Source organism: Canis lupus, chromosome 1, assembly GCF_048164855.1.
Source record: "Canis lupus baileyi chromosome 1, mCanLup2.hap1, whole genome shotgun sequence".
NCBI lineage: Eukaryota > Metazoa > Chordata > Mammalia > Carnivora > Canidae > Canis > Canis lupus.
Window position 1 is genome coordinate 79,661,056 of NC_132838.1, and position 72,089 is coordinate 79,733,144.

A 72,089-nucleotide genomic window follows, 5' to 3' on the forward strand; every position below is an offset into this window, starting at 1 on the left:
ACCACAGCATTCTATAAATGCATGAAAGATGAACATGGCATGTCAGAGATGTTTGGGACTCTGGACTCTTCACCCAGGAATGGAAAATGTGAAAAGAGCTAAGGAAAAACAGGTTGTACAAATCACGACTTTAAAAGAAAACATATGAAAGTAAAGTAATTCATTCCTTTATTCTTTGTTCTCTTCTAAATTACATTTATTTTTTACGGAAAAAAAAGGAACCAAGTGAGTTTTTTACCAGCAGCCACCCTCTTCTTACACCACTGTCCCACAGTCATAAAAAGATCATATGACTTGCTGAGTAATTCTAAAGTAATAGAATAATATTTTGAAATGTTACTTGGCATGTCTTTGTGTTTCAAGTTTCCTTGTGTCATTGCCCTCCCTACTCCTAATGGTTGGGCCATAGTGACAGTTGTCCATATGCCCTAAGAGTAGGCAGGAATAAACAACATTTGTTTTGGTTATTGAAAACTTGTTGAGAAGTCAATGTATTGAAAATAAAAACATTTGTGATTTTTACACTCATGATATTTGAGAGTGAATCAAAGGTTTAAGGCCCAGAGCCTGTAGGCTTAACACAGCTCTTATTTAAAAACAGAACAAAACTGAAAAATAGTAGGGAAGATACAGGTTGGTGATATGAGAGCATCATAAAGCAAAGAGAGAGAGAAACATTTCCTAGATTATAGCAATGAGCTTGGAGAGGACACTGAAAATAGGGCTAGAAATTCAGAGACTGGCTTGGGTCTCTATTCTCTGTCTATGCCCATATTTAGTACCTGCCAACACTGTGTGTGAAACCTCAATTAAGGATGGAAATAGGGAACCCCGGGTGGCTCAGCGGTTTAGCACCACCTTCAGCCCAGGGCAGGATCCTGGAGACCTGGATCGAGTCCTGCATGGGGCTCCCTGAATGGAGACTGCTTCTCCTTCTGCCTGTGTCTCAGCCTCTCTCTCTCTCTCTTTCTCTGTGTGTGTGTGTGTCTCTCACAAATAAATTAATAAAATCTTTTTTAAAAAAGGATGGAAATAAGAAAGCAGAAAAGGTATGTCTCAATTTCCAACTGGAACTCTTAGAAGAAATCGTTTCCCAATGTAAAGTGATCACAATAGATTACAAATGATGATTTTTGCTTTGTTATAGTAAAACTTTTTGGAAAGTAATCTGAGATTTTAAAAAAAGTAAATATAAGGATGCTGTAAGTAGTGATAACATCTATACAAAATAATACCAGGTCAGAAGTACTTCTAGAATACTGATGTCAGGAACTTTGTAGTTCCTCTCCCCAGTAAATAAAAATAATGTGAAAAGATAAAAAGTAATTTAAATTCTCTGGAAGTTGTCCTAAGGTCATGCAACAAATGGAGGAACATTAATACAAGAAAATCTAAATCTCAGTAAGAACAAAATGTCAGTAAATTTGAGCCATGACTTGCTCTCGTTGCCTCCCCAGGTAAGAGGGATGGAAGCTCTACTCTAAGCATGTGAAGCTAAGAGGATGGGGTTTTCTTACTACAGTTCCAAGTCTAGGATTATGGTGTCTCCCCAGGAGGGGCAGGCTACCAGTATTTCTCATACCTGCCTCCCCCAGCTCCATGTTGCAGAAACTCTATTCCTGCCAAAAATGGCACAGAAGTTGATATCCTTCCCTCCACCCCCCATTCCCTTGTCATAGGAAAGTTCTTTACCAGACACAGGAGGCTAGGAATACTGGGTCCTAATCATCCTTGCCTCACTTCACCTGTATAGCAAAGGTTCCATGTCAGGAAAAGAAAGCCAAGAAAACCACAGGCTTTCTTTGCTTAGAATTCTGTTCATAGAACATTCGTTCTGTAAGTGAAACAGGTTTTTGTCCTTACCCCAACTCTGGAACATTAGCATTCATGTTCTTCCCAGGGGGAACAAAAAGGCTAGAAGAACAAAAACCTCCATATCTCTCCATAAAAGGGCACACTGCATATGAAACCGAGTATGGAGAAGTTCAAGTTTACAGGCACTGTGGAAATGATGGAGATTCTGGCAGTGAGCAGTTAGTTAGAGAGCTTGTAGCTCTGTGATAGCAATAAGAGAAAAGACAAAACAGTGAGACAGTTAACAGAAAAAAACTGAGGAAACAAGTGGCTAGGAAGACCTCTCCTGGGATTGAGGGAAGCCTTAAGGTTTGGCCTTAAGTTTGTAGATATTCCTACAAACAGGAGTCAGACTGTTCCTGTTCAGGTGGAATTGGGTCAGCCTTCAGAGTCATTTCTTTATCAGGGTGTTGTCAAAAACAATAGAACAATCAGAAATTAGCATAAGCTAACTGCTGGGTCTGATACCAATACAGGCAGACAGAGCCAGCAGCTAAAGGTGGAATTGGTGGAAAGAAACAGTCAAAGTAAAAGCTTCATCAACCCAGGTAGGTGGGAGAAGTCAGAATAACTGTGTATATGCCCACAGCTGTGCTCTCTGAGGAGCAACATCAGAAGTTGCTCATTTTGGGAAAAGTAGTTTTCACTGAACTAGTTCAGGCATGTACCTACAAAAATAAACAAGTAGACTACCAACAAAAATGACAGCCCTGAAGGTTGAGTGATAGTATCAGAGCTTCTATAATATATTAATAAAATATCCAGTTTTGAACCAAAAAATTACAAATTATGAGACAAGCAAATAAAGAAGAAGGCATAACCCGTATTCAGGATTTAAAAGCAGCAACAGAAACTGCCATTAAAAGAGCCCAATGTTGTACTTAGCAGAGAGACTTTAAAGCAGCTATTATAAATATGTTCAAATAACTAAAGGAGACCATGCTTAAAGAATTAGAGGGAGGGGGCACCTGGGTGGCTCTATTGGTTCAGCATCTGACTCTTGATTTCTGCTCAGGGTCATGAGATCGAGCCCCTCATTGGGTTCCATGCTCAGCTTGGAGTCTGCTTGAGATTCTCTTTCTCCCTCTCCTTCTGCCCTTGCCATCACTCACCCACACACACACTCTGTCTAAAAATGATTAAATAAATCTTTAAAAAAATAACTAGAGGACGATATTATGCTAATGTCTCATCTATCAAATAATATTAATGAAAGATAAAAATTATTAAATGAACCAAATGGAAATTTTGGAATTCACAAGTCTAATAACCAAGCTTAAAAATGGGCTAGAGGGGTATAAGGGAGGGGAGAAAAGAACAAATCAGTAAACATGAAAGTAGATTAATAAAGATCATACAATCTGAGAGCAGAATACAGAATGAGGAAAAATGACAACATCCCAGGAGAATTGGAGTGTACTATTCAACACACTAATATACAGTCCATCCTCATTATTCATGGATTATGTGTTTGTGAAATTGACTACTCACTGAAATTCATTGGCAATTCACCAACTTAATACTCATGGAAATTTTCACCATCATTCATAGACATATGCAGAGCGACGAAAAATGTGAGACACACTTATATACATTTTCACACACATTCTTAAACATGTTCTAAAGTAGATCAAGGCAACACGCTGCCTTATTGTTTCGGTGTTCATACTGTAAACAGTGTCCTTTTTGATATATATTAGTGCCAAGTGTTTTGCAGTTTTGTGGCTCTTGTTGGTGATTTTGCTGTTTGAAATGCTATTCCAGTGTAGTGCTAGAGTTCTATTTCACATTTCTTGGCACAGGAAGGCTGTGATGTGCCTAATAGAGAAAATACACGTTAGATAAGCTTCATTCAGGCATGAGTTACAGTGTTGTTTAGCATGAGTTCAATGTTAATGATTTGACAATACATTACATTTGGGAGAGAGAAGAGGAGATCTGTCATTTTGTACATGAGACTGCTCCAGAAATGTACTAAAGTAAAATGTATGGTGCATGATGAAGCTATGGAAAAGACAGAAAAGCAGCTAAATTTGTGGATCTGTGAATTGATAATCAATAAAAAGATCACTCTTGCATTTTTAATATTATGAAAAATATTTGAGGAAGAAATGATTCATAAACATAGCTAATAACCCCTTGTAGGGTTTTGTAGACCACTGGACATGGGATTTGACCTACTCTCAAGATTTAATGTGAAGACTATTGTTAGCTTAGAGGTGGACTATAATTCTGATAATATTTCAAATTAATATTTGTATCACAGTCTTAAATGTTGGTTCACACCTATAGTTCTAGCAAGCAATACAATGAGGTATCTTCCAACAAAAACAGAAGGAAATCTGAAATTTAAATTGAAATGATTAACAGAAACTTTATACACAACCGTAACCATATGGTCAAAAATATACAGATGTAGATATATTGTGTGCTCAGATGATGATAGTGTCTTCTTCAGCTAACACTGATGAATAAAGAAAAGGAAGGACTGAAGTCAAATACTAAAATAATTTTCTGTTCCTCTGTTAAAATGCTGGAACTAGGTATACTTCTCCTGACTATGTTAAATAATACTGAGAATAAGCAAAGTCAATTAGGTACTTGCTTCAGGAAATACTTGCTCCTGGAAGATAAAGCTATGAACAAACAAGAATAGCTTACTTAACAAGACTAACAGCTTACTCATGGTACACTCTTCAAGACCCTCACTTCTCTGTGCATGCCAACACAAAGCAATCATGTTACAAACTCTATCAATGTTGTAGTTTCCCTTCATTGCAGTAGGTCTAACAAACTTAGCTTTTCTGGATTAACAGAATTTTCTCTTTGTCTTTTGGAGAATTGATGGTTGTTATACCGATTTTTATATCCTATTAGACAATGAGTTGTTAAAGATAGGCTCTTAAGGTCTGTTCTCTCTAAATGTACCAGAAAGTACCAAAAATAATGATTGCATTTATCAGGCAGTCAGAGAAACCTGTTGAAGTGAAACATGGCCTTATATTTGTACCAATAGCTATAATGCAAAAATAAAAGCGTTATATGCTCGTGCTTTTGAGACTAAAAATGTTTTGTTGCCTTTTAATTAATGTGGAGATTATCTAACATGGAAAAAATGAAACTTAGAAAATCATATCAGCCAAGAGAAAAAATAAAGTTTGCTGGGTTTTAGAAAGATACATTTTAAAAAGAAAAAGGAGACCATGTAGAAGGACTTTGAATTTAACCATCATGATATAATAAGTAATCTATTCCTAAGAGGGGCATAAAGATTTCTGCAAGTATGGGGATATATTTATTCACTCAATAAATATGTTTTAATAACTACTATAGGCTGAATACGATTTTTGAAATTCATATGTGGTGGTGAATAAAAAGATATATTCCCTAACTACATGGGACTTGTATTCTAGTGGTGAAAAGGCAATCTTTAAAAAGGAAATACACACATAAATATAGAACTATGATTTTTGGTAAGTACTAGGAAGTAAAAAAAACTCAAAAAAGATTCAAAGGGTACTAGGAAATTAAGCTAACTTTGTGGAAGACCAGGCATAATATGAAGTTGAGATGTAGATTTTTTTTTTCTACTTTGACTTGAAGGATTAGGGCTAAATCTCCCAGCAAGTTGGATTCTCCCAAAAATTGAGGAGGAAAATGAAAGCAAAAGCAAATTTTCAGTTGTCTTACATAATGGGAAACAATAGATAATGGTAATAAGATATTTTATCAATCTTGAATCCAGTGATGTTCTAGGTTTGGGAAGAAAGGATTGAGACTATGTAAAACTGTCACCACTAGCATTTCTATTTCCATACAACATTTTCAAAAGCTTTAGGCAAAGTTATTGTGAAAGAAGTTGGAATTAGGACCTATTATGAAACCCTAAAGGAAACCATGTTTACTGGTATAACAATCTAATTTACTGATTTAGTTACACATTATCAGTAAATGCATTTCACATTGCTTATCTAGAATGTCCAGAGCATAATTCGTTCTGTATTAGTAATGAATTTAGATATCTTAATTCCAAAAGAGTGCACAAATAGGACAAATAGCATTTTAGCATAAAACACACACACACAAACACAATTACCCAATCACAACTTAATACTTTTAAAAGAGTTTGAATTTTAGAAAATTAGACCTTTTTATATATGCTTTATATAATGGCAGATGCTTTATAAGATTTTCAGTAAATCCCACAATTCAACCATTCCATTTACAAAAGAGGACACTATAGCTGAGAAACTAAATAAATTACTAAAGGTCCAGGGCTAAATAATTGTGTAAATGGCTTTGAAATCAGGTGTATTTGAATGCAAGAGCCCATGCTTTGTTTTCTTGGCTACTTGTTTTCCCAGAGTGAACCTGATGTTAACATTTCTCAACAATTCCTAGGTTTGACCCAGGGTATTAAAAGTGGGAGAAACTAAGACTTATCCTATCATACCTTTAGGCAAGCAAACAGCCTACTAAGACATACAGAGTTTTCACTGTCACATCAGCAAAAATCAAAATGCTGGAGAACACACTTCTGATTTGCAGATTTAGGGCAAATCATCAATAGAAGTATGAATTCATGAAACTCCTAAGGAGGTAAATTTGGTAGAATCTACTAAAATGACAAATACATATACCTTTGATCCAGCTATTGTAAATTTGAGCTTGACATGCCCTTGGTCTTCTGAGAAAGGAAGCTCTTGGGATGCTCTGGCCAGCTCTTAAAAGCCTGCTCTATACTTTCACCAGCTGCTCAGTCACTGACATGGATGTCTTCTGAATGCACTCATCACCTAGAACCATATTCCTAATAGTCTTGACCTTGATTATTTCCTGGAATCCTTGGCCACCCTGCCAATTCACTTGATGAGACCCCTTTATAGATAGACACTTGCCTGAATGCACTGTGAATCCATCACGACCTTTTCATGATTAGCAGGACCAGTGGGTTACCACTCCCTAGTAGTCAGATTTATAACCCTCTCTCTATTTCTCTTCCCTTTGTCCAGTGCTATATTGGTGAGTCACAGCATACTCTGCAATTCAGCTTGCCCAGTATGATACCTACAAAAATTGGCTGTATTGCACCCCATCATGTACAACACTAAACCACCTAGGTCAAGGAAAGGATTTTTTTTTGAAATATTTTCTAAAAGCTAAGTCCTCTGCTAGTGACTTCTACATATATTATCTGATTCAGTCTTCACTACAGACCTGTAATGTAGATATTACTGTCTTCATTTTCCGTTGAGTAAACCAAGACCTAGAGAAAATACCTTTCTTAAGGTCATATGTTAAAGACTGAGCTGGGATTATCACCGTGATCTTGACTTTCAATCTAGTGCCATTTTTAATTAAACTTCATAGCCTCTAAACCACCTCCCTTTTAATCAGAAAGGGATATTCAATCAAAAGTCTATTTCCATTTCAGCAGCTTTAATGAATATAGAAGAATTAATGTTTTCTCCATATGACAATTTCGTGACTCCTTAGATACTATATAAATTCATTGTCAGATGGCTTTTAATATCTTTTAAATATTCCTTTGTATTTTGTTACATTGGCCTTTTCTGGTTTTGTTTTCCACCACATCAAATCTAGATCTAAGTCAGACATGTCAATTTCTTCATTTATGAAATATCTTAGATTACTTTTTTTTGCAACTCAGTTATATGCTATATCTTTTCTAGGTCTGACACACAGCCAATCTCTGTGTTTTGGCAGCAGGTGACTTATGAAGCCCTACAAATGGAACTTACCATCTGTTTGATAGCTAAGGATTTCAAGCTTTATTTGTCAAAAAGATATTTAATCTGGATTGATAAGTATAGATTTATATAATCATTTTTAACTTTCATGAGTTTAGAGGATATCTCTGAACATGACTTTGCTCTTCATCTTATTTTCTTGAATTTAGATTGCTCCTGGTTTTTAATACAAGTCCAGCTGATGTGATCTGCTCCATATGTACCTGGTTTAAGACACTTTGATTCAAGGGCACCTGGGTGGCTCAGTTGGTTAAGCATCTGACTTCAGTTTAGGTCATGATGTCAAGGTCCTGGGATCCAGTCCCACACTGGGCTCCCTGCTGAGTAGGGAGGCTCCCCCCTACTTTTCCCTCTGTACCCTCTCTGCTTATGTGCACATGTGTGTGCTCTCTTTAATAAAATCTTTTAAAAAAAGAAGACATTTTGATTTGAAGTGTCCTGTTTCTGCTTTAAATGTTCTCATTAATGGTAAAGTTACCTTTCAGATCTTCAGGATTTCTGAATTTTCTTTTGTCTCTTTTGTTCTTTGGTCTTTCATTCAACAGAATGTGAGCAGAGAGCATTCCAATCACAACATTAGGTGATTTAGCATCACACAATGAGATGTTTTTATTTTATTTTTTTATTTTTAGTAAAGATTTTATTTATTTGAGAGAAAAGCAAGAGAGAGAGCATGGGGGAGAAAAAGGTTGAGGGAGAAGGAGATTCCCCACTGAGCAAGAAAGCATGTCATGGGCTCAGTTCCAGGACCCCAGGATCATGACCTGAGCCAAATACAACTGCTTATTTGACTGAGCCACCCAGGTGCCCCAACAATGAGATGTTTTTAATATTTTATTTCCATTTTATTTTTATTATTTTTTAAGGATTTTATTTATTTATTTTAGAGAGAGAGAAGGAGAGAGAGAAAGAGCATGAGTGGGGGGAGAAGGGGCAGAGGGAAAGGGAGATGCAGACTCCTGCAGAGCAGGGAGCCTGACACAGGGCTCAATCCCAGGACCCTGGGATCATGACCTGAGCCAAAGGCAGATGCTTAACTGACTGAGCCATCCAGTTCCCTTTATTCCCATTTTAGATATGAGAATACTAAAGCTTAACCTACTGCCAGTGTTTTTAGGGAATACATGTTGTTGCAAAGTTCCTGGAATTTACTCTAATGTGGTATTTTCCATATTGGATACACATCATGTCACTACATGTCACTATGAGAATCCAGAGGATAAATGCCACAACACTATCTGGATCATCAATTTTACTTTAAGTATGTTGTGGTATAAAAAATAAGATGTTTGAATTTTTCCAAAGAAAATAAGAAACTGAAGAAATTTAAAGTTTGTTATTCAGGGGTACCTAGGTGGCTAGGTTAGTTGAGTGTCTGCCTTTGGCTCAGGTCATAACCTCAGAGTCCTGGGATGGAGCCCTGTGTCAGGCTCCCTGCTCAGCAGGGAGTCTGCTTCTCCCTCTGCCTCACCTCCCCTCATGCTTGCTCTCTCTTACAAAGAAACAAATAAAATCTAAAAAAATAAAATTTGCTATTCATTATGTAAATTGCTCATATTTTTTGCTATAGGGTGTATGTATCAGGTAAGAATTTTATTCAGCAGCATTAAGGGAAAACTGAAATATCAGTGTCTTGTATTAAGTAGAGGTTTTATTTATCAGGTAATGAGAAATCTAAAGGAAAAAAAAAAAGAGAGAAGTCTACAGTGAGTTAGGGAGTCCAGTATTGGCATAGGCTTTATGATAGCACTTTCTGTCATGGGGCTCAGCCATCCCATCATGTGCTAGTAAACTCATGGCCATAAGATGGTTCCTACTCTGCATCATCATTGAATCTATGTTCCAGAATTAAAGAAGCCTGGAAAAGACAAAAGGCTAACAGACAAGCTAGCCAAATTTGTCCCATCTTATATGATTTATTGGAAGCACAAACCAAAAATTTTCTTTCAAATTCATGGGTCAGAATTGTTTCACATGGGAAAAAATTAGTTACAGGGAAGGTTAGAAAAAGTAGGTTTTTTAGCTGGGCAATTACTACACCCAGTAAAAATTGGTATTGTGTGAGTAAGGAAGAAAATGAGAAATAGATATTGGGTTGGAAACAGTTGTCTACCCAAATAAAAATTTGAATGTAAGCAATGGCTAGGAAAACCCCATCATGCCTTGGACACATGTCCATTGGTCATCACAGAGGGCCTACTCTCAGAACTGGGGCTCTTAGAAATGAAGTGAGTTTTAGCTTAAAGTTTTGAGAAGGATTGCTTTATGGGTATATGCCATCTGGATGGCTCTTCCCCTTGCAGAATCCATTGACTGCCACTTGGACTTGCAAGCAAATGATTGATTTCATCCCCTATACATCAAGCAGAGGCTATGCTTGTCTGAAATCACTACAGATCTTCAGCTAAAGATTCTCCCTTTTCTGCTGACTCCATGAGTGTTCTCTGTCTGCTCCTTGTTGGAGCATTTATGGTAAAAGTTGTTTTCTTAATTTCTGAGAATTTGAATGAAAGAATTCAACTGTTGAGTGGCTTTACCTGGACCATGAAAATATCAAATGCAATTTAGTTAAAAAAAAAAAAACTCTACTATGGACAAATGGCATCAGCAGAAGCCAAAGTCAATTTGTTGACTCAGTTTTGATACTCTGAGGTACAAGCAGCAGTGTCTTAGAAACTACTGTGGTTTACCTCAGAAAATTAAAATCTCTGAAGCAAGACTGATAGGAGTGTCCTGTCCCCAGGTGCTTTTTAATATTCTTATTTAATCACACTGTGGTCATGGGTGAACCCTGGCCCTGCTGATGATAGAAAGGATTGCATCCTGTTTTCAAAAATCCATTGTCAATTTCAGAAAAGAAGGAATGCTTCTCAGCATACAAATCCCAAGATTTGGATACTCAACAGCAAACTCTGTAATGTGCTCACACCTGGCTATTCTAGGGGAAAACAAATGTCACTTTTTGTAGGGGAGGTGGGATTTAGTTACATTTCCCAGATGAAGCCCTCACTATGATCTAGTATTTTCAATTTACCCAAATCCCACCAGAAAACATAGAATTTGAAGGGTACAGGAAATATGTGGAGTCAAAGTAGCTAGATAAAAACAATTATGAAGATGAAAACTCCATAATTAACGGTGTAATACTTCATGTCTCACAGAAATGCAGATAATTAAAATGGACCAACCACTAACAACTCAAAGGAACAAACAAGGCAAAGATGGCCTCACAGTGCCCCCTAGCAAACATCACAAAATTCCTCTCTGTAACGTTGCTTCTTTGTTACTATCAATCTGGCTTAAGCTATTTGGAAGCCAGAGTCCAGCCATTTCTTGATTCTTCCTAATCACCATTGGAAGAGTTTGGAAATTATTAAGATATATGCTGATGGTCATTTAACACTAGACAAGCAAAGCAGAATAATATTCTTTGATTGAAATCTGCAACTCTATACTGACTGATGTCTTTTTAACTTCATCTGTCCTTTCCTTTTTTTCCTTCTATTCTTTATTTTTAAAAAATTTTACTTAGCCTGTGATCTTGGACCTGAAACACAATAAAGTAAAAGCAAAGCTAATATGAATTCAAAGCTATTTTCCGCTCTTCCAGAAATTCACATGTGTTAACTTAGATCATCATTCAATTCTGCTAAGCCACTCTTTCTATATAGGACTAGATTTTACAGTCTATTCATCTTATACCTTTTAATTAAATGGTCTATACCTGGTGCCCAGTTCCTAGTCCACTGTCTTACATAATGTATCTGTTTGCATTTTCCTTTTGATTAAGAATAAGAAACAATCATAGGGAATGGAGTGGAAATATGCAAAGATTGCAACAAGGCAAAGCAATTTATTTTTCAACCTGGATGTGCCCTGAGCTTTTCATTCAGGTCAGCTGAGCTTCTAAATGCTGTGAGTGATTACTAATTCCACTTGGTTTTCTCAGCAAAGCTGAAGGTGATGAGAGGAAGAGATTTTGTGACAACCACAAGATGTATAGAAGCATAAAACAATAGTGTTCAATTTTGAGACAGTCAACAGAAATGCTAAAAATTAGCTAACTCTTCTGAGTATTATGGAAAATTGTAGAGTGGAAATAATAAGTAGATGACATTTGATAAAATATTTAATTAAACTAAATACATACAAGCATCTTAATTCTGAATGTGTTCTGTAGAATCATATTCCACCAAAATGAAGTAGAGAAACATTTTTAAACGACTCTTTCTTCTGATTATATCTAATTGGTGACTTGAACAGGCTATGCACATCATCAAACATTATTCTCAAACCAAGTCACATTTCATATTGCTATTTCATTTATCATACCCAGTTTTGCAGATGGGATGATGCTCAGGATACAAATTTTCCCTGCTTACTCGCAGTATTGACTTATTAACATTTTGCTTTCTTGATTAATTTAAATGGCTTTGGAGAGGTTTACCCTTTGGCACTCAGGGACCAACATAATTGCATTATAGGCTACTCTTGCCAATGCTGATGTTCAAAAAGAAAATACAAATGTGATGATGCTTTTCTGGACAATGACAACTCCGGAAGAATGGAGGAACATCCCAGATTAGATATTGAAGCTCAGTGTGTTTTGGTTCTAGAAAGTTTCTGAGTGGAGATCTAGCACCTTGTCCCATCACATTTTAGTCCAGAAAATATTCACACAAATGAACTAATATTACCATTTCCATTTCCACTACTCTGATTTTGAAAGAATTCAAAATCACTAGAAAATGCTGAAAAGAGATGCATGAGTAGAAAAAGTATTTAAAAAATCTTCAAAATAAGAATTGCATTATACTATTGCATATATGTTTGTGAGCACATTAACTCCAGGTATAGAAAATTGCCCCTATGATCGTCATGGTGTTTTCTTTCTTATATTTGTCACAACCTGGTATGCTTAATTAATCATATGTTTATTCCTCCTACTAGACTGTGACTCTTCCAGGACAGGATCTGAGATGTAGGCAAATTGTATTGCAAGTAGTATACTTGCACAATGTAATTGGTACACGATTACTGATTGAATTGGATGGAATTGAATTAACTTAATACTGGTAAATGTCACAATCCAATCAGTCAGCAAGGACTGGAGGCTTCTACCAGGGAAACAAACACACTGGCCAGCCCTGGCACTAGGTATTCTGTAAAAAGAAGGTTGGTTATATGATTTTGATTAAAGTGAATATTGGATTTTTTTCTAAGCATATTAATGAATAGTTAAATGATTCCCCATTTCCCCTCAATCCCAAAGGGAAGGGGGTACCTAATATGTAGTCATCGTCAACATTCCTTCTAGTATCCTGTCTTTCACAGCATAAAATAAGCTATCCGTAATGAGACCATTTATAAAAGTACTTTGTTTTAAAAGCACATCTGTCTTGCAAATCAATGTTACAGGTGCTGTATTTTAGAGGGCCATTGACCTCTAAATAGTTTCAGAACACTTGACACCCAGCAACCCTTTTCTCAGTGCCATAGCATGTGGTGCACTAAAAGAAAAAAATCGTAATTGCAAGGTTAGAGCATAATCAAACAAACAGGAATGCTAACACAATCAAAATAACTAAATAAAGGCACTTAAAAGAATTAAGAAGAAATCTTGTGAGGCAGATGAAGTGGTCTGTGTCATGATTAAGAGGTGGGTTCAAAGCTGGACCCTGAATCATGAGAGAGGATTTAAATTAGGCTCTTTGTGTACTGAGGTGGGGGGCCTCACCCCTGTGGCTGCTGCGCTGAGCAATGTGCTGGAGGGAAATAGTCTGGAGGAGACTAAGCAAACCATGTACCACTTAGGCTGAGAACAAAGAGAAAGAAACAAGAAATGATGCAGGAATGCTGTTGGTGTAACTGGTAAGACCTCAAAAGACAGGAGCCACTGTACTGATTTAATGACACAAAGAGTTTCCTCTGATAACGCATTGCCCAAAAATAAAGAATACCATGGACTGAGACACAGTTCATCCATAAGCCCCAGGGATCAGAAGCATCAATAGTAATCCTTGGAGAACAGGAAAGCTGTGTGATTCTTATTACTTTGTCTGCCACCTCCTCATTCCTCCACTATGTACAACACACATGCACACACACACACACACATACACACACTTTATCTCAGGGCTAGTTTGATATCATGAATTAAAATACATCCATGTTTGGATTTGAATCACCTTAGTTAGGATTATGCACCAGTCTAATATCCTCAGCAAATTCTTCAAAACTTGAATAATATGCAAACCTCTGGGCAGATGTCATGTATCCAAATCCTATGAATTCTTCACCCAATTCCTTGTGATAGAATACAATTCTCCCTTTTTTAAAAAAATATTATTTTAAAGAAACCATGGTGGGGAGCATGATCATTTTCTTAAGCCCATGCAGCATAATTTGTCTCAAAATCATGAATGGTATTGATAGCATAAAAAGGAACTACATTTATATTAGTAGACAAAAACATTATAATTGAGAGTAGTTTATGTTTATTTTTTAAATTATTTTTTATTTTATTTTAAAGTAATGAATGAGGGATCCCCCGGTGGCTCAGCAGTTTGGAGCCTGCCTTTGGCCCAGGGTGTGATCCTGGAGTCCCAGGATCAAATCCCACATCAGGCTCCCTGCATGGAGCCTGCTTCTCCCTCTGCCTGTGTCTCTGCCTCTCTCTCGGTTTGTCTCTCATGAATAAATAAATAAAATCTTTTAAAAAAAATAATGAATGACATGATTTCAAGTCACATATTTTCCAATAGTTTTTAATATAAATAGCCTCCTCCACTTTTTCTATTACCCAACCAGGTCCCCTAAAGGTTCTAATTCTTTTGGCTGTTTCTTCTAATTATCTCAATTTTTTATTTTTTATCTTTAAAGATTTATTTATTTGGGAGAATGAGAGAGAGAGAGCATGAGTGGGGATAGGGGGAGAAGGGTGGAAGGAAAGGGAGAAGCAGACTCCCTGCTGAGCAGGGAGCTCCTGGTGGGGCTCCACCCCAGGACCCTGAGATCATGACCTGAGCCAAAGGCAGATGCTTAACCGATTGAGCCACTCAGGCACCCCCCTAGATACTCTAAAATAATTGATTTTCATTATCATTTCTTCAATCATCAATTTCAGATATTATCAGTTTATTTTTGTTATGGTCTGCCCTGCCCTCAGTCAAACACACACAAGCATATGGACACACATACACACACATACAGACACTCTCCATCTCTCTCTCTCTCTCTCTCTCTCTCTCTCTTTCTCTCTCTCTCCCCCTCTTACTTCCTTCTCCCAATGTAGTTTAACACTTTTTTTTTTTTTTTTAACAGGAAGGGTTTACATTACTTAATATGTGTTGGTAGTTTATACCATGATTGCACTTCTTTTTCTTACATTTTGCCCATGGAATTAACCATTGCCTTTCCCCTCCATAACTCCCAGTTTCATTCGGAGTCGTCACTACATTTTCCAAATATTCCAACAGATCTTTCAAATGCCTGTTGGTAGATTTTTCAGTTGACTAAACAGAATCCCTTTTTTAAAAATTTGGCCTTGTTTTCTGGAAGACCTTCACTCTGTAGTTCTCATCTTCTGCCGGGGTCTGCTCTGTCTGCTGTGCCTCAGTCAGTCACTCAGACACTCCACTGCTTTCTTGTTGCAGGTTCCCCCTTTGCTAGATTTCATGTCCTTCTCATTTTTTTCATTTTTTCTCTTGTTTTCCTGAAATATATCCTACAGTAGCTTTCTAAGAGGAGGATCAAAAGAGATACATTTTAAGAATGTGTATATTTGAAAATCAACTTATTTTCACTTCACATTCTATTGATAATTTGCCTGAACATAGAATTTGGGATTGAAAATACTTCCCTTCAGGGACGCCTGGGTGGCTCAGCGGTTGAGCATCTGCCTTTGGCCCAGGGCATGATCCCAGGATGCTGGAATCGAGTCCCACATCAGGCTCCTTGTGGGGAGTCTGCTTCTCCATCTGCCTATGTCTCTGTCTCTCTCTCTCTCTGAGTCTCTCATGAATAAATAAATAAAATCTTAAAAAAAAAAGAAAAAAGAAAAGAAAATACTTCCCTTCAGAGTTTAAAGGCATTACTTCCCTATTTTAGGACATCTCGAATATTTATTAAGAAATCTGATGGCAGTTGAATTCTATTTCATTCTATTTGATCAATTGTTTTGTGGTGGATAATAATTGTTTCTCTCACACCTAAAGCTTCTAGGGCTTCCTCTTTTTCTTTATTGTTATTAGATTTTCTGATGGGCCTAAGTATTTTTTAATTTTATTTTATTCATTTGCTTAGTACCCAATGAGTTTTTCCAATCTGAAGATGTGTGTTTTTCAGTTCTGGAAATTCTCTTGCAGTATTTCTTCAAAATTTTTTCTGTTTTATATTTTAGTTGAACTTCCACTTAATTACTTATGGTGAAACCCCTAGGATAGTCCTCTTTTCTTTTCATATATTCTATACTTTTCATCTTTTTATTCAATTTTCTGGGCAATTTCTTTGGTTTTAACTTCCAAGAAATTAATATATATACATTAGAAATTTCCTTCTATTGCCTGCATTGAATCTATTTATTGTACGCCTTTTTATTACTGTTTGTTTGTTTCTTTCCTTGCTATCACTTTTCCTGTCAGAAGACCTGTACCACAGGCCTGTTTTAGATACAAATATAAATTTGGCACTTTTCTTACCTTTATATTTGAATGACATCAATGTGAGAGCTGATAGGAGAGAAAAATAAAAAGCAACACAAAGTGCTAAAAAAGAGAAGGTTAGAGCAAGAATTGTGTTGCTGAGTTATGAAAGCTAAAACTTCCCTCTTTTATATAGTCATTATTTCTTGACATTCATAAAAGTGAATTTCACCTACAGTTTAAAAGCCAAAACAGGAATTCACACATAATTCAAAGTAAATAGGAATTTATTATAGAACTTTTGTTTCTGAAATAAGAAAAATAAAAAGAACCTAGCTGTACCACTAATTCTATCACTAAATAATACAAAAACAAATCAAAACAAAAAAAAAATTCACAATGGTTAGGAGGGCTCTTTTCCACTACTTTCTTGGGAATTTGAAAAAAACAAAAACAAAAAACCATAAACCTTCATCATTTCATTGCAATTTTGAGTCTTTTCTTTTCCCCCAGAGCACAGTAAAAAACTAGAAAAGGAGGACAAGGTATAACACAGGAACATCAAACTTGAACTGAATATTGAAGTGATGGCTGTGTCTTTCTACATGTGTTGGTTTCCAGATCCAGAGCAAAAGAGCTGCCACTGAGGTAAAGCCTACCATGTTGATTCCACCTGGTATTTGAAGAGTCACCTAGCCAAAAATGTGAAGATTCCAACATGCCACTTTTTTGTTTACCACAGAATGAGACTTTTGTTGCAAATCCTCTTTGGAATCCAGTTGAATCCTGTTGTGAAATTACCCTAGCAACAGACATGCAGATCCAAGAGCTCCACCATTTCTGACAGGCCTGCAGTGACTCCACTCAGAGGAAGGTCTCAGACTTGCTCCCGGTGAGAAGCAGTTGAAGAATTGTGCTCAGGAATCACTTTTCTTTTCTTTTTAAAGATTTTATTTGGTATCTGGAAGAAGCCAGTCAGTCAGGTAGGCGGCTCCAAGCCAAGGAGTCTGCGCCCCCTTCCCTTGGGGAGCCGCAGCCCGGAGAGCACAATTCCAGCAGCACAGGCCCCGGATCCCAAGGCGCCAAGCAGACACAGCCCAGGATCCTGCGCTCCTCCTGGGACAGGTGGAGGCAGGGAGGGCACAGGACAGGGAGAACTCTCCTGCCACCAGGCGCCCCAATCTGGGTAGATCAGTGCCCCGCCTCCCCGAGAGCACCTAGGCCAGTGTGGACTGGGAGACTGTGGTAGTTACTAGTGGGGAGCTGACTCTAGAGCTGGAGAGCTTGCCTCTGCCAGTGTTGTTGTTCCTCCTGGAGGGACCACCAGAGGACAGAGGCCTCACAGGGTAAACAGCTCTACTGAGCTTGGCACCCAGCAGGGGTGGGGGCAGGGCTCCTCCCCCAGGTGCACACACCTGAGAATCAGCACAGCCGGCCCCTCCCCCAAAAGACCAGCTGGAAGGACAGGGGAAGAGCAAGTTCTGGACCAGGCAGCGCTGGAAAGCTCCAGGGGAAGTCAAGGGATTTACAGTATGTAGAACCAGAGGCTACCCCTCCTAATGTTTTTTCTTTCTTCCTTTTTCCAGTACAACTCATTTTTATATCAGACTATAAATTTCCAATTTTTTTTCTCTTTTCCCACCTTAACTAAAATATTTTACCACCTCTTCATTTTTAGGATTCTTTCTTTTTGACTTTCATACTTCTACAACTACAGGTCCTAGATATATTTTCCACTTCTAGATTCCCTTCAACATACTCAACTTAATTTTGGGAAATATACAAGATACTTTTTTTGTTTTGTCTTGTTTTGTTTTGTGTTTTTTGTTTTCTCTGCCTCATTTTGTTCTACAATGGCAGAAGTTAATACCTTCTAAAACATGACCAGCATGCACCCAGAACCAAGTGGTATACCGTGCTGGTTCATTCTGTGAGATTATATTCTCTCTTCACTCCCATTCTGCCCCCCTCTTTTATCTCATTTATGTTTTGGTGGTTAGTGTCGGGGCCTTCTACAAGTATTTCTGGTTTATATAAATTTGGGACTGAGCATCTTCTAACATACAGAACTTAATATATTCAGAATCAAGAGGATCACCCTCTAGAACCCCTCAGATAAGCTACATTCTCCCTCCAATACAACTTTGTCATCACCACCATCCCCCACTTCCCTCCCTTTCTTTTTTCTTCTCCTTTATTTTTCTTTTTTCTTTTTTCTTTTTTTCTTTTTTTCCCCTCTTCTTTGGGATTCTTGGCCTTTTATTTTTTACTACTTTTTTTTAAATTTGTTTTTCACTTTAGTGGTCCTTTTGTTTTATTTCATTCTGATCTTTGTTTTCAATTTCTGGTCTCTGACCTCAGCAGAATCATCTAGGGTGAAATTTATTTAGGTCATGGTTGATATTCTTGACTCAGCCCGCTCATGCAGCCACTCTGCACTGAGCAAAATGACTAGAAAGAACTCACCACAAAAGAAAGAATCAGAAACAGTACTCTCTGCCACAGAGTTACAGAATTTGGATTACAATTCAATGTCAGAAAGCCAATTCAGAAGCACAATTATAAAGCTACTTGTGGCTCTGGAAAAAAGCATAAAGGATTCAAGAGACTTCATGACTGCAGAGTTTAGATCTAATCAGGCCGAAATTAAAAATCAATTAAATGAGATGCAATCCAAACCAAACTGGAGGTGCTAACGACTGAGGGTTAATGAGGTAGAAGAAAGTGAGAGACATAGAGGACAAGTTGATGACCAGGAAGGAAGCTGAGGAAAAAAGAAAAACAATTAAAAGACCATGAGGAAAGGTTAAGGGAAATAAATAATAGCCTCAGAAGGAAAAAATCTATTGGGGTTCCAGAGAGCGCCGAGAGGGCCAGAGGGCCAGAAGGCATATTTGTTTTTTATTTTTTGTTTTGTTTTGTTTTTCCTCTTTTAAAAAAAACCTCATAGAAATCAGATTGGAGAAGTAGAAAGGTGTAGAAATGCAGGAAAGCCAAGGCACATGGCCTTGACTGGCGGCAGGCGAGGCGTCGAAGAGGAGGCTGGGCCTGGCTAGGCCCAGGAGCCCAAGGCATAGCTTCTTGGGAGCCGGCTCTGGGCCTCGCCACCGGACTGGGTTCCAAGTGGAGCACGTGGACAGGTGGACAAGGGTACGGGGCTGCCACAGTGCTGGTGGGCCAGGCAGCGCTGCAGAAATTAAGATATGGCCTTTCTCTCCTGCTTGCACAAAGATTTGCTGCCCTGGAGCCTTCTGTGTGGCTATAGGTCCCAGATTAGCAAACGTTGGATTTTCATGCATGTCTGTAGTCACAGGAGACAGTAATGGATCTCCACTCTCAAAAATCAGTGCAAAACCAGTGAGGTTGAACAGTTGAGTAACTTGAGTTAACAAGAAGCAGGCTGTCCCCCAGTGGAGCTGCTACCAAGTGGGAGGGGATCTGGAGGGGTAAGGGTGAGCTAGTGGATGGGAGGTGACAGGCTGGGCCCAAGTCCAGCATCAGGATGCTGGGAGGTCAACGCAGGGCAAATGTCTAGGAGTGCCTCATGGGCCAGTCCGCATGGGGACTCCTGGTCCCTCTGTCATCCTGGGACAGGTCTTCTTGCAAGCTGGAACCCCTCAGACCCTAGGACATGAGGCAGGGCTAGGAGGGCTGTGTGGCATGGCCTATGTCCTCTACCAGGCCCTGGGACAAGCTTGTCTCCAGTTGACATTGTGTGCCCAGGCCAAGCCTCCTGGCGGGGCTGGCCGCCCTGGCCTAGCACCATGGAGACCACAGCGCCTCACTAACGGTGTCCTACTTGGGGCCCGCGGCTGCCCCTGGCTCAAGCCGGTGGGCCATGGTGCGGCCCCAGCAGCCAGCTGCCACACTCATGCTGCGCTGTCCCCGCTGTCACCATCTGCCTGGCTCTGTGTCCGATCATGCCGGTGGCCAGGCCCGCTGGGCTGGCTGAGATGGTACAGAGCAGGTGGTTCCGGGAGCACAAGAAGTCACCCTGGCCTGGCAGGCCGAAGCTGCCTTTCCACAGTGCCATGCGGGTGGCAGCATTGCGGGCCGGCCGTGCCTGGTGGTTGTTCTTGAGCTGGGCCAGGTGAGCCGCACAGCCATCCATGATGACCTGGCACTGCTGCTGCAGCTTCTTGGTGGGCCAGCCCATGATGTAGATCGGCATAGGGGACAGGCTGATGGAGCTGTAGACCGCCACGTCCTTGGTGGAGCCGTAGGCCGCGTGCACGCACAGGTGCAGCTCAGAGATGAGCAGCTTCAGGAAGTTGGCCTTGTGCCGCAGTGGGTCGTGCACCAGGCCATCACAGAAGGACACCACGCCGTGGGGGAAGCTGTGCTGGGCCAGCCATGCCACCACCCTCTGCTTCTGCATGTCAGGCCGGCCCGTCACATAGATAATGAGGTAGCCCAGGTCCTGCCAGTGCCGTACCACGTCCATAGCCCCGGCCCGCACTTTGGGGTCACTGCCCATGATGGGCACGCTGGTGGCAAAGGAGCCATCAGTACTGAAGACCACAAACTCCATGCCCTTGGGCAGCACGATGATGTAGCTGTCAGCAAATGTGTGGTCTCCCCTGACCACCATCTTGATGGGGTAGACGCCCACACCCAGCGGTGGGGTTCATATATGGTGTAGGAGACCCGCCTGCTGCTGTTGGTCACCAGTGTGTCCAGGTACAGCCACTGGCCCGAGGGTGGCTGCATCATGATGTGCACATCCACCTTCTCTCCAGTCAGAGTGACCATATCCAGGGGCCCATACATGAACCGGCCCATCAGAACCTGTGGGCCATCCTCATTGGCGACTGCATCATTGATCCGGTGGTTGGCGGTCACATTCCTCAGCTTCACATGGGTCCTCTTGCTCTGCCACTTCTCTCTTGGCTTTGAGGGGGTGAACACCGAAACCTCTTTGCCATCCAGCTCCAAGATGCTGGAGTTGTCATGCCTCATGACCTGTCTCAGCAGGAAGGAGACCACATCTGTTGACTCCCAGTAGCTGGTGTGGAAGAGGTGGGGCAGGGCCACCGTGGGGAAGGCTGTCAGGGCATCAGGGCAGTACAGGGCATAGTCGCTTCTGACCCCACCACTTTGCTGCAATCTGGGCAATGCTGGATGCTGTGTTGCTCTCGGCCATGCCCGACACCTGGCTGGCAATGCTGATCTCACTGGCTCGGCGGAAGTCTTGGGTGGTGGTGGCGGCACTGGGCGAGGAGGGGGACATGTGCTCTTGAAAGACCGTGTTGTTGGTCTGGAGTGCGTCTGCCAGCAGTGTGGAGTAGCCGTGCCCCAGCGGGTAGCGTTGGTAGCGGGGGATGCTGAAAGGCAGCAGGGCCTGGAATCTCCACTCCAGCTGTGCTCCAGCGGGAGGCCGACGGGTCCGCGGGGTGGAAGAGGCTGTAGACTTGCTGGCAGGCCGCCCGCAGCTGGAAAACATCCAGGGCAGGGATGACACTTTTCCTCAAGGCCAGGACCAGCCCCAGTGGGCACCCAAAGAGGAAAAGATCTGCGATCTCATAGTCAAATTTCCCCACGGCCCCTGAGCCATACAGCATGGTGGAGCTGCTCGAACGGCGGGAGCTGGGCTCGTTCCTCAGCACATTGGCATGGAGGCTGGATAGGAAGGCCTGGTGCTGCTGGATGGTGTCCAGCTCGTAGGTGGATGAGTCGCTCCTCTTTCGGGGCCACTGCCTTTTGGGGTCCTTAACACCATTGCTTCGGGGAATATCAATGTTGCTGCGGCTCAGGTGCCGGCTGCTCTCCACACCACCGCTGCTACTGGCGCCATGTGCCACATTGACCAGGGTGCCGGGGGACAGCAGATCAGTGTCCTGCACAAGAACCATATGATCCTCTCAATAGATGCAGAGAAAGCATTTGACAAAATTCAGCATCCATTCCTGATCAAAACTCTTCAGAGTGTAGGGATAGAGGGAACTTTCCTCAGCATCATAAAAGCCATCTGTGAAAAGCCCACAGCAAATATCATTCTCAATGGGGAAACACTGAGAGCCTTTCCCCTAAGATCTGGAACACAACAGGGATGTCGGCTCTCACCACTGCTATTCAACATAGTACTGGAAGTCCTAGCCTCAGCAATCAGACAACAAAAAGACATTAAAGGCATTCAAATTGGCAAAGAAGTCAAATTCTCCCTCTTTGCAGACAACATGATACTGTATATGAAAACCGAAAGACTCCACCCCAAGATTGCTAGAACTCATACAGCAATTTGGCAGTGTGGCAGGATACAAAATCATTGCCCAGAAGTCAGTGGCATTTCTATACACTAACAATGAGACTGAAGAAAGAGAAATTAAGGAGTCAATCCCATTTACAATTGGACCCAAAAACATAAGATATCTAGGAATAAGCCTAAACAAAGAGGTAAAAGACCTATACCCTAAAAACTACAGAACACTTCTGAAAGAAATTGAGGAAGACACAAAGAGATGGAAAAATATTCCATGCTCATGGATTGGAAGAATTAATATTGTGAAAATGTCAATGTTACCCTATCATTCAATGCAATCCCTATCAAAATACCATGGACTTTCTTCAGAGAGTTGGAACAAATCATCTTAAGATTTGTGTGGAATCAGAAAAGACACCGAATACCTAGGGGAATATTGAAAAAGAAAACCAGAACCAGGGGCATCATAATGCCGAATTTCAAGTTGTACTACAAAGCTGTGATCATCAAGACAGTGTGGTACTGGCACAAAAACAGACACATAGATCAATGGAACAGAATAGAGAACCCAGAAATGGGCCTTTAACTCTATGGTCAACTAATATTTGACAAAGCAGGAAAGACTATCCACTGGAAAAAGGACAATCTCTTCAATAAATGGTGCTGGGAACATTGGACAGCCACGTGCAGAAGAATGAAACTAGGCCATTCTCTTACACCATACACAAAGATAACCTCAAGATGGATGAAAGACCTAAATGTGAAACAAGAATCCATCAAAATCCTAGAGGAGAACACAGGCAACTTTTTCAACTTGGCCACAGCAACTTCTTGCAAGATACATCTATGAAGGCAAGGGAAACAAAAGCGAAAATGAATTATTGGGACATAATCAAGATAAAAAGCTTCTGCACAGCAAAAGAAACAGTCCACAAAACTAAAAGACAACCTACAGAATGGGAGAAGATATTTGCAAATGACCTATCAGATAAAGGGCTAGTTTCCAAGATCTATAAAGAACTTATTAAACTCAACAGCAAAGAAACAAACAATCCAATCATGAAATGGGCAAAAGACATGAAGAGAAATCTCACAGAGGAAGACACAGACATGGCCAACATGCACATGAGAAAATGATCTGCATCACTTGCCATCAGGGAAATAGAAATCAAAACCACAATGAGATACCACCTCACCCCAGTGAGAATGGGGCAAATTAACAAGGCAGGAAACAACAAATGTTGGAGAGGATGTGGAGAAAGGAGAACTCTCTTGCACTGTTGGTGGGAATGTGAACTGGTGCAGCCACTCTGGAAAACTGTGTGGAGGTTCCTCAAAGAGTTAAAAATAGACCTGCCCTATGACCCAGCAATTGCACTACTGAGGATATACTCCAAAGATACAGATGCAGTGAAAAGTTGAGACACCTGCACCCCAATGTTTCTAGCAGCAATGGCCACAATAGCCAAACTGTGGAAGGAGCCTCGGTGTCCATCGAAAGATGAATGGATAAAGAAGATGTGGTCTATGTATACAATGGAAATTACTCAGCCATTAGAAATGACAAATACCCACCATTTGCTTCAATGTGGATGAAACTAGAGGGTATTATGCTGAATGAAATACGACAATTGGAGAAGGAAAAACATTATATGGTTTCATTCATACAGGGAATATAAAAAATAGTTAAAGGGATTAAAGGGGAAAGGAGAGAAAATGAGTGGGAAATATCAGAGAGGGAGACAGAACATGAGAGACCCCTAACTCTGGGAAACAAACAAGGGGTGGTGGAAAGCAAGGTGGGCAGGGGGTTGGGGTGACTGAGTGATGGGCACTGAGGGGGGCACTTGACGGGATGAGCACTGAGTGTTATGCTATATGTCAGCAAATCGAACCCCAATAAACAACAACAACAACAACAACAACAACAACAAAAAAGAGATTTTACTTATTTGAGAGGGAAGGAGGGGGAACATAAGCATGTGGGAGGGGCAGAGGGAGAGGGAGAAGCAGATTCCCCACTGAACAGGAAGTCTGATGCAGAGCTCCATCCCAGGACCCTGGGATCATCACCAGAGCTAAAGGCAGATGCTTAACTAACTGGTGTCCCAGGAATCACTTTTCAAAGAAAACAGAGGCAGTACTTTAAACCACTCTAAAGTGCATAGCCAGATTGAAATTGAGGTGAGGCAAAAATAAACTAAAATGAAAAAATCTATTCCTCTAAAAATTTAGAACCAATTAGGCCACTTCTTTGTTTCTTTTTTTCTCATTTTTGTGTGAATACTCTTTCTCCTATCTCTTGTTCTATTATTTTATACCCCCACTTCTCTTCTTTTCCTACTTTTTTTTCTTTAGGCTTTTATTCCTCCTGTTTTTGCTTTATGTCTCCCTATCCTCTCTGCCCTTCTTCTTGATTGACTTCCTTTATGTTTCATTCTGTAGCCACCATAACAGTGATATAGCGATTTGAAATGTGTATATGTGTTTGTGGGTTGCATCTATCTGAGCATTATACTCATTGAATACAAGCTAATTTTTTTTCATTTCTAAAATTTGGTAATTTAAACCTCTTCCCTTATGCCTTGATTATCCTTTGATTATTTTAAAATGTCTACATGATGCTCAGTTGATTTGCTTAATACATTAGTGGTTAACACAGAATAATTGTTTTTCACTTCTGAAAGGATTCACAAGATCCTAAGAAAGATGATCAGTTCTCTTTACTATCTGTATCATATAGCATACTTTAATAGGCATACAAAGGGGTTGCTGTCTATATAAAAAATTATTGCCCATTTTCATCCCAATTTTCCTGCTATTTACAAGATGAGCCACCATAATTTCCATGGAGGGGAATTTTCTATGGAGTTTCTTAATAGAGATGGACATTTCTTTCCCTAAGTTCTTCATATCAGTGTCATGGAAAACCAGAAGTATTACTTCATAAAGTAGGTCAGGGTCTTTCCATTTGCATTCCCTGTGCATAAAATGCTCTCCATATTCCTTCACTTCATTGTTTCTTCACTTGCTTTAGAATTCTGCCTACAGGTCATATCATCAGGGAAGCTTTCTCCATGCACCTAAGTAATAGCAGTCACAATCCCCTTCCCACTATGGTATTTCATTGGATTTTCAATTCCAACTTAATTACAGGAAAGATCACTAACTTCTACCATTCTTTACATCTGTTTCATCATCTTCTTCCAGCAATTCTTCATTCTTGCTCAGAGTTGTATAGACCGTACTTCTCAGACCTAGGGATCCTGTTAACATGAAGATTCTTGTCTGGTAAGTCTGAGATGGGACTGAGACTTTCATTTTAAATGAGTTCTCAGGTGAAAGCCAGTATTACTAGTCCAAGGGCCACACTGAGTAACAAGTGTGTAGGAACTATAATAATAGGTAAGGGAAAAATAGTGAGTTTTCACCTAGACACTTACCCTTCAAGTGACGGGCATCACAGTCCACATTTAGACCCTAATGACAAGCGAAAATAACGACGTAAAGTTGTTCTAACAATCAGCAGATTCATAAATGTAAAAAATATACCATACTCAGTGTTTGGCACAAGAGTCAAGGTTTCAGTTTTTCCAAAGCACTGGCACATTCCTCATCTTGTTTGAATTTCCCTAAAAGCATTTTGTAGCAGCAGCATATGGGAAGGGACACTATGAACATCCTACATTATATATGAATACACATATACACAAATTTACAGAAGCCCTGAAAGACTAAGTCTAAGAGTAGAGGACTCTTCTTTGGGAATTATGAGTGTGTCACACTGGTGTTTTTTGAAAGAAGTAAGCAATACCTTGTGATTTTTTCCACAAGCTGATTATTTTATTTTTAAATGCTTTTCTCATGTGCTCAGATACCCAAGGTAAATAAATAAACTAACACACTCTAAAAAGAAATCCCCATTGGGATGAAAACTGCTTGCCAGTTTACTTTCTATAATTGCTATCTATTGACAAGTGCGATGCCAATGATCTATTGCCACATGATATGCCAATGATTAATAAATGTTAGTGATTTGATGTCATTTCCAACTTGTTTTTTTATATTCTCACACACCCACCTAAACAGACTTTATAATCACACAAAGAGAATCTATTTAATTGGTTTCAAAATTGAAATAATAGTATCCATAATAGTGAGAAGGCTACAATTTAATCAGGTACAACTTATTTCAAACTTTTTTGCGAAAACACAATTTTTGACATGTTAGTGTGACAATGATATAAAATCAGGTACCCCTCAGTTTTGGAATTTGGGCCTGGAGTTTTTTTGTCCTGGTAGAAATCATAACAACGTTCCAGAGGACTTCTTGTATATATAGCATTACATTTTTATCAAAAAAACAAACAAACAAAAAAAACCAAAAAACAAAAAACTTCCTTTGCAGCAATGAGGAATAGCCTCATGACTCAAGATATACTTATGGGTCATTTCTGATCAACTATGACATATTTAGTATTTTGATCACACGAAAGGTATAGGATAATTTCTGTATCTGTCTCACAGTAGAAATAAAACAAGTTATTATGCATGCCTCCTTCCTATTCCTGGATAATGCATCCTCACGTGTATTGTAGAGCCAAAACCTGACATGAAAGTTTATGACAGAGTGAGATTGTAAAAATGTATTTTTTTATTTGAGACAATTTTGCTATAAAAGCACATTTCAGTCCTTTAAAATAACAGTCGACAAGATTTACTGTATCAAATGTAAGCTTCACACCTCAGTCAGTGGTAGATTTCAAACAAACCCCAGCAGCTGAGCTGAAATTGGCTTTTAAAATCTTTAAGTTAGTTTGTTCCCAGATGAACATCATTTTTTTTTTAACTAGAAAAAAATCACACTTATCATGCAGCCCACAAATTCTTTGGTTTGCATTTACCCATTTTATTATCCTTTTCTTATTGACAGAGACAGGTGCCAAGTCAGTGCTACATTAATATCCAGAAACTAAAAATAAGTAGGCAATATTGTGAATATTAAAGCAAGGTGGCAGCCCTCATTTTTTCACATCCCAGCCTATTTTTCATTTGAACCAGTTTGTATAAATGTATTTAAAAATCAAAAACTTCAAGACAACCAATTTTCAACTCATTGACCTATAAATGTGCCCTTGATTGCAGCGTACTTTTGCTGTAGCAGAAAGAAGAGGAGTGGGTGCATTGAGAATGTGCATTCCCCGGGGGAGAGAGGGTGGAGTCACATGCTGACGATGCACTCGGGTCCTTAATGTCCAGGGTGGAACTTGGAGGACATCTAGTTAGTTTATGAGTCCTGGGAAGGGGGAGAAATGACTGTCAATAACCATAACACCTCACTCTATGGGGATCCTATCTAGTTCTTGGCAAGAATTTCAAGCTTAATGTTTCCTGGATAGCGTTCTCTCATTCTCTTTGTCTCTTTCACTCTCTTGTTGTCTAAGTAAATAAAAGTAGACTTAAAGTACACTCAGTGAAAAAGAGAATTAAATGAGGAAAGCCTCAACAGATTTGACTTTAGTTTTGTTTTAGCTATTATGACTATTTGACCTTAACATTCACTTGCTTTGTAAGTCTGTCCATGATCATGACCAATATTTGTGTAATGCTTTTAGAATTCCCAAGGACTTTCACATTATATACTTTTGCACAATAAGACATTTTTTGTTAATTTCTGTACATTCTCTGTAAAAAAGAAGTTTAAGATAAGGTTTCCTTTGTTTAGCATATGAAAAAGGTAGACCCATATAGAAGATCCAAGTCGTAAAGATACTAGTTACATGTATATGTAAAACCAGACAGAACATTGATGCCAAATGCCCTCTGATCACCTCTATTCCTGAAGGAATAGCTCTACTGAAATGTGGAGGATTTGGTTTTTGCAATTTGTGCGCTCTTTTAGCAAAATGTCAGATTCGAGTGGCTGCCGATTATTCCTGATGACCCAGATTGAAACCTACCCAAATGCGCATGAACAGCAGAATATATTAATAGACTGCAATTTATACAAACAAAAAGATAACATAAAGCAACGAAAAAAAATCTTCAACTACACTCGACAATAAGAATGATTTTTCTTAAGTATAATAATCAGCAAAAAAAAAAAGGACAGACATGCAAGAATGCATACCATATTATTGAGTTTATATAAAGGACCATGCTGTTAAACTAGTCTATAGGTTAAAAATTAGAGGTTAGAAGTGGTCACCACAGAGGGGAATTAGTAGCTGACAGGGGAAAATGTCTTTATCTGGGGGCATAACTGCTCCGTAGCTGTGCTTAATGAAAATCTTTGAAGCCAAACTTTTATGGTATATGTACTTTTCTGCACATATAATATATTTCAAGAAAGCCTTTGATGAAAAAATGCAACTAGCTCTTAGGATTGCATTTGTAGCCATCATGGATACATGGGAGCTATTAACTCTAAGCTTTATCAGGCAGAGCAATGGAAAAGTATGGCCATTAGATTCAGATGTCTGAGCTGGAAATCCTCACTCCACTATAACGCTTATTAGCAGTGTGTCCTAAGGGAGGTTGTCTAAGTCTCAGTTTCCCCAGTAAAATTCTTATGGATTTACCCTTCTCAATTACTGCATAGTGTTGTGTAAAGCACAAATGCAAACACTGTAAACTAAGAAACTATGATTAAATCTATGACATTTTTCTTTAACAGCACTTAAATATCTAGAACTTGTGCTATGTCAGCAAAAAGTCAAATTCTGTATTAGGAAAATAAAGTAGTATTTTAATATCGCTGCTGATCCACCATAGTTCAGTGGCTTCACACAACAGATATTATTTCTGACTCATGTGAAGTCCAGTTGCTATGTCCTGGTTTAATGGTCTTCAGGGATCCAGGCTTCACCTAGGTCTTTGGGCTCCTCACCTTTTATTTCTGTATTTGAAAAAAGTGACCATAAAGAAGGTGTATCTATTGCTTAACTGCTTTGTTTGTGAAGATGTATGCATCATTTCCACTTACATTCTCTCAAGGGGAGGTGGCCCCATGGCCCCACATAGTTGCAAACAATCTGAGGAAAGTATGAATCTTTACTGGTCCATTAGCTGTGTCTGCCACATTGCTCTTTTGTTCTTCACAAACCACAAATCAATTTTTGAGCCTCTGTCAGTTGAGCATTTCACACCAAAATTCATAGAAACACAGAGATCATTTGATCTACAAACACATGTAACTCCCTAGAACCTATCTTCCTAGCAGTTGACTTTAAACTCAATCTGAATACCAGGGATTTGCTCACCACTTCTGTAAGATAGCTTACATTCATGAACAAACATTAGTTATGCCTAACTCTCAATACCTAGATGTCAGCTCCTATCAATCTGAATTGAACACACTCTACTCTTTTGATTTTTAAGGTGAGAGATATCTTGGTACTGTAGGTAGCACTCCATGTGGATAACTGGGGTCATGACCTACCTTCTAAATTTATAATCAAATGTAAATACTTGAGATGAGAGAAAATTCTGATGTAGGACTTTTTTAACCTTCATAAATTTAATTTACTAAAACTTATTGTTAAATATTGTCCTTTAAAACTTCAGAAATGAAAACTTTGCTTTTATAATAGATGGCATACATAAGATCTGTGACTTATCCCAAATCACAAGATTTGAACCAAAATTTGGGCTCAATATTACCATTCTGATACTTACTTCTCATTAAAGTAGGAAAAATGTCATAAAATAAAACTGTAATTATGTTCATGTATAGAGTACCCTAAAGATCAAGTTTAAGAAAAGATTTAATAAATCTGGTGAACTATTTTACTGCTTAAATTTGTTATTCGGCTCCTTGGTAGTTGACCCAAATGGTACGAGGAATTATATCAATAATCAGTGTAAGTTGTATTTTTTCCTCATTTTTCAATCTTTTTTGTACTTGTAGACTTAAGACTGCATAACATAATGCAAAAGGTATCACTTTGGAGAGTTTTCATCACATAGCCTTTTGCTCCCAAGAAGTGGTTATTTCATTTTAATTGTGGTGTGTGTGTGTGTGTGTGTGTGTGTGTGTGTGTGTATCTCATGCCTGAAATGAATTTTCAAGACTCAATGCCTTTATGCTAAGTATTTAGCACTCCAAAAACTACTGCTTCTGGAAGTGTGTATAGGCCAGAAATGAAGTGTTTTATTTTTACAATGCGATGCAGATTTCCTATTAAAAACTAAAGCTTTCATTTCCAATGTTATAAAGGACAGTATTTGAGTTTTGGTGAATTAATTTAGGAAGCTAAAGTAGTCCCGTATAAGAATTTTCTGTAGTCTATGTATTTACATTTACAGCTACATTATTATTAATGTCCAATACTTGACTCTGGGTATTTGGGTCAAATAAATATTGGTAGCTGATATTTAAGTGATTAATTTTTGTTGCACTATTTTCAATTAAGTTTGGTTTCATGGCTATTTACACCATCTCAGGTATTGATTATCAAAATATATTGGTATTCTTTTTTCACTTGTCTGAATGTCTCAATAACACTTTTTAAAAGATTCCCTTTCTTCCTTAAAGCAAAAAAACAGGATGGACACATAATAAGAATAAGGAGATATTTCAGGGTAGAAAAAGATGTGAAGAATTGTTTCTATCTATCATCCAGCTTTGAATAGCATTTTAAAATCTACTCACTGAGTGTACAGTGTAGGGCACTGTGGGACTGGAGTCTTCAGTATTTCCCTCATAGTAGATAGTAAGCTGCATCCATCATCTTCATTAACCATTGTGCACTTATCAATGAGCTCAATGCTTAGCATCTAACAGGTGATCAAAAATTAATGAAGTATAAATGGTAGGAATTCCTTTACCTCTTGGCCACTTCTCTTCTGTAACATTATGACCCTTCTCCCAATATTGTACTTAAGCCGAGTAGGCAATTTTCCTAAGCACTTTAAATGGCCAAGAAAACCACTAATGTCCCAAACTATAATTATTCATCTGAAATTCTTTTATGCTTCATTCACTTAGCTAAAAATGTCATTCTTCTTAAAGTGCTAAACAACAAAAAAATATATAAACCCCAAGAGTCAATAACAGTTAAAGTCATTTTAAATGATTTACACTTAATGACAAATGCGTATCAGATTTTTTTTTCCAGTGGCATTTAGTTGGAAGAGGGATTCTTTCTGTGGGTCTCTGGATATCTGAAGTAGATTGAGAAAAACACAAGTCAGTAAGATGACTTTAGATGAGTGAGGAAATAACAAGGAAACTTCTGCTTCCCTCACACTATTGCCTGTGGGTGACATAATACTAAAAGTGTAGAGATGGGGGCACCTGGGTGGCTCACTCAGTTAAGTGGCTGTCTTCAGCTAAGGTCATGATCTCAGGATCCGGGGATTGAGGCCCACATCCCTGCTCCACAGGGAGCCTGCTCTTCCTTCTCCCTCTGCCTGTCACTCCCCCTGCTTGTGTTCAATCTCTCTGTCAAATAAATAAATAAATAAAATCTTAAAAAAAAATAAATAAATGCATAGAGATGAGCTGGTTATCACCAGCACTTATGTGTAAAGAAAATGAGAGTCACAGATGTGAACTACATTTTATCAGTGCTCTTGAAGTTATTTACCTGCATTGAATTTGTATGGTGGAGGTCTGTCTTTAAGGACATCACGTCGATAACTTGAAATTGGCCGTGGTGGGGGCATTTACACCACAGAAATCGACAAACACAATTGTGACTTCATTTTGACAATGGATCAGTCGCTGAACATTTACCAGCACATCAGTGGATTGATGCTTTGCCAAGGTCCAATGAGGGTTATCTGATCCTAAGTTACTGTCAGTCACTGAGTCAGAAGAGGAGGAAATTAATTACAACATGAATACAGTACCCACGGCATAGCAGGATGTAACAATATGTTGTGTCTATGAAGAGTGGGTCATGATCTTTTGGAAACACTCCTTGGAAGGGATCTTGCTAGACTGATCAAAGAGCATTGGCAGGGATGATCTTTGCAATTGAAGATCAAGTCTCTCCCACTTTTCCTGGTTCAGTAGAAGCCTCAGATTTTTCTCCACACTAAGGACAGGTCTTCCCCAGTACTGGGTGATACTGAACATTTGCCAATCTTGGTGATTTGTATCTGGATCCAAAATAAATTTTATTTATAGAAAAAACCTTGAAATTTATGACATTATTTGAACCCCTAGTTTTGTGTAATGATTCATACTTGTTATATCATGGGGAAAAATATGCTTCATGAGAAAAAATAAATGTAGTAGTTGTATAGCAAGGGACTTTGATTATGAATTATAATTGTTTCTAAATTTCATACAGGCCATTTATCTGAAATATTTATATTGTCAGAGAACAGATAGAGGATGACTGACACTTTGAAAGGATATAACTGATTCTAGAAACCATGTTTTATTATTTCAATCCCCCTTCTATCTCTGAGGCTTAAAGATGATTTTACATGTGACATTGGGAGGAAAATTTGTGAAGCTGGTGGACTGGGGCATATGATCCTTCTCAAGATCCTCAAAATCATACTACCTCAGAGACACTCGGAGGATGGCTGAGATATTATAGTTAGTTAGGGTAGCTATAAACTAGTAAAATTATTACACTAAAGTTATTGGGAACTTGTTGGTACCCACTGATTAGTGAGTGAGTAGTGAGGAAAATTATCCTATCTATTGTATCCAATCAGGAAATCCAATCAGGAAAACAAAATTGTTTTACATGCTGAAATAAAGAGATTGAGTGCAGGAAATTGGTTACACAGGTCCTGAAAGAGTTATGAGACCAGACAAGGGATGTCGAGACAATCCAGATATTATTACAACAGGAAGCTCCTACCCTCTTATCCTGAAGGGTCAGACAGAGCAGGTGATACTGCAAAAGCCCAGAGTTCAGGATCACCTGGCTGACAGGTTTTTCAAGATCTAGAGACCCAGTGTCATTACACTACTGCTAGAGACACCATCAAGACAGAGATAGAGGGAGACAGAAAAATATTGCCTTTTCTCTTCCTTCTGCTCCTTAGGCTCACACCAGGGATTCTCATTAAACCTAAACATGAGCCAGTTAACAGTGCACCCCTGGGTATATGGCTTCCAGAGGTCTGCAGAACAAGAAAAGGGAAAGGAATAGATCTTAGGGAGAACAAGCACAGGACTAACATATCCACAAAATCCAAAATATCTATACCTATATCTGGATGGATGAATGGATTCATGTATATATAGGTAGATTTCACGGATTTCCTCCAATGTCCATTAATGTTACATAAGGAAAAAAGGAAATTTTTCTCTTGCCCAAGTATATTATCTGAATGAGCATTTAATTACTTACTGAATTAGTAAGTTTATACACTCCTAATTATTTCCACTATTCAATTGTTGTTTAGCTTCCTAAATGAGCACCATTTTGCCCAAATATAGAGAGCCTATTACCGATCCACAAGACTTATCTTCCATTATTCTAAAGCTCTCTATCTATATTCACACTGTGAGAGGTACTACAAAATGGGAAATGGGAAATTGGATTGGTTGGATGGTTAACCCACTCTTTTCACTTTGCCTTCTTTCAGATATGCTGAGAAACATGAAATGGCCAAAAAGCAAAAGGAGACAAAAGAATAAGAGTGCTTTACAAACTGAACAAACTGTGCTGAATAACTGAGAGCTGACTCTTTGTAAAGTGCTCTCATTATCCCTCATGTTATCCTTGTATCTTCCCCCGGACCAGCTTGCTGTAACTCAATATTATTATTGCTATCTTTGCCATTATTATTGCTATCAATATTATTATTGCTATCTTTGACTGACTTATTCAGTCAGCACAAAAACCAGAAAATGTCTAATATTAGCCAAGACTTGGTTTTATCCTTCTTAAAGTTACTTCTGTTTTATGCAGATCTTTTTTATAAAGCGATTCATAGAGTCTTTAAGTTCATAAACTTAAACTAAGGAAACTACCTTTCCTTCTTTCTTGACACATTATTTCATGAAGAACGTGTCCTGTTGCTTTACACAGTTCCTTTAAAAAAAAAAAGCCATCTGTTTTGCTTGTTTCCCATGTGTTGTCTGTATACTACTGTTAAACACTTCTAGCACACACATTGTTCTTAAAATTGGCAACTCAAAAACATAAACAAGCCTTATAGTATTCAAATAACCCTTAAACTATTTTTAAAAACATTGCTTTAAAAGTTAGAGTATTACAAAAAAAATCAAAAGAATTAGGCACACTGCCCCATCAGATTCTCTAACTTTTACCCAAATAGAATTTACACCTAATTCTGGTTCAGGAGTAAGTAAAAAACAAGTCAACTTCAAAGGTGATCATAGATGACAATGTCTCTTCTCAATGTGCCTGCTTTGGAGCCATATTTCTGCTGACCACTCAGAAATTTCCTCATGAGTGTTTTATGATATATTGGAGACAGAAATAAGGGCTTTTAGTGCTGGAAGGGATGGCCGGTGGTCTGTGATTCAATTCACATATGCTTTCTGCACCAGACCCTTTAAGATCATCATTGAGTTAGTCTTAGAATTTTGAAGCTGTAGATTTCAGAGTACATTACAATATGTCAATATTACTATTCTCCTGCTCTGACATTCTCCGCTGATTGACAGATGAAGGAGAAGGAAAGGCAGTCACCATTAACAGGGTGAATGAAACTGGAATATTAAAATTCAGAATTATTTGAGTGACTGAATTGTCTGGCAGACTGTACTCCAGGTAAGGGTGGGGAAAGATGAATTCTGCACATGACACCATGTCGTATTTATACAGGCCTACTAGGACAATTGTTTGCCTTGAATTGTTTTCTTCATTCATTTCAGGCAGACAGTTGTGTTGACTGATTTTTCTCTTTGATGTATGGAATGATTGTTTGACTGAATTTACCATTTAATTTCCACTAATGCACTGTAAAAACAATACATTAGTCAAATTAGATTGGCAGGTATGAAGAGTTTACCCCAGCACTAGAGAGAAATGTAATAATATTGCCTTCTATAGATTCATGAGCCATATATGTTCTGGGTTTTGGGGAATTGTTTCAAGTTTAGCTATTTTGCCACAAGCCTTGGTTTAGTTTCCATAATGTAGGGTCACCAATTCCATAGTAAAAATGAGATCTGTGAAGTGCAGATAAAAATAATTTTGTGTGAATCTGAGAAGTACATAACAGAATCAGAAAAAAAATGATTGTGAGACAAATTTGACTGAGTTTCTTGCTTATCAGGATGTGTTGCTGTGTTAAACTTTTGAGTATTCTGGAAATTCATTAGGAACAAATATTTCACATATATTCTAGAAAATGTTCTTCATTTACAATTTCATTCTTCCAGTATTTAGAGTTACTATGAAAGGCCATTTTTTCATGTCCCATCCCATAACTCGCTGCTCTTATTGAACATTTGGGAATTGGTGATATTGGTAGGAAAGAGAGACAGTTTTTGAGTACTTGATTGTTATCCAATAATGCTGATTTTATGAGTGTTTTCCTCAGTGGTTTACTAATTTATCATGGCAAAGATAGTTAGATACTACTTTTGGAAATGAAAAAGGTCTTTAGAAATTTTCCATATTCTGTTTCCTTGAGGTATTTTCAACTTAGGTAGGCAAGGCAAGACACTGAGAAGGTAAACAAAAGCTAGCTGAAGTCAAAGCAAAGATATACTGGAGAGATAAAACTCAAGTGCAGAGCCCACTGAGAAAGAGTGTATCAATGGAAAACTAAAGATAGGAGTTGGAACCATTGAAAATCTGTGTGTATGTGTATGTGTGTTAGGATGGTTGATGAAACAGATCTAAAATGAACTTTACAGAAAAGGAGAATTAGTATCAAGATTGTTCAATGATGATCTGCCCCTCCTCTCCCTATTTGAGAACAGGAAATTCTCTCCAGAGGAAAATAATACTGTCCAGATTCTCTACAATGTTCCATATCCCAAGTCTGGTATTCATCAAAAAGCTATCAAGAGTGCCCAGAAAAGAACGAGAATTAAAAATAACAACAATAACTAAAATAGCCAAATTAAAGAATGAGTCCAAATGTCCATTGACTGATGAATATATATATATATATATATATATATATATATATATATATAATAAAAAGAATGAAATCTTGCCAATTGCAACAATGTGGTTGAAGTAGAGAGTATCATGCTAAGCGAAATAAGTCAATCAGAGAAAGACAAATACCATGTGATTTCACTAATATATGGAATTTTAAAAACAAAACAAATGATCACATGGGAAAAAAAAAAGAGAGGCAAATGAAGAAACTGACTCTTAACTATAGAGAATAAACTTATGGTTACCAGAGGGGAATTGGGTAGGGGGATTGGTTAAATAGGTAATGCGAATTAAGGAGTGCCTTTGTTGTGATGAGCACCAGGTGTTGTACAGAAGTGTTTAATCACTATATTGTGCACCTAAAATTAATATTACACTGTATATTAACTAACTGCAATTCAAATAAAACAATAAAATAGCAACAAAGTCAGAAACATCAATGACCTAGATATTAAGCTTTATACATATATTTTTTTAAGATTTTATTTATTCATGAGAGACAGAGAGAAAGAGAGAGAGGCAGAAACATAGGCAGAGGGAGAAGCAGGCTCCTTGCAGGGAGCCCAATATGGGACTCCATCCCAGGACTCCAGGATCAGGCCCTGAGCCGAAGGCAGGTGCTTAACCACTGAGCCACCCAGGCATCCCAGCTTCATACATATTTTAATAAATATGATCAAGTTCAAGAAAAGAGACAGCAAGGTGGAGAATTTAACAGAAATAGAAACTGTGAAATGTTTGCAGTTGAAATGATACAATTAAAAAGCAACGGTTATTAAAATTAAAACTCAGTAGTAGAGTGGTTAAGAGTGAAGAGAGATTAGTGAACTGAAGATAGAGTAGTTAAAATATTAAGACTGAAGCAGGTAAACATAAAAAATAAAAAGTACAGAAGACAGCATCGGAAACATATGGAGCATAGTAAACATTTTTATCATATGTGTAATTAGAGTCTAATAAAAAAGGAGAAAGAGTGGGGAGAAAGCAATATTTTAGAAATAACAGTAGAGTTTTCCAAAACTAAAAAGAATATATCAAGCCAGAAATTCAGTAAGCACTACAAAACAGTAACAAGAATAAATACAAAGAAAACCATTCCTAGGACCATCACAGTGTAATTCATAAATAGCAAAGAAAAATAGAAAATCTTCAAGTAGCCAGAGGAAAAAAAGAGATAATACTTTCAAAGGAGCAACAATAAGATTAAGATTACAGGTTATTTCTCAACAAAAATGATGGATACTAGAAAATAATGGAATAACATTTTTAAGTACTGAAAAGAAAATACCTGGCAGTTTAGAATTCTAGAGACAGAGAAATGTTATTTGAAAGGAAAGATGAAATGAGAAAATTTTCAGACAAACAAAATCTAAATACCCAAAGAACAAATATTATTGAAACAGAGAAAAACAATTCCATGACATTTACAGAAGATAAGAATCATTATAAAGAAAGACAAAGACAGAAAGTTAACAGAGGGAAAATTATATCATGATAATAAGAAATAAAATTGAAGAAGGCATTCTAATGTTAAAGTAGGCTCAAAAGCAAAGAGTATCACGGGAGATGAGGCAGGATAATGAAAACCAAGTGTTAATTTATAAGGAACATATGATAAATCTAAACTTTAATGCAATATATGAGAAGACATTCCAAAAAACCAAGAAGAACTAGAGAAATCTAAATCTTTATAGTAGTATCATAGAACAACAACAACAAAAATCAGTGAATTATAGGGAAATGAAATATCATCATTAAAAATGTGACCTAAAATTTACATTAAGCACTGCACAGACACAGAACCTAAATGTTTTAGGTGCACAGGACACATTTATAAAAACTGGCTATAATCTGGTTATAAAGCAAGCCTCAACACATGTCAGAATTTGAATGTATTAAAAGTATTTTTTTAAAGATTTTATTTATTTATTCATGAGAGATACACAAAGAGAGAGAGAGAGGCAGAGACACAGGCAGAGGGAGAAGCAGGCTCCATGCAGGGAGCCCAACGTGGAACTCGATCCCAGGACTCCAGGATCACGCCCTGGGCCAAAGGCAGGCACTAAACCGCTGAGCCACCCAGGGATCCCCTAAAAGTATTTTTTTAAAGAAAAAACAAAACAAGAAACATAAAAATATAGAACCAATATTTCTCCAAATATTTGGATGTTAAAAACACTTCTAATCAATACACAGTTCAAGGATAAAGTCACAACAGAATTAGAATTTTATTAATTGAATTATAATGAAAATATTTCATATCAAAACCTACAGATTGCAAATAAAGTGGTTACAGAGAAATTTAAGTATTAAAATTTATATTAGAAGAAAAGAAGAATTGTAAATCAATAAATATACATCAAAGTATTTTTTAAAAAAGTAGCAACTTAAGCCCAAAATTTAGAAAAAGGAAATAGAGTAGAACTTAATAAGATGGAGAATAAACATGTAATAGAGAATATAAAAAAGCTAATAATTTTTCAAAAGATAAATATGATCAAAAAATCTCTCACAATATAAAGAAAAATGGGAACATTATTACAGTTCCTACCAAAATTAAAAATATAAAAGGATATTTTTTAAAAAATATTATTTATTTATTCATGAGAGAGAGAGAGAGGCAGAGACAAGGCAGAGGGAGAAGCAGGCTCCCTGCAGGGAGCCCGATGTGGGACTCCATCCCGGCTCCAGGATCAGGCCCTGGGCTGAAGGCGGCGCTAAACTGCTGGGCTACTGGGGCTGCCCAAAAATATAAAAGGATATTACCCAGTTTTAAATTAATAAATTTAATAATTAATAATTTTCAAATCACTTGAATAAAATAATATACCTAAAAGTCATGAGATATATAAAGGATAATTTTAAGCTATTACTGAATTTGGATTTTTAATTTAAAATGTCTTTAAAGGGACGCCTGGGTGGCTCAGTTGGTTAACCACCTGCCTTCTCCTCAGGTCATGATCCTCGGGTCTTGGGATCAAACCCCACATCAGGCTCCCTGCTCAGCGGGAAGTCTCCTTCTCCTTCTGCCTGCCATTCTCCCTGCTTCTGTTCTCTCTCCCTGTCAAATAAATAAAATCTTTTAAAAAATAAAATAAAATGAAATAAAATGACTTTAAAAAAAATAACCTTTCCAGAACTGTATGGATTCACTAATAAATTCTTCCAAATATTAAGAAAATAACAATCTTGGAAAAATTATTCCAGAGAAATGGAAGAAGGAATATTTTTCCAACTCTTTTTATTAAGCTACTATGAACTTGACACCAAAAATGGACAATAAAATTAAATGAAAGAAAACATATAAAAATAATAAAACGTCTAAGTAAAATAAGGTTTGTTTCTGAAATAAACAAGAATGATTTAATATTAAAAATTCTATCAATAAAATACAACGCATCAACAAATAAAAAAGAATTATCTCCACAAATGCAGAAAATGTTTGATAATCTGATAAAATTCAACCTTAAAATATTATTTAAAAATCTGACAGAAAAATAGAAAGGTGAGAACTTTCTTAATCTAGTAAAGAGTATCTACATACAAATCATATAGCAAAATTTTAAGATTAAAATAATAAAGGCTTTGCTCCAAGATAGGAAATAAAGGATAGATAGAAGAATCCTACCTTCTATTATGTGGGAGGACTAGAAAGAAAGGAATATAAAAGGCATCATAATTGGGGGAAACAGTTTTTATTCTTTATCAGTGCTAAACTTATATAAAGAAAATCCCTTCTAAATTTACAGATAAACTAATTAATTTTATAAGATAATTTCACAAGTATACAGGATAAAAAGACAATATAGAAAACTATAGTTAAAATTAATTATAATTATCTCTATACCAGAAATAAACAATTAGAAAACAGAAATATTTAAACATATCAGTTCTAATACAATCCCAAATTACCTAATACCATATAAATGAATCTATAAATATCATGAGCAATACTCAAAGAAGAGAAGTACCAATCATTATTGTGGAAGTTAAAGAAAATGTAAATAAATGGAAATACACATTCTTTTTTTTTTTAAGATTTTATTTATTTATTCATGAGAGACAGAGAGAGAGAGAGGCAGAGACACAGGCAGAGGGAGAAGCAGGCTCCATGCAGGGAGCCTGATGTGGGACTCGATCCCAGGTCTCCAGGATCATGCCCTGGGCTGAAGGTGGTGCTAAACCGCTGAGCCCCCTGGGCTGCCCGGAAATATACATTCTTGTTCAGGAGTTGGAATGCTACTTATTTTGAAGATATCAATCCTCTACAAATTACTTATAGACTCATTGTAATCCAAGAAGGAATTCAAACCAGGTTTCATTATGGGTAACCAGTTAATGGTGATGAAGATGCTAAAATGTATATGGAAATGTAAAGGATCAAAAATAGACATGGTAACTTGAAGAAGATTTTAAAAGTTATTGGACTTGTATTACTAGGTTGTAACACTTACTATCAAGTGACTATAATTAAGACACTGAAGTTTAGGTATACCAATAGACAAGTAAATGAATGGAACAATAGAGAGGGCTCAGAAATACATTAAATACATTTGGTTATTTGACTTATGGCAGGTGGCACTCAGTGCAGGGAGGAGAAGATTGTGTTTGTAATGAGGCATGCAGGGGCAATCATATGTCCACATGGAAAGACAATGAATCTTGATCCTCGATACATAAAAAAATAAGTCTAGAAAGTTGTAGATTTACATGTAAACAGTAAGATAATAAACTTCTAGAAGATAACCTATAACGTTAAGGTTAGCATCCACTGTACTGTACCCAGTGGTGGAGGCAGGGCAGACCTAAGAAGTGCAGGAGGCCAGAAACAGGCAAAGACAGAAGAGAGTTTCCAAATGAGGCCAGCAGAGACCCAATGAATATCAAGACCAGGAGCAGTCTCCAAGGAAGAGCTTTTAGGACAGAAAGGGATGGAGAAATTATACTGTATTTAAGAGCTAGCACCATAATTCCTCTTAGGGATGCCTTATGTTGCTGGAGAAAAAATAAAAAGTGCTTGATGTAGAAGGTGAACATCTTCATTAAATCCTAGTGGAATCTTGGCACCAGGACCACGTATGAAGTAGAACATGGAGATCTCATGGGTGATCCAGCAAAGGCGAGGGTGAGAAACAGAGACATGAGGGAAGGGAAGGACAGAAGTTAAATTAAATTGTGCAGACTGGTGATGTTGCAGACCAAAGTCCACGTTGGTCCCCCACCTACAGACCTTAAATAAAAGCCACCATGTTCCTAAATCTTTTAGGTATCTAGAATTGCTCTTCAGAACTGAAAGTGGGGTCAGGTTTCCTGGCTGGATTGCTACAGTGCAAAATAGAAGCAGAGTGTTAACAAGCAGGTCTCTATCTGACGGGGGAGGCTTTGAGGCTGCCAGGCGCTCACTGGGCACAAGCAGGACAGAAAGGCTTGAATCTTGAGCACACCGAAGCTCCAGGAGGCCTTTCGGGAGTTAAGTCCCATCATGGATATTGTACCTTCACTGACCCCCTTTTATACTCTACCCAACTCTCCCCACTCATGCTGGAGCTCGAAGGGGTTCAATGAGCAAGCACTTCCTGCTGTTCCAGAAACTTGACGTGTAGTTGGGGACTTTGGGGGAAAGTCTGCCTTCCCTCTACCAACTTCTGTTTTCTGATCTCTTGGTTCCAGGCTAGTCTGCTCAAACTGCCTTTGGCATTTCTGCCAAGAATCTACCCCCAAAATTCCTCCCGGGACCTTCCGAACTCTTTCCTGGGACAGAAAGAGGAGGAGGAGAATTAATGAAGGCAGCTTTTGTTTCTAGAAGGAAAGTTGATCATGTGACTTCATAGTATTCGTCTCCTCGACCGTTCACTATTTTCTTAGCTTAATCATCGTTTGGTATGCAGCCTGGACCCCAGCTCAAGGAGGATTTTGAACACGGTCCTGATCTCAGCATGAAGGTCTCCACTCTCCACTCTCCACTCTCCACTCTCTCTCCTTACCCATCCTTATCCCCTGACTCACAGTCTTTCTGGATCTGTAGGGAAGGCAAGCACTTCACAGAACCTCTGCTACAGAACCAAACATATTGAAATGACTTTTTATGAAGATATTGAAACAACCAAGAAGGCGTACGTGAGGATTGTTTCTCCCGAGGGCTCAATTACTTAGAGGGCCTGCAGAAAATCATGATTGATAAATCTCACCTTGCTTTCCTTGGCAATAGTTGATCACACTGTGATGAAAACAAGTTAGAGAATGGGAAAATAATATTCAGACTTCAACCAAATAATGAAAATTCAGGGACTGTCTTTGACTTTTGCAAGGTGAGAGAAGATCTCACATCTTGATTGTATGGCAGGAATCCCTTTTAAAACCAAGCCAGTCTGTGGGATATATTTAAAAATCAACCTTTTCAAATACAGCCATAACCCCCACAATATTTTCTTGATTTCTCTGGGGGCAGATAAACTGTCACATTGCAGAGTGGTGCCCTGTATATGAAAGTGATAAAGATAATTTGGAAGCACAGCAGTGGCTAAATATATGGATCCAGCAGCTGTTCGTTGAAATGTTTTCTGCTATTAAATTCATTGCATAAAAATTTAAATGTCCAAATTCAGGCACATAGTTCCTGCCAACCATCAGAAGCTTCAACCTTGTTAACAGCCTAGTATGTACTGTTAAATCCTACCTTGTCAGTTCCAGAAACTACTGGCTTTCTTTAATGCCTCATTATTCTTTCCTTTGTGTCTTTCTGCTTTTCTTTAAAAAACATAATTACATGACCTTGGGGAACTTAGATTATGTCCTTGGGCCTCGGGTGCCTTCTTTGTGAATGTCTAGGTGTGTCTTTAGTATTGCCCAATAGAATTTACTATGAATAATGAACATGTACATATCCATACTATCTCACCCAGCATCCACGAGCCACATGTGGCTAATAAACACTTTTGAAATATAGTTAGTGTCACTGAGGAAGTGAATTTTTAAGTTTATTTTAGAATTCATTGAATTACAAATAGCCCCATGTGACTAGTGTCCACTTCATTTGCCAGTGCAGATCTGGTCATTTTTTTAAGGCCACTCTGCCCTCTAAAACTCTACTGTTCATTAGCTAACCTAAATATTTTTGCCCCTTGACAAGCAGAAAATAATTTATGCTTGGCTTAAAATTATCTTTCAAGAACTTTGTCAGTTTGGGAACATTATATTCTTAATACTTTATTTGCTCTATGAAACTTTAATAATACTGGAGTTTCTTGCCCTTGGTACCACCTTTGTGATTATGGGAAATAATGTGGATGATCAAGGATCATTGAAGAGATCATGAAGAGACACCTCCTTCTGGATTTAATTTCATTAGGAGGATGTTCAGAATGCCAAATGCTAAATTGCTTAGAATAAAGCCCATACCTTTTTTGTGCTGTGTTGTTTCCTAATATGGCTAGAAAAACGTTGGTAGTTATGTCTTAAAAAATAATCTTTAAATCAGCACATCTATTTTTGAAGCTGATTTGGCTGTCCAAGCCTTATATAGCACTTTACCATCTCACTAATATTTCACTTAGTAAACAAATGCAGTTGCCGTGATTGCTCTAGGTTCATGTTCTTTGAAGTTAGGAATTATTTATATCACAGCCTCTATACATAGCACAATCTCCCTTGCTAATTCAGATTATATTTTAAAATATAAGATAACATTTAACATTTATTATGATGATCAGAAACATCTAACAAACCAACCAGAACACAAAAATAAGCTCTTTTTTTCTTTTTCTTTTCTTTTCTTTCTTTTTTTTTTTTGTAAGCCAAAGAAAACTTGAGAGAAATTTCTAGTGCAAAACCACATCTCTAATAATTACTGTTGTATTTAAAATGCATATATGTTAAATTCATTTTAAAATATCTTCTTAAAAAATAAAAATAAATAAAAATAAAATATCTTCTTATCACAGACTTTCAGGTTATATCCAAAGTTATATCAGAAGTTAAAAATAATCATATGGTCTGACCACCTGGATCACACATGGAAAGTAATTAGAAAGGGAAGAACTTCATCTCTGATATTATACTGGATCAACTGAATCACAATAGAAGCTACTACGTTATTGGAGACAGTCAGCAAGTTGCACTGTTTCTCTAGAACAATCATACCTGAAGAAATATGTATAAACCAGCATACATTCACCAATAGATAGGAATTCTTCAATTTGGCTGTGTTACTGAGCAATGAGGTATTGTACATTAGAAGAATTTTTAAAAAGTAACTACAAATTGAAGAAAGGATATCTTAAGTATCACCTTCAGTAAATTTTTCTAAAATTAAGAAATGTGTCCATTTTTGTTTTTGATAACCAAGATCATGATTTAAGCAATATTTGTATTGATAATGTCTTGGAAACAAGACAGATGTACCTATTAAAACTGAAGATGACATAATGCCAGCAGAGATAACTGATGGAAGAGCAAAGATAAATCTGAAAATGAAAACAAATCATGATTAAAAAAGCAATCATTAAGTGTAAAATTCTGAAATTTCTGTATTTAGTTTCAAACAGAAACCCCACAAATACAGATTCCAGCATCATTGACTCTCTCCCTTATTTCTTTTCCTCTCCTTTTCTTTTACCCCAGATTGTGTTTCAGAAAATGTTTTGAGCTGCTTACAAGACCAATTCTACTACCTACTTACTCATGCAAATTTCACAATATATCCATGAGACAGTATTGAGGTAAAATATAATTCATCACACTGAGATCGGTTGTTAAAATAGAATAAGAAACCAACTTATACAGAGAGTAGCTGTCAGATGCTAACGTTCTACTGATTTTCTCTCCACTTCTAAGAGGTAAATCTTATTTCCCAAGATCATTTTTTGTGGGTACTTTATTCCAGGCTGTTCCATTTCTGCCATCCTCAACCCCTAACATATATTTGGTACTTTGTATGATCCTAGTTATTCATTTATTAAATAATTAACCAGGGGCGCCTGGGTGGCTCAGTCACTTAAACATCTGCCTCCAGCTCAGGTCATGATCCTGGGGCCCTGGGATGAGCCCTGTGGGGCTCTCTGCTCAGTGGGGAGGCTGCTTTTCCCTCTGCCTCTGCCTCTCCCCCACTGCTCATGCATGCTCTCTCTCTCTTTCTCTCTCTCTCAGATACATAAATAAAAATCTTTTTAAAAATTAACAATTAACCATACTACTGTTAGAATTAAGTCCAGAGCAAAATAAAAATATCACACTTGCTTGGAGGGTTTAGCAGCTCTGCCACCACATAGAGGGCGTGGATATAAAGAGACTGCACTGGACTTGCCCTTGTCCCAATTCCCTCCCAAGAAGTATCTGAGATGAACCTGAATTCTGAATGAGTCAGAATGACCTGCTTTCTCAGGCTGGCTGGAATTCATTGCTCAGGCCCCTGGGCTCAGGGACACTTTCCAAAGATGGGGTGGCTGCCTCTGTCTGCTGCAGAAACCCAGGGCCTCAGTGGGCCCGCTGTCTGTCTCCAGTCTCACGCTAAAGGCCACATGTCAGCTCTCCGAGAACATTAATTATCCACGTTTTGGTTTCTGAACTGCTCCGACTGAGTCCTCACAGCCTCTTGCTCTCTTCGTTTGAAGCCTGACCTTCAACCTATATCCCTGATCAGACAGGTCCCCTTCCTACTTAGGCTTCAGGTGCTTGAGCCATAAAATAATACATTTGTCCTTGATTCTGAACTCTTTCTAAAGCTCTAAAATGCAGTGGCTTCTTAAAAGTACTGTGTTTTGCTTATTCCCAGTTTTGAGAGAATTAAAACCAGAGTTACTCTAAAAGGTAAGTAAGTTACATTAGATGAGTAAAGGGTGTTTTTTGAGGTAGATTCACAGGGAAGGAAGATGACTTCGCATGTTTCAAGACCCTCATAATCCATTCTCCTGGGATGGCAGGAACGGGAACAGAGTTAATAAAATCCTAAATGATTCTGACAAATTCAATTAGCCGAGCTGTAGCTGATTAGTCAATATTTGAATAAAGCCACACAGACAGCGACTCCCAAGTTTTCCTTTATTTTTTTAAGACGTGATCCCAGTGAACGGACTCCCATACTCAGTAACTCCCTGTTCAACGATTCAGTCCCTAAAAACAGTTACTGTTGCTGGCAGAAGAAATATTGCTTGTCACTCCTAATTGATGTTTAGCTATCAAGTACATTTGAAATAAATTTATTACTTTGCCTGATCTCAGTTTAATACATTCCAAAGGGGGAGACATGCACAAGAATTTATAGAGTCTCAGTTCTCCACACTAAAGCGTGCGATAAATTACAACATTATTTGGCCATGAAATTAACAAGCCATAGAAACCACACCATTAGCAAGGTATACAGTGGTAAACAGCAGGCGATGATCACGATATAAAACAAAATAGATGGTGTTTTAGGCGTAGCTGCCAAGAAAGACATAATTAAGTGTATTCTTCTGCAGCTTTAGCAGGTAAGCTCTTTGAGGGCAATTGCTATGAATTCTACATGCCTGTCAGGATACGATGGCCCAGTTTCTACGTCCTTCATGTGCAGACTCTGAGAAAGTGTTCCTATGGGTAAACTCAGACCTTTTCTCAAGGTAGAGGTCGATCAATGTATAGTACGTTTTGGACAGCAAAATTCCACACTGCTTCTGCCCTTCACACTGCTTCCAATCATCCTACAACTTAGTGCCATTTCAACAGATGCAGGGTAGAGTATGGCGTATAAGAAGAAGTTAGGGAGAGAGGGAGGGAAGGAAGGAGGGACAAAGCAAAAAGTTGTGTAAGGAGCACTTCAACGTTTATATAAAGAATGGATCCAAAACTAACTGGAGTACCCTCAATTATTAGCATATGCCACAGAAACTTAACTGAAAACAGTAAGCTAAGCTCAGAAAGAGTCTTTGGTTTTTCACATTACTGCACACACACATACACACACACACACATCCATATTAAATAATCTCTATATTTTTATCCAATGAGGGAGTACTGTTTTGTGAGTCCCATCTGTGTTCTATCAGAGGGAATGTAAAGGTCAGATGACTCAAGTTTAGTAGAAAAATTAGCTCTCAGGTGAATAACTGCTTCTTGCAGGTGGTGACCCTTTGAATTTTCCAGAAATGTTTCCAAAAAAACAAACTAGAGGACGAAGACCATTGCCTTTAGGAGTTTTATACTAACAAGGTTTCTGTAGGAAGAATATCCTTCTGGGTTATCAACACAATAATGACAAACAGGTTGATTTATGCAGAGAAAATTATACAACAACAACCACATCACCTGCATTCTACTGACCGTCTTCGTGGCTTCAATCTCATACTTCTTAGGAAAGGTAAATATGGAGCTAAGAATAGACATTGGCAGTGGGAGAGGCTCAGATGGACTTATATAGATGCCCTCAGAGAAGATCACCCACCCAAGGCTAAAGTTCTGCTTAAAAACATCCCCAAATGAGTAAATCTCAAAAACCATATACTGAGCAAATGAATCTAGCTACAAGAGGGCACCTACGATATTATTCAATTTCCACAAAATTCTAGACTGGACAAAATTAATCTAATGATAGAAAACAAATCAGTGGCTGCCTGGGGTGAGAGGTGGGGTGATGTTTGCAAAAGGCTAAGAGGAGACTTTCTAGGATATTAGAATTGTTATCTGTCTTTATAAGTGTAATGGTTACACACATGTATATTATATGTTAAAACTCACTGAACTTTGGACTAAAAATATATGTATTTTATTATGTGTAGATGACAGTTCATTATGGTTGATTCAAACTAAAACAAAGCCAAATGGAAATCTCTCAAGACCTCAAAGAAAATGTGTTGTTTCCTCCAGGGTACCAGACTGGAAATGAGGTACTGGTTTTTTCTCTTCTTAGATACCCCTAGAATTGATTATTTAGACTATTTTAAAATGCTAGAGTTCCCTATCGGGAAAACTCACCATCATTACCTTGAAGTTTTTCTTTGCCTCATCTCCCAACACAGTGAAGTTAAGTTTAGTAAAGAAAAACCGGCCTTTCCATCATCACATGTGCTTCACAAAGCTATTATTTATAGGATAAATTTTGGCTACAGTTTAAAAAAATCTAGCATCTTGGAATTTACAAACCTTAACAGTTAAACTATTGTCTCTACTAGAATTTAGGAGAAGTTATTTTGAAAATGAAAAGCTGAGATTTGACATTTTTGTTTTCTGTGGTTCTTTCTTCCCCTGCAGGAGAAATGATAGATATGAACGAGTAAGAATGAGAAACACAGATGGAAAATAAAAACATTACCTTGCTGCATTTGCATAGTTATAATTTATATGAGCCCCCTTTAAACAATGATCTCATATCAGAATCAACAGAATACAATCTCCATGAAGGCCAGGATATTTGTCTCTTTGTTTTGTGAATATTGTTTTTCACCAATGAATCTCCATGCCTTGAACAGTGGCTGGCAAGAGAAAATAACGCATAAATGTTTGTTGAATGATTAAATTAATAAGTTCTGGTGGTCAGTAAACATTTCAAAATGTCCTTGTGCTGTGCTTTCTGCAACAGAGCTTGGAAGGGACTCATCAAGGTACTTGTAGTCAATGATCATTGTAATCACTATGTCTTTTGTCTGAAATGGTCCTACTACTAATGCATTGTTTTCTCTACTTCATGGTTATTTCCGATAGAAAAGCCATCACTTTTAACAGATTGTAATACAAACACGTCATGGATATGCTTCTTGGCGATTCTTTTAATATTATAATGGCCGATTTCTCATGCCTTCTCACCTTAATTTAAACCAGGCTTCTCACTAATGGCCTCACATTCCCTCCTCACTCCGTTGTGGGCCTCTTCTCTAACTACCACCTCACTCTGAAACCAAAGGAAGAATCAACGCCTTCCTGCTCTTTATGATACCTCCAGGTCATTATTATATTGTGACTGCCCTGAAGAATAGCCAAACAATTGTTATATCAGAGCCATCTGCCAGTTGTAGCTCTAAAAATTAATTAAGGTACAGCATCTGTCAAAAATATATTGGTTTAAACCTATGGCAACATAGCAGTCTGAAGCCATTTATGACAATCTGTGTGGGAAGCACCCTCCTCTGGCAGATCCAATGCCACACAACACTCTTGTCATGTCAGGTAAGCAAGCAGGAAAGCACAGCAATGGATGCTTGCTTTTGAAAGCAATACTTGGCTTTAAGGAGCCTCAAAATTCATGCATTTTTCTTGAATTAAATTCCCCATTAATTACTTATCTACAAAAAGCAATTGTCATCAGAATTGATATAAGCAAGTGAGAAGATGCTACCCCATGTCCCTTCTGCATGCAGACTTTTCCCTTTTTCTTTTTTCCATGTGGCTATCTAAAACATTGGAAATACCGAAATTTTTAAATATTTTACAGAAATTGTGTGTGTGTGTATCCACATGATGAAAATATCATTGAAATAAAATATAATAGATTCTTAAGAAGCACAGTCTACTTGAAACTGTGAAAGCACTAATATTCATGGACAACTTTACACTCCGATATTTGCCACCCAAATTTTCTCAATTTCTATATATACAGGAATTTTTCAAATTTTCTACAATGATCATTTGTTAGTTTTATAATTTCATAATAAATATGTTAAGAGTAAATCATACAATTTTCTGCTATCCATTGCAGTTTAACTATTCCTCTACTTGTCCTCAGCAGATGTTGCGTCATATATTAGTACATAAGCAAAGACTTTCAACACAGCAGTGCTTTATGGTGACAAGAAGTATGCTGGGCTGTTTCTGTTAAGAATAGACCATAAAACCACAGTATATAACTCCAAGTATTCCAAAGTTAAAAAAAAAAAAAGCTTATCTATGAAAACTCAAAAAGAGCATATGAACTTGCATAGAAAACAAACCTATACAAGTTGATAAGTAAACCATAGTATAACCCCCTACACATTATATACTGACTGTAATGTCCTGAGCCTCTCCCATCCTTAGGTAGCTGGAAATTGTGACAAAATAATACTTTACACTTTTGAGAGCCATACCATCTTTCATATCAACCACCTCCTTACTTCCTTAGAGAGAACAGGAAATTAACCTGAATATCATGAAAAAAAAAATCATTACCAATGTAGACTCTTTGTTTAAAGACCAGGAGGGAACTTTACTGTTGCAGGCTTCAGATAGCCTCTGTATTTCTCAGATTTCATGCTAAATCATAAAGTACCATATTGTGCCTGAAGCTATTTTTGTCAATAGTCCACTTAAAATCAAAGCAATGAATATTGAGGAATATTGTGGTTCCAAAATTCTAAGCCATTCTGATTATGCCTGCATGATCCTGGGGACATTATCAGAACCACTGAGGACTGGCCAAGCTACCAATGTACTAGGCAGCTTATGAATTATAAGTTATATAGAATCTAGTATTATTTTTTGCTAAATAATTCCTATGAGGTCTTTGAGATGTCAATATAAAGTCCTATGATGTAGAATCTTTATCCATAAGATGGGGGCACAATGCCAACCCCTGCCACAGTCTGACACTGTAATCCACCATAGGGCATGAGACCAGCAAATCAAATTATGAATCCCATTTTGACAATCAACAGTTTTTTTGTTTTTTGTTTGTTTGTTTGTTTGTTTAACAAATACTCATTTTAAAATCTGCTGTTATATGCCAATAAATGCTAGGCACTTTGAGTACAATGCTGGAGCAGACACATTCCATTCAGGCCTACCTAGAATTTATAATTCAGGGAAATAAATGCCTTTACTGTAAAGTATTAGGACTTGTAAGTTCCAGCCAACACTGTCATCATCAGCAAGTAACCCAGTGATACAGGTTGCTTTCTTAACAGGCCTCATGTTCTTTGTACTTTGCTTTCAGGATTTTTACTTTTCTTCAAGGGACATAATCCAACGGTCAATTTCTTCAGTTAGTAAGGTTTGGATAAAATTTACTTAGTGAACAATTTCTCGTGGCCTCAGTCTTTTGCCATATTCTCCTCCATGCTCTTGAACTAAGGAGACCTTGATTAAAGTCACTTGCTCTAATCCTATTATTTTAAAATATGGCTTCCTCAGCTTTGAGGATTTCTGCTGGACCAATACGGTGGCAAAGCGGCACTGAAGCAGAAGCAGGTAAATTTCAAAATGACAGCTCTAAAAATATCCACTCTCCTTTTGTTCTCCTTCCATCCCTTTGCTCTGAACACCTCTGCCCTGACGCATTGCCTTTACCCTTCTGTGATTACTGCTTCGAAAGGTTTTCTAAGAGCAGTGAGTATTTATGGTTTTCATTTGCTCCTGAGTCCTTGTTGGAAAGGGATTGTTCCTGATTCTTACTAATTCCACACTCACATTATTAACATGAAAATCGTATTATTTCTTTTATATTCTTTTTGGCTTTATATGTCTTCTGTTTCCTTTTTCTGGGCCAGTAACAAAAGAAGATTTTTAAAGAAACAATATTCTTTTCCCATCGCCCTTCTGAGTTTCTCGTTCATACCTCCAATCTCATTTCCAACCCCTATTAAGAGATGCATCGCAAAAATATAAGAAAGTTCTTTGTGCTTTTCCTGTAGCAGCCAATTATTCTAATTCATTCTGTCTCTAAAGAACGGAATGCGAAATCAACACAAAGGCCGATTATGTGATCTGTTCCAAGGGAAAGATCTGAGTCGTTGTCTATTTACTAATGAAGCTCAGTATGTGCTATTAAGGTTTGACAGAAGCAATCACCAGGAATTTTCATCCCTTAAATTAGTGTTTTCCACCAGATGCACTTCTTTCATTTTAGAGAATATATTCTTTAAGTTCAGGATACAGCTGGACAAAGGAGACGAAAAAACAAGGTAACGAACACAACATTTTTTAAGTAATAACACAGTATATAGCTATTATCCCTCCTGGAGGAATTCAGCCTACTTTATGGACACAATTTAGTACAAACTCATAAGAAAGCTAACAAAACTCAAAATCACTTCACAATAGCCTAGAGACATAAAGGTCAAAAATGATTATTGCCAAGCCCAGGAGACAGCAGCACCCACCAAAAAGAGGCTGGGATAGGAAAATAGGGAAGCCTCTGCTCCAATTTCAGTTTTTCCTGTAAAGCATTAGTTTGATCTGAGCACGCTCAGCATGCCCCACTTTTTCCAAGAATAAAAACCTACATCATTCTCTCAGTAGAATGAAATAACAAATCTGAAAAGTAGATCTCTTTAGGAAGTCCAATAAAACAAATTATTGATTCAAAATCAAATCTATATGAAGTCTCCATTCCATCAGAAGTCTTTCCCACTCTTAATTCTTCAGTTCCTTTTCTGTCCACTTTTGGCCAATGCTCAAAGCCTAATTCCACATTTTAGAAGTGGTATAATGAAATAGTCATAACACAGGAAGTCTGTATATTCCACTGAAATGAAGGCTCTAAATAATTTTCCAAATAATTTAAGCAATAAAAATACTTTTGTCATACATGCAGAGATAAATGTTACTTGTTTAATAAATGTTCAAACAAAATTTCCTGGCCAACTACATTGGTTCAAATACAGACACTAATTTGAGTTTTACTCCCGTGCTAAAACCCAGTGACAGGCCTCATACTGCTTCTAAAGGGATATTTCAGGGCACCAAGACAAATTTATCCTATAAAATGTGATATTAGTAGTAGTATCAGAAGATAGGGTATGACTGGAGGGACACAGATGAAGACCTCAGGATAGACAATACCAAGGACAAATTATGTGAAATAAGATACTATTTTAGTTCATGGAACATGGTTTATTATCAAGTATGTGAAGCCAGAGCCAGTGAGGAATAAATGGTAAATGGTTACAATAGGTAGTCAGGAGGCATTGTGGGTTGGACACACCTGGCAAGAAATATTTCTGCCTCCTCAGCCAATCTCCCCATATAGGCCAAAAATGTCAGCATTTGGGAGATCTTTGGCTTAAAGAGAGCATAAGTTTACAACCTGACCCAATGTGGTTGAATTATTCTCCTCAGTGTAGTCAGAAATCAAATGGCATCTTACAGCGAGTGTTAGCAAATCTTTTCTGTAAAGGATCAGATAGTAAATATTTTAAGTTTCACAGGCCACACACCTCTGTCAGAACTACCCAATTCTGTTGTTGTGACAAAGATAGAGCTATATGCAATACATTAATGAATGAGTTGTGTCCAAGCAAAGCTTTACTTACACTACCAGGAATCGGGCAGGAGTTGGTCAGTGTGCCAGTTTGCCGACCTCAGTTATGGATTCTTGTTCATGAAAGACCATGGTCAAATGAGTCATGAGACTCAAGTTTCAGTTCTCATGATACCAGTTTCTATAGGGTGAACCTGGGCCCGTCATTATATCTACATGGGCCACTCTATTAGTCCAGGTTCTCCATAGAAACAGAAGCAACATTTGTATATATACATACATATAGTGAGATTTATTTTAAAGACTTGGCTCACACAATTGTGGAGGCTTGGTAAATCCAAAATCCACAAAGAAGGCAGTCTAAAGATGCTGGAAAGATAAGCATTTTGGGTCCAAAGGCAATTTTTTCTTGGTAGGACAGGGTAAGTCTTTGTGGATGAGGCCCACCCCTACTATGGAGAGTAATCTCAAATTCCACCAATTTCAATGTTGATCTCATCTAAAAGTACCTTCACAAAAATATCCAGAATAACATTTTACCAAATTTCTGGGCATGTTGGGCCAGGCAAATTGACACATAAAATTAACCATCTCAGCCATAGTTTCCTAATCATGTAGTGAGAAATTTGATTTATTTGAACTATTTTGATGCTTTCCAGAGATACTCTTCCACCTTTAATTTTGTACAAGGTGGACAATGTGGGGAAGAGCCCATTTTCTTACTTACCTGACAACTAAGAAATACATTTGTTTCTTCCTTTTTCCACTAGAAAGAATGCCAAAAATACAATCTCATTGTATCTGTTTTAGCAAACATATGGTAGGTCTGGAACTGACCTATACTACCAATGGGTCCCATGGGATGTGTAGGTTCATCAATAGTAGTCTTAACTTATTAGGAATAGAAACAGAAAAGTAAGGTGGATAAAGAATCTGTCCAAAGATTTAAGTTCATGCTATTGGGAATATGAGAAAGGAATGGACATCTAAAGGTATCTGCTTTGAGCTAACACTAATTCCACAGCATAGGATATAATACAGGGAGCCAAACTGCTGGGGTTTCCACCCCCCCCCCCAGATTCATACAAATCAAGCATATTAGCAAAGGAAGAGCATTAGTCATGATAAACAAATTCCCTTTTGGAGATTATCTCTCAAATGATTTAATTCAATGTAGACAATAGTTTGGCTTCATGTATCACAAAATAGAGCTTCTCATTTCCAGGTCCCTCCCCAAATATACATAATAAGTAGGAATTTGGCATCAGTAGTTTTTGAAATCTCCCCAAGTGGTTATAATGTGCCACCAGGGCTGAGAACCACCAACATACCCAATTCTGGACACATAATAGAATGGAGAGAATTTAAATTGAATTTTGGTTAAAGAGTAAAACAAGCTCTGACTCTACTGGTTGGAGTTAGACAAGGGCTGGATTTAATAGGATGAGAAAATAAAGAACACCATGGAGGAAATCAGATGTTTTATACCTGTATAAACTACCACTCAGATCCTTCAGAAAATTCAGATTAATTCAAATAATCTCAAAGCACCTGAACTCTGAGACTCCTCAGTTCTGTGTTTAAAATAGTAACTGTTCAAGTGAATGAACTCAGATATTTTCTGAACTAGCTGCTTTCATATGTATGGCTTTATTTTCATAATAGCAACTTGATATCTTGTGTTCCATTGCATAAATAGGAATATAAGGCTAAAGAAACTCAGTAATTTTCTCAAGGCCACTTATTAGGGGTGTGATAGGCAGAGTGATGGCCATAAAGATGTCCCCATCCTAATCTCAAGAACCTATGAATTTGTTACCTTACATAGAAAAAAAAAAAAAAGGACTTTGTATGACAGTAATAGAAAACAAGTACAAAGTTCCTACAAGAATCAGTAGTAGTATGCATTTAGACCTAAGAATTTCTAAAATAAAATCTAGCCTTGTGATTGATAGAAGCAGCAGCAGCTTCAATAGGATCTAACTTCATTTCTGGGGTAAAAGTAGCTTAATTGAAAGAAGTCATGTTGGTGGGTCATAGAGTGACCTGATCTACTGTAGCAACAGCATAGCCTGAAGAGAGACTCATCCTCCTGACCTTCACCCACCAACACTACTAGGCCTAATCTGCTGGCATCTGCTATAACACCAAGAAGCAGAGTTAGAGAGATATTATCTGCTATAACAGGCCCAGCATCCCATCCTCCAGCCACTAGCACTAAGCGATCTAGGATTAGTGTTTTCTGAAACTCATATCCAATGACATTGGAAGTCCAGATAGCACTTGCTGGGACCGAAGTTCTGAAAACAGAAAGGAAAGAATAACAGAAGACTGGGAAAGAAAAGCATAACAGTGGAATGGTAAAAATAGGGGTAAATATAATAGACTGTAATTCACCTCATGAGTTTTTAAGCAAAAATTATGATATCATCTGATATGGTTTTCAATGTATACAGAAGAAATATTAAATATTATAGTTTAAAAGTGGGGAAGTTCAAGAGACCTTAATGGAAGTAGAATTTTGAAACTTTACTTGAAGTCATAAAACACTGATTCCAGGGATCCCTGGGTGGCGCAGCGGTTTGGCGCCTGCCTTTGGTCCAGAGCGCGATCCTGGAGATCCGGGATCGAATCCCACGTCGGGCTCCCGGTGAATGGAGCCTGCTTCTCCCTCTGCCTGTGTCTCTGCCTCTCTCTCTCTGTGTGACTATCATAAATAAATTAAAAAAAAATTTAAAAAAAAATTAAAAAAAAAAAAATAAAATAAAACACTGATTCCAGTAGGCTGTGATAATCATACATGCATACTGTAATACCAAAAGAAACCACTAAGAAAACTATGCAAAACAATATACTCAAAGGATTATAAATAAATTAAAATGGAATGTCTAAGTAACCTACACAAAGGCAAAAAAGAGAAACAGAGGAATGAGAAACAAAGGTAATAAAAACAAAAACTGTCAGACCTAATCTTTAATACAGCAATATTATATTAAGTGTAAATGTTCTCAATGATTGGTAGAGTGAACTTAAAAAATAATTAATATGATCCAACTCTACTGTTTACAGGAACTTACTTCACACATGGTATAGGTAGTTCAGAAGTAAAAGGATAAAAAAGATATGTCATATGAACATTAGTCAAAGAAGACAGAAGTGACTATATTAATAACAGATAAAATAGACTTCAGAGTAAAGGAAATTACTAGGGACAAAGAGGGACATTATATAAGGATAATAGGACCAAGTGATGATATAGTGATGCTATATACATATGCACCAAATAGAAGAACTTTAAAATACATGAAGTGAACACTGAAAGAGCTAAAAGGGAAATAGGAAATACCTGTAATTATTATTTGAGACTTCAGCACAGCAACTGATAGAAACTACTCTACAGAAAGTCAGCAAGGATATAGAACAATTGAATATCACCATAAATCTACAGGATCTAAGTGACATTTATAAAACAAACTCTACTCAACAAGAACAGAATACACATTTCTTTCAAGTGTTCATGAAACAATCACCCATAGACCACATATTGGTCATAAAACATACAGTAGCAAACTTAGAAGAATTGAAATCATACACAATATATTCTCTGATTCAAATGGAATCAAACTAGAAATCAATAGCAGAAAGACAACAGGAAATACATGAGAACTAAATAGCATACTCCCAAGTAATTCATGGGCCAAAAAGGAAATTCCAAGGAAAATTTTTTAAATGCATTGGCTAAAATAAGATGGAAATATAACAAATCAAATTTATGGAATGCAGCTAAAGTAATGCTGAAAGGAAATTTATAATAACTAAATTAGAAAAAAGGAAATATTTCACAGCAATATTTTCATTTTCTATATCAAAATACTAGAAAAAGAGGAGAAAAATGAACTCAAAGCAAGCAAAAGGAAGGAAATAATAGAGATAAAATGAGAAATAATGAAATTGAAAACAAAAATAATAGGGAAAAATCAGTGAAACAAAAAGGTGTTTCTTCGAAAAAAAAGGTCTCATCAATAAAAATCTAGAAAGACTGGCAAAGATAAAAAGGAAACACATATTATAAATATCAGAAATGTAACAAGGCATATCATGACATATCCTGCAGGATAATAAGGGACAAGTTATAATAAGCAAGTCTACACTATAAATTCAAAACATAATAGAAATGAACCAATGTTTCTAAACCACAAACTTTCAAAACTCAGCCAAGATGAAATAGATAATCTGAATTTTTGTAGAACTATTGAAAACACCGAACTTTTAACTTAAAAAGTCCCCAAAGAAATACTCAGACTTATGTGGTTTCAATTTTCCTGAAGATTTCAAGAATTGACACCACTTTTATACAATTTTTATAGGAAATGTAAGTAGAGGGACTGCTTCCTAATTCATTTTATGAAGTCAATATAACCTTGATACCAAACCCAGTCAAAGATATTTTAGAAAGAAGAAAACTACAGGCCAACATTTCTCATGAGTTTAGCTGTAAAAATCCACAACCAAATATTAACAAATTAAATCCAGAAATATATAGAAGAATAACATACCATGTCCAAGTGGGATTTATCCAGTTATGCAAATTTGGTTAAATATTTGAAAATCAAACAATGTAATCCACTATATCAATAGGCTAAAGAAAGAAATTCATGTGATCATATCTATTTATGCAGAAAAGCATTTGACAAAATCCAATCCTATTCATTATTTTAAAAAGAAAGAAAGAAAAACTAAGCAAGTTAGAAATAGAAAACTTACTCAAAGCCATAAAGATGATCTACTAACAGACTAAATCTAGCATTATACTTCATCATGAAAGATTGGGTGCTTTCTCTGTATGATCAGGAATTTAAAAAAATGATGTCTGCTCTCATTGCACTTACTACTTCAAAATATTACTGAAGGTTCCAGCCAGAAGATTAAAGGAAAAATACACAAATACATAAATTTAAAAATTAAACAAATTTAGTTTTATTTAAAAGGCAAAAAGTATAGATATTGAATAAGAAGAAATGAAACTGTCTCTATCTGCAGATGATATGATTATATAAATGGAGAAATTTCCAAGGAATCTACAAAATGCTCCTAGAAATAATAAGTTAGTCAAGGTTGTAGGGTATAAGACACAAAAATCAATTGTATTTTGACCTACTAACAACAAATATGTGGAGAACTACATAAAAAATGAAATACCATTTACGATGGATCTAAATAAAATTAAATATTTAGATACTAGACTAATAAATCATTTATAGGATCTGCATGCTAAAAATAACAAAATACCGATAAAGGAAATCAATGAAGTCCCAAACAAATGGAAAGACATACCTTATACATGGACTAGAAGAAAAGACAGAGTAAAAACTTGTCCCCAAGTTAATAGGCTTAACGCAATTACTATTAAAACCCTCAAGGCTTTTGTAGACATAGGGAAGCTTATTCTGAAACTTATATGGAAAGCAAGAGGTCTGAGGATATCTAAAATAATTTGTGAGTGAAGAATAAAATGGGAGAAATTAATCTACATACTTTCAAAATTTAGCAGCATTGGTGGAGGGATAGACACATAGATCAATGGAACAGAATAGACACCCAGAAATAGACCTACACAAGTATACTCAACTTATTTTTTACAACAGTGCAAAAGCAATAGAGAAACAATAGACTTTTCAACAAATGGTACTGAGACCATTGGACATCTAGAGGCCATCTGATATCAGAAAAACAGCTCGGAACCATAATATATAAAGAACTCTCAACACTCAACTTGAAAAAAAATAAAATTAGAAAATGGGCAAAAGTCATGAATAGATATTTCTTGGGAGAGAATATACAGATGGTAAATAAGCACATGAAAAGATGTTCAATATCATTAGCCATTAAAGAAATGCAAATTGAAACCATAATGCGATGTCACTACGTGCCTATGAAAACTGCTAAAATAACAGTGACCATACGGTACTTGTTTTTCTGTCCGACTTATTTGACTTATCATAATACCTTCTAGGTCCATCCATGTTGTTGCAAATGGTCAGATTTCATTCTTTTTTTGTGGCTGAGTAATATTCTGGCGTGTGTGTGTGTGCACAACATTTTCCCTATCCACCTATCTATCATGGACATTTAAGTTGTTTGTATATCTTTGCTATTGTAAATAATGCTGCAGTGAACATAGGGGTGCATATATCTTTTTGAATTAGTGTTCCTTTTTCTTCAGATAGATATCTACAAGTGGAAATCCTAGATAATATGGTAGTTCTATTTTTAATCTTTTGGGCAACCTGAGTACTGTTTTCCATAGTGGCTGCACCATTCTGCAGTCTCACCAACAGTGCACAGGGGTTCCCGTTACAACACAACCTTGCCAACACTTGTTTCTTTTTTGTTGCTTTCTTTTGTTTTGATAATAGCCATTTTGACAGATGTGAGGTGCTATCTCACTGCAGATTTTCATTTGCCTGATCATGACATTGAGCATCTTTTCATGTGCCTGTTGTTCACCTGTATATCTTCCTTGGAAAAATATCTATTCAGACTCTCTGTCCATTTTTTAATTGGATTTTTGTGTGTCTTTTTTTTTTTTAATAGCTGACAGTTGTATGAGTTCTTTATATATTTTGGATGTTAACCCCTTATTGAATATATTATTTGTGATCATCATCTCCCATTCACTAGGTTGCCTTTTTGTTTTGTTCATGGTTTCTTCTGCTGTGTGGAATCTTTTTAGTTTATGTAGTTCCTGTTGTTTATTTTTGCTTTTGTTGTCCTTGCCTGAGGAGACAGATCCAAAAATATATTGCTAAGACCAATGTCAAAGAGCTTACTGCCTGTTTTCTCCTCATCCATGTAATTTTGAAATTTGACAGTACATTTTAAAAATTCTAACAGGCTGAACAATACCTTCGAGAGGATAGAAAAATAAAATAAATCCATAATGTTCATGGGCTGTTTGCCTCTGGGGTAGATTGCCATAATGGGGAGATATTTGAACCTTTCCCCAAGTCATTAAATAAAACCTCTAGCAAGCAGCCCCTGGTCCTCTTCAAAGAGGGATGAGGGGAAGGATCTTTAATCATAATAATCCTGGGGGAAAAAAATCTCAGAACTAAGACATCTGCTTCTGTGCCTTGTTGTTTTGCAGGATAACAGTGATTGCTTTAGCAGCTTCTATTGCCATATGTGTACAATAAGTAAATGAACATAAAATTGAATGAACACATAAAAGAAGGATAAACTCACCCAGCTTAACAAATCCACTCTCTCACCTGCTGTGCCCTGAAACATGGAAGAAAAAAAAAAAGAAATCATTGGATCATAAGGATTAGTAAAATAACAGTCTCTGTTAACAACATTGACAGGATGTGTAAGGGTAATTTGTCTGACATGAGGACTAATAGTCTAGTTGCTAGCCTAATTCTTAATATTGCCCTTTTCCACCCCTTTTCTACTAATCAGAGAGTAAAAATAACCTATACATTTGTCTGAGAAGAAATAAAAAGTCCAAACAAACGTGTGTTTTTTATTTTGTTTTGTCTTGGTATCTGTCCAGTTGGAAATGAAATACATCTCTGGGTTTCCTTCATCATTCACATAGTCCATGTGGAAAACATTATGGTTGTGAATTTCAACATAGTAAGATCAGAAAATTTAAAATTGGTCTTTCCAAACCACTGATAATTAACCAATATTGTAAATAATGCTAAAACCTTAGAGACTCTTTTTGATACTTAAAAGCTCTGAAAACATTAGCTATTTTTTTTCTCATCACATTTCTTATGCCTCATATCTGGGTATTATTAAAAGCCTTCAGTATTTGTCAACGATTAAATGTCTGTAAATTCTTACTGCTATAGCAGAATCATACTATTGATGAAAGAAGTTTTATTTTGGATTTTGCAAAACAAGTATGACAGTAGCAGATTTTTGCATGCTAACATGGTACTAATTAAATATGAAAAATAAATAAGTTTCATATATCGATGGTCATTCCAAAGTGTAATTAATATCTTCAGTATCCTTGGCAATTAGCTTCTCATGTGTTTCCATTCTAACAAGGTGGCTACAAGCAAAGACAATAAATCCAAACAAACCCAAGTTCAAGTTCATGGCTACCCCTACTACCTGTGTAGTGTTAGGCATGTTACTGAACCTATCAAGACCCTGGCTTCCTCTTTTATAAAATAATGCTCATAATAATAGCTATATATATATATATATATATAGCTATATATATATATATATATATCTCACAAGGGTTAAATGAAACCATGAATTTTAATAGGGCCAGTCATGCAGTGAGTAACCATAAAATGTTACCTGATTATTACATCTTTTTTAGCGGACTTTTGGTTTTGGCAATTTTTTGTTCCCTTTAATATCTTTCTTCCTCAGTCATCCAAGTCCCTCCATTCAGCTAGTTCTTATTTTCCTCTTAAAAAACTACCTTCTGTTCATTTCTAATAATACATCATTCCTTCTATAACCCTTCCCCTTTTACTCCTCTCAACTACTACATATGTGAGGCAGATTTACTTAGAAGCTAATGAAGTTTAAGTCTCGGGGCTCCATGCTTCTATGGGTAGGTTTTAGGTCCCAGGAGAAACCCTCAACAATAGCTCATGTAATCAAATGTTTTTGCAAAATTTTTAAAGGTGAGATATTTTAACTTCAATCAGGTAACACCACTCTCTTTCTTTCCCAATTTTTCCTCCATTTTATTCCCTTGTGAAGTTCCCATTATATCTATTATGTTAGAACATAACATTTTGGGGGGGAGCTAGATAAGGGGATATTTGAGTTGAGGCTATTATGTGATTTCAAATACTACCATGTATAATTGACTTTTTACTGTCCCATTATAGGAATGACTTCCAGAAATACTCCTACTGCCTACTCTACTAACTTAACTAGCAATAGAATGCAGAGGCACAAAGACAAAGACAATTTTATAATATGGCCATGACATATTATATATTATTATATATTATATTATATATAGTCCAGAGCTCCATAAGCATGTTAGTTTGGAAAAGAAAAAGGGGATTGAAAGGATAAAGCCAAAAAAAGAAAAAGTGTAAAGCCAGAAGCTGTTTTGTGAAAAAACTATTTCAATCATCAGACATGTAAAATATTAGTAAAAGTTTGAGTTTTCATCAATGTTTAGTCAAAACAGACATTTTCTTGTGTCAGAACTATATTCAGTTGATACTGGAGTGCAGTATGTTTATATATAATGGAAATTGTGTGAAAGAGTATTTATCATAATTTCTATAATGCACAAACCTGTAGCAGTACTGAAGTCAGTAATACATTTGTCAGAGTAGCATTTATGAGTAAATAACCTATAGAGGTTTTCTTAAATTTAACAATTAATAAAATTTATGTTATATCAATAATAAATCATGGAACTGAAATAAATTCTTCTAATCTATTAATAATTAAAAGCAAATTTTAATCAACCATGCTAAAAGAAATCTATGTATATGAAATATGTAGTTCATGTCTTAGTAGGTGTATAAAATACACACAGTGTTACATGAGGAATCAATTAAAGAGCATGTAGCTAAAAAAGTTTCATAGAGATATATGATCCTTTTTGATAGATTTTGTCATATCTGTCTTATTTGACTTTAATTTTTAATTTGAAGAACTTCCATTTCAAAGCAGGATGAAATATTCTGAAGCAAAACAAGGATCCCACCAAGAAAAACAAAGCCAAATAAAATGACCAGCATTCAATCAAAAAGTTCTAGACATACCAAGATATAGAAACATATGTCTAAATTCTAGGAAAAGAGACAATAGGAAAAGATTTATATGAGATATTTGTATTATCAAAGCTCTGGGTTTGTACCTTCCAGGTAAGCTTTGCCTCAGGCTCACAGAACTGGAATAAGAGATGAATGAAAAGTAACATCCACTGCCATTACTAAGCATTTACTGTGTCCCAGACATTGGTTAGCCTATGGGGCACAGGATGAAAATGACATGGTTATTTACTCTGAGAATTCATAATCTAATGAGATGGACACAGATATAAATCGATCACAAAACTGCCTAACCATTAGCACTGATTTACGAACAATAAAAATTTTCACTAATTATGACATGTAAGTGCACTAGTAATTTTGTACTTCATATCCCCTCCTGTGAGTCCCAATTATTTTTTCATACTCTGCTTTGGACAGCCAAAAATACATTACTGATAATTAGTATTAGAGAGGCTTCCCAGCTGTGAAGCTATTATGTCATCAATAATCTAAGCCAAGGCATTGACTGGAGATTGGTCCTCATGGGGCCTACTGCCTACTCCCTCATTCAAGCAGTTGCTCATTCAAAAGATGTTTATTGAGTTGAGATAGTTTGGTTAACAATAACGAATGTTTAGAGGAATGAATATGCTTATTGTCATAGTAAGTGTAATTACTGAGAAGAATCACAAAAGGTATGATTCCAGTCCCAAAGAAGCTTATAATAGTGTTAAGGATGTAAGATATGCTGATGAGGGGCACCTGGGTGGCTCAGTCATTTAAGCATCTGCCTTGGCTCAGGTCATGATCCAAGGGTCCTGGGATTGAGCCCCATATCACATGGGCTCCCTGCTCAGCAGGGGGTCTGTTTCTCCCTGTGCCCCACCCCTGCTTGCGCTCTCTCTCCCATTCACTTTCTCTCTCACAAACAAATAAATAAAATCTTTAAAAACAGATATGCTGATGAAACAGCTAATTTATTATATGATATGGTCTCTACATTCTACAGTGGGTTTTTATAGATAATGAGAGCTTAAGCAAGATAAGGAACAGCTTGTTGTAGGTTGAGTATATAAAAAATATAGTATATTTGAGATGTGACTTGAGATCGACCTTAAAGGCAGAAGAAGACTTAATCAGATATATGAATAGAGAAAGAAAGTTCATGGTAGTAGCACTTAAGTACATAACTGTGCTTAACTGGGTGCTTAACTAGGTGCTTATACTGGTGCTTAACTGGGTGACTTATATTTGAATTTCTTATTAGTGATGTTATTCAGAAATAACCCAAATGTAACTTTGCTTCCATGAGTCCATTCTCAGCATTCAAACAAAATGGTGAATCCTACTTCAGCAGAATGAATGAATAAAGTATTCTTTAATAAAGAGACTGTGAATGAAATGGGGAAGGAAAACCTTGCATTTTACATGACACAACAAAACTTAATTATGTGTTTAATTTTTTTCCCTCCAGAGAGTTCCTCTTCCTCTCTCTGCCCATCTCTTTTTATTCCCACCCCTGACCACCCTCCAACAGCCATCATTCCAGATCTTTCCAGATCTCTCCATGCTAGTTTAATTGTGTCACAATTTAAACATCTCATGAGGTCTCTAGCATGCAACCCCACAACTTATTCTGCAAAGAAACAAAGGAGAGGCTTTGAATAGTCATTATAAACAATTTGGGATGGACAGAAGTGACCTAAAATATCTTTTTTTTTTTTCTGTTAGATAATAGAAATGAGTACAGAAGTCTTTGGGACACTAGAAAATCCAGAAAGAATTCATTGGTAATTATTTGTTACTTCCAAAATAAAATGTAATAAAAAGCTTAAAAACTCTCCCAGACTGACTTTCCTAAAAGCTGCTTTCATACATCTTGGTACAGATAGCTTCACTATTCGGGTGTTTGATAATCACATCTTTTTTTTCTTTACTTTTTTCTTTCTTTGCAGACATATAGACTAGCACCAATCTTTCAAATAATAAAAACTTCCCCCAGGTCCTTTACCAGGGAAGGTTAAGCTCTAACAACCTAAATAGATTTTTGGATAAGATAGCTGGTTGGAAGCACAGGAAAAGAGCTGGGTTTCTCTTTTTCAACAGGCACGTAATGCGTAATAGGAGAAGTGGTTAAAAAGTCACTCTCCATGTGGGGCCAAGGTTAAGATTGAGACTGTAGAGGCCAGGAGAGCAAAGTAACTACAATAATCCACATGTTTTCAAGAGCAACCCTTTGTATTTGAAGGATTGATTTTCCCACGATTTTTTTTTTTTTTTTTTAGTAACCCAACTTGTGTCTTTATTAAATAACCCAGGAGAATACAGTGTGGCAGAGAAAGTTTAGATTTACTTAGCCCCAAGTCATGTATTCTCTATTTACTGTCCACTCAAGTTAAAAAGAGAATTTTACAAGAGCAAATGGAATACAGCTGAGTGTACTTTTATTTCAGCTCTTTACCTGGATGTTTTGTTTTCAATTCTCCATTGAAGTACCTTCATTAATAGATTTTGAAGAATATTTCATTAGGTTGAAAGATTCGTTCACTATATTAATTTACTATAATTTGGAAGAGCCAAATCATTTAGCCAGATTTGCATCTGTACTGCCAAAGCAGTATATGCTGATCTAAATGATACTTGGCATTTTTTGCTCTCATACTGACTCAACCAGGAGGCAGAACAAGAATACCTACCCATTCATTCAGGGAAGGAGAAGTTACTTAGCTTCTGTAGCTGCCTTGATTCCTTCTCTAAAAATAATGCAAGCTACTATTTGTTCTGAGACTGACAAATATCCAGACTCTAGAAATAGGCTTGAAACTTCCGAGGCATGGGAACACTCTGTTATGAGAGTTGGAAACCATATATTCCCTGCTATAAATCCACTCAATGTTTTCATTTCTTTCATTGTTGTTATTCCTCCATGTTACTCCATATCTATTTCTTTTCTCGTCCCTTGGCCTGCAATTTCATCTTTTCCTCTCCCTTACTTTTCTAATAACCTGCTCTTTTTCTCATTTCTTATTTCAATTTACTGATGCATATTGCCCTGCATAATTTTTCTTACCTTTTTCTATCTTTTTTTCTCAGAGATAATACAAAAGCAATGTATTAGGAAATATTACAATTTCCCACCAGATTGAGAGTCTGCATTTACTTTTTTTAACCTTTAGGTGCATTTTGGGAGAATCAGGATATAGAGATGCACATACAATTCTTTGGTTAAAAGTAATAAAAGTATAGTTGTGCTAGGTTAAGCAAAAAAGGAATGTATTGGAGAGATATTGGGAGGAATCTCCTGGTAACCAAGGATAGCATATGCTGTCTACAAAAACTCACTTGAGATAAAAAATAAAAAACAAACATACATATGTTGAAAGTGAAGGCATAAAATAAGATATCCCATGCAAATACCAAAAATATCTGGAGTAGTTATACTAATATCACACAAAATAAACTTTCAATCAAAAACTGTTGCAAGAGACATAGGAGGGTATTTTATATTGATGACAAGTTCAGTTCACCAAGAAGATATAACAACTACAAACATATGTTTATACAACCCTAAAATATATGAAATAAACAATCCTCAAATATATGAAACAAACATTGACAGGATTGAAGGTACAAACAGATAGTTCTATATTAATAGTTGGAAACTTCGATATCCTTGTTTCAATAATGGATAAAACATCTGGACAGAAGATCAACAGAGTATGTATAGGGGCTTGAAAACCACAATCAACCAACTATACCTAATAGACCTATATAGATCACTCTGCTCAACAACAGCAGAATACTCATTCTTCCCAAGCACACATGGAACATTCTCCAGGATATATCATATGTTAGGGGCCAATACAAGTATCAGTACATATTTGAGAAATTGAAATCACACAGAGCATCTTCTTTAACAACCATGGAATGAAGGAAGAAATCATTAACAGAACCATTCACCATCACATTTGCCACACATGGTAAAAAACGATGATTAGGGAAAAAATATAATTCACCATTGAGACAAGTGGGAAAGGGAACCTACGACACTTAAGTCATTGATAGAGTGTGTTCTCTTTCCCATGGGACAAGGCTAGGGAAGGAAATGATGGACCAGTTAATTCATAGTGGTCATCTATTCATTAGTGTGTGAGCTTTTTGGCTAATTTTGAGCAGTCTGTGATTCTGTCTGATGGAAAGATTTCCTTTCGGTGTTGAGTGGAGCCAACATGAAAGAGATGCTTGAAAGGATCACACTATGGTGGGTTTGGCAATTACCTTCCTCTGGTGCCGGTACTTAGGCTAGGGTATTTCCATGGGGGTATGTGCAAACATAGGCCTCAGGTCATCAGAATTTAGTCTGATTTGCTTTGTTCAGACATCTCCCTAGCACTTTATTGGACTTTTGTATCCTTCTGCCTTTTACTTCATTATCACTGAGACAACTTGGTTTTTCCCTTCAGAGGTTGAAACTGGATATCAATACCTCTTGAGTTTTACATATCACAAATCAGTTTTACATGTCAGGGTCAGGGACAGCAAACTACTTCCAATGACTTTGAGACATCATTTGAATACGTGATTAACAAATACACTCAATGTTGAGGTGTGTGTCGGTCTCATTGCACCTGCACCAGAAGGTTTCAAGATGTAAAGATGTAAAAATCTTTAACTTTGCATCATTTTTCTGTGCTGTCCCTTGGTGTCAGACTGTTAATATGCAGTCTGGCACCTGCAAATAATGCAGCTTTTGTAACCAATTACATTTACCATGTCATTATATACACAGAGAATCTTAAAGGCAAAATAGTGATCCTACTACACTTGTTGAAATGAGCAACTACACTTCCTCCTGTTCACATGTTCCTAGTCTTTTCTTCATGTGTTAGCTACATTTCTCCTGGTCCTGTTTGTATTAAACATTTTTGCAATGATATCAGATTGTGTATATTCCAGTAAACTACCACAATGCTTTATGAAACATGGCAGGATATTAGTGCATGTAAGCGAAGTACATATGTAGTTTGCTTACGTGCAGTCTTTTATGTTTTCTGCACTGAAGTCTTTCCTCCTTTTGCCTAGAGGGATTTGAACAAAAATATCAAAAGAGAAATATCTCCAATTCTGCAAATTTAGTATGGAGCAAAATTGAGTAACTTACCCAGAATTGCATATTTCCAAATCCAGAATTCAAACCATGTATTTTCCAGTTCCAAACTCATTCTACATATTACCACAAGAAACAATATCCACCTCTCAAGGGATCTACTCATTAACTATTCTATGTTATATATTCATTTTATTTTTTGATATATGGATCAGATATATATATTTATATATATATTTGTAAACTAATACTATAAAGTCTGAGAAGTGAAGAACAGCAGAGCAGCAAACATAAATGGCTGCCTAATGAAAATTTATATTCTAATTTGGAATTCTCATAAATATCTGTTTTTCTTTCTAATCTTATGATAATAAGGCCATTTGATTATCTTCTGTTTAATGCTTCAATTTCAGAACAATGAAGTTTTTGTTGTGAACAAAAAGGAGATAAAAATGTATTTTTCTTTTTCCGATGGAGGCTGGGATAGTAAAGAAAAATGAAAAAATTAAATACCTATTGAGGAACCTATAATTTTCTATATATTGCATAATTTTGTTTCAATAACTGATTTAAATTCCTAAAAAGATGCTGTCATATATTATTATGCCCATCTGACATACTGAAGTAAGGGAATTGTATAAAACTTGCCCAAGGTTATCCAGCTAATAAGTGGGAAATGAGAATTAAGCCCAAAACTTTTACTCTTCTCTTCCCATCATCCACTTTTAATAGCTAATGCTTTCCTGCTTTTGAATATGACTAAGATTTCCAAAGAGTCTGTCAACATTGCTTTTTAATCAGATAGAAAAATTACTGTTGATTCTCTAAAGACATATTCCTTTCCCAGTGATTGTAGTTGTTAAAATAAAATTTCCAGACATCAGTAGTCATATGGATGGAGAGCAAGAACAGAACTCAAGGGTGTGTCCGGCAATCAGTAAAGGTGAGTTGGGCTCATTGGTGATATTTATTGCCATTCCCTCTAGACTAAATTAATCATATTAATGACATCCTTATACTTTACAGTATTGCCCGTCCTTGATTGTTTCTTCTTCCTCCTTCTATCACTCTTCCTTATGTTTCTCCATATCACTATTACTATTGACAATTTTTGGTGAATTAAACTCAGTGATTAGTATTCAGTAGTACCAATGATAAAAGCAGAGACTCTAGATCACAGCAAGAAAATAAAATAGAGGGGAAAGATAGAAGTTTCAAGTATATGAATACATACACACACACATATACATAATATACGGTTTGAGGCATTTCTCCAAAATCTATTCAGTATCTGCACATTTATTGTATCTTAAAAGTAAGGCTAACAATGAGCATAAAATTCTGTTTACAAGTTATGGAAAATAAACTCAAATATGGAAATCAGTAACAATGAGAATAGTGAAGAAAAAGTACAAGGAATTTAGACGTTATTTTTGTCTTCTAGCTATGACATCAAATATTGAATTTTCAACTTAAGACAAAGAGGTTGTACAAATACGTATCAGTTTGAGAGGGCTGCCGTGACCAACTACCATGGGTGGGTTAAACAATAGATATTTATTTCTCATGGTTCTGCAGACTGGAATTCTGAACTAAGGGTTCAGCAGAGTTGATTTCTTCTGGGGTCTCTTTTCTTGGCTTATGGATGGCTATCTATGTCCTGTGTCTTTATATGGTCTTAACTCTGTGCATGCCTTTGTCCTAATATTTTCTCTTTATAAGGATAGTAGTCATACTGCATTAGGGTCTACCCATCTGACCTCATTTTACCTTAATTACTTCTTTAATGGCGTCATCTCCAAATACAGTCATATCATGAGATACTGGGCATTAGGACTTCCAAATCTGAATTTGGGGGACACCATTCAGCCAATAACAGAAAAGTAATTTATACAAGTAAGTGCCTCTTCCAATGAGTTGCTTAAGGATATGAATTTATTCAAGAACAACAATAACAGCAAGGATTTACATAACAATGTACATTATACAGATGATTTTAAATTAATCGTAACATCCTATGAGATAGACATTAAATGAGACTGAGCAAAATTGAGTAACTTACCCAGAATTGCATATTTCCAAATCCAGAATTCAAACCATGTATTTTCCAGTTCCAAACTCATTCTACATATTACCACAAGAAACAATATCCACCTCTCAAGGGATCTACTCATTAACTATTCTATGTTATATATTCATTTTATTTTTTGAAATGAATTTTGAGTTTTCATTTTACTTAGTTTCAGAAATTATATGGGGATAGAATGGAGCTGGATATTGTTAATGAAATTCATACATGGGGAAGAAAATTGAGTCTAGAAACTTCAGCAACGTTTCCCTATAGAAGGCAAATAACAGGACAAGAAACATTGTCATTCTTTTGGTTAAGTGATCTTTCCCAAGGCTCTATAGGAATCAATTTCTAGAAGCCCAGTGTTTTTTAAACTTTCACCAAGGAGCTCTTCAGGGTCCTCTAATAAAATCTCTTAGATTTCTGAGTTTCACATTCTAATGTGCTTACAATCAGAAATTCCAATTGTTCTTTGTAAGGAAATCAAGTGAAAATCATACCTGGTAATATGATTGGGATAGTTTCTTCAAAGCCCAGGCAAAACCCAGTGCATATAGTAATAATCATTGTTAATTGCATCTTTAAAAATGATTAATCAAGTATCAAAGAGGTGTATAAATTAGAAGTTATGATCAGAGAGAAACATAGATCACAAATATTTGATTAATGCTTAACTCTATATGAGTTAAATGTCGGTTGAGCTAATTTCCCTTCTCATAGACACCTTTCAATTCACCTCCACAAGGAAACCAGAAAAATCATCTTCTAACACAAGAATTTACTGTGTTCCTTTGATTGAAAATGCACAATCATTTCTACATTACTCCACCAAACTTTGTGATGAGAGAAAAGTAGCTATTATATTTGTTTTGGATTAGACACCCAACCATACTTTACTTAATTTATCCTATCAGAAGCATTTGGGAGCCAGTCCTGTAGAATCTTGTCTTGTTATTCTCTACAGAGTCAAGTCAAGGTACCCATACATAGTTATAGTTGGAGAAATATTTGTGCGGAGTTGATTTTTTTTATTTGAGAGGGAGAGAGAAAGAGAATGAGTGGGAGGGGCAGAGGGAGAGAGAATCCCAAGCAGACTCTGTGTGGAGCATGGAGCCCCACACAGAGCTCAATCTCATGAGCATGAGATCATGACCTTAGCCAAAATCAAGAGTTGGAGGCTTAACTGACTGAGCCACCCAGGTACCCCTGTGCTGTATTGATATATCTAACCATCATCAAATTTTAATCACCAACACTTATCTTTACAATCTCAAAGCAGAAGACCTGCTTGCCTTCCATTTTTATTTTGTAATCTCACTAGGAATATAAAGGGAAGAATTGAGAACTAGCCAATTTTCTGGTGGCTAACATAGCAAGCACAGATTAAATAATCTATATTTTTTATATTTTCTATATATTTTTTAAAGATATGAAACATAGTAGAAAGTCTTGGAGTTTGAGACAATTTTGCAAAATAAAATTCCATAAAAACC

At 36.9% G+C, this 72,089-nt stretch overlaps 1 long non-coding RNA gene and 1 pseudogene across 4 annotated transcripts; one reads left to right on the forward strand and one right to left on the reverse strand.

The window, feature by feature from the left end:
- Nucleotides 1–16,615: 16,615 nt before the first annotated feature.
- Nucleotides 16,616–22,119, reverse strand: LOC140639054 (membrane-associated phosphatidylinositol transfer protein 2 pseudogene; annotated as a pseudogene).
- Nucleotides 17,019–49,360, forward strand: LOC140639058 (uncharacterized). 4 transcript variants are annotated; one of them, XR_012035927.1, is made up of 7 exons: nt 17,019–17,159; nt 25,677–25,757; nt 44,467–44,745; nt 45,146–45,360; nt 47,618–47,855; nt 48,274–48,381; nt 48,746–49,359. It is a non-coding gene; the product is annotated as an uncharacterized lncRNA (long non-coding RNA). The 4 variants fall into 4 exon arrangements; XR_012035926.1 differs by having other exon boundaries at nt 17,055–17,250; XR_012035929.1 differs by lacking the exon at nt 25,677–25,757 and having other exon boundaries at nt 17,039–17,159; nt 48,746–49,360.
- The last annotated feature ends 22,729 nt before the right edge of the window (nt 49,361–72,089 follow it).